Source organism: Anomaloglossus baeobatrachus, chromosome 8 (assembly GCF_048569485.1).
Source record: "Anomaloglossus baeobatrachus isolate aAnoBae1 chromosome 8, aAnoBae1.hap1, whole genome shotgun sequence".
Lineage (NCBI taxonomy): Eukaryota > Metazoa > Chordata > Amphibia > Anura > Aromobatidae > Anomaloglossus > Anomaloglossus baeobatrachus.
This window is the reverse complement of record NC_134360.1, coordinates 54,298,834-54,370,922: the sequence shown is the minus strand read 5'-3', so window position 1 is coordinate 54,370,922 and position 72,089 is coordinate 54,298,834. Positions and strand designations below refer to the sequence as shown.

The following is a 72,089-nucleotide window of genomic DNA, read 5'->3' as shown; positions in this document are numbered from 1 at the left end:
ATTATTGTCTATGGAGGGCTATGTGGGGCCCATTATTCTGTATGGAGGACTATGTGGGGCCCATTATTGTCTATGGAGGGCTATGTGGGGCCCATTATTCTGTATGGAGGACTATGTGGGGCCCATTATTGTGTATGGAGGACTATGTGGGGCCCATTATTGTGTATGGAGAGCTATGTGGGGCCCATTATTGTGTATGGAGGGCTATGTGGGGCCCATTATTGTGTATGGAGGACTATGTGGGGCCCATTATTGTGTATGGAGGGCTATGTGGGGCCCATTGTTGTCTATGGAGGGCTATGTGGGGCTCATTATTGTGTATGGAGGGCTATGAGGGGCCCATTATTCTGTATGGAGGACTATGTGGGGCCCATTATTGTGTATGGAGGGCTATGTGGGGCCTATTATTGTGTATGGAGGGTTATGTGGGCCCATTATTCTGTATGGAGGACTATGTGGGGCCTATTATTGTGTATGGAGGGCTATGTGGGCCCATTATTCTGTATGGAGGGCTATGTGGGGCCCATTATTGTTTATGGAGGGCTATGTGGGGCCCATTATTCTGTATGGAGAACTTTGTGGGGCCCATTATTCTGTATGGAGGGCTATGTGGGGCCCATTATTCTGTATGGAGGACTATGTGGGGCTCATTATTGTCTATGGAGGGCTATGTGGGGCCCATTAATCTGTATGGAGGACTATGTGGGACCCATTATTGTGTATAGAGGGCTATGTGGGGCCCATTATTTTGTACGGAGGACTATGTGGGGCCCATTATTGTCTATGGAGTGCTATGTGGGGCCCATTATTCTGTATGGAGGACTATGTGGGGCCCATTATTGTCTATGGACGGCTATGTGGGGCCCATTATTCTGTATGGAGAACTATGAGGGGCCCATTATTGTGTATGGAGGGCTATATGGGGCCGATTATTGTGTATGGAGGGCTATGTGGGGCCCATTATTGTCTATGGAGGGCTATGTGGGGCTCATTATTGTGTATGGAGGACTATGAGGGGCCCATTATTCTGTATGGAGGACTATGTGGGGCCTATTATTCTGTATGGAGGACTATGTCTGGCCCATTATTTTGTATGGAGAACTATGTGGGGCCCATTATTGTCTATGGAGGACTATGTGGGGCCCATTATTCTGTATGAAGGGCTATGTGGGGCCCATTATTGTCTGTGGAGGACTATGTGGGGCCCATTATTGTCTGTGGAGAACTATGTGTGGCCCATTATTGTCTATGGAGGACTATGTGGGGCCCATTATTCTGTATGGAGGGCTATGTAGGGCCCATTATTCTGTATGGAGGACTATATGGGACCCATTATTGTCTATGGAGGGCTATGTGGGGCTCATTATTGTGTATGGAGGACTATGAGGGGCCCATTATTCTGTATGGAGGACTATGTGGGGCCTATTATTCTGTATGGAGGGCTATGTCTGGCCCATTATTTTGTATGGAGAACTATGTGGGGCCCATTATTGTCTATGGAGGACTATGTGGGGCCCATTATTCTGTATGAAGGGCTATGTGGGGCCCATTATTGTCTGTGGAGGACTATGTGGGGCCCATTATTCTGTATGGAGAACTATGTGTGGCCTATTATTGTCTATGGAGGACTATGTGTGGCCCATAATTCTGTATGGAGTACTATGTGGGGCCCATTATTGTCTATGGAGGACTATGTGGGGCCCATTATTCTGTATGAAGGGCTATGTGGGGCCCATTATTCTGTATGGAGGGCTATGTGGGGCCCATTATTCTGTATGGAGGACTATGTGGGGCCCATTATTGTGTATGGAGGATCATGTGGGGCCCATTATTGTCTATGGAGGACTATGTGGGGTACATTATTCTGTATGGAGGACTATGTGGGGCCCATTATTCTGTATGCAGCGCTATGTCTGGCCCATTATTCTCTATGGAGAACTATGTGGGGCCCATTATTGTCTATGGAGGACTATGTGGGGCCCATTATTGTCTATGAAGGACTATGTGGTGCCCATTATTCTGTATGGAGGGTTATGTGAGGTCCATTATTCTATATGGAGGACTATGTGGGTCCCATTTTTCTGTATTGAGGCATATATGGAGCCCATTATTCTGTATCGAAGTATGCCACCCAGAAAGAGGGAAGTGGAGCCCTTGGATTATAAATTGTGGAGCCTTGCACCATTACTACCTTCTTGGATAGTAACCAGAATAAGAATGCCCCATTGTTACCAGAATGAAAAAAGAAAAACAAAGTGGATCCCTCGGATTATGCCTTATCGCATATTATGCTTAGTCAAAAAGGCCAAGGAATGCACCCCGGCGGCAGGCTAAAAAGCCCAAGGTGCGCCTCGGTGGTTTACAGAAAGGCCAAGGAATGCACCCCGGCGGCAGGCTAAAAAGCCCAAGGTGCGCCTCGGTGGTTTGCAGAAAGGCCAAGGAATGCACCCCGGTGGCAGGCTAAAAAGCCCAAAGTTCGCCTCAGTGGTTTGCAGAAAGGCCAAGGAATGCACCCCGACGGCAGGCTACGAAAGCCGAAGGTGCGCCTCGGTGGTTTGCAAAAAGGCCAAAGAATGCACCCCGATGGCAAGCTAAAAAGCCCAAGGTGCGCCTCGGTGGTTTGCAAAAGGCCAAAGAAAGAACCCTGATGGCAGGCTAAAAAGCCCAAGGTTCACCTCAGTGGTTTGCAGAAAGGCCAAGGAATGCACCCCGGTGGCAGGCTACGAAAGCCCGAGGTGTGCCTCGGTGGTTTGCAAAAAGGCCAAAGAATGCACCCCGGTGGCAGGCTAAAAAGCCCAAGGTGCGCCTCGGTGGTTTGCAAAAGGCCAAAGAATGCACCCTGGTGGCAGGCTTAAAATCCCTACAGGCCTCAGTGGTTTGCAAAAGGCCAAAGAAAGAACCCTGATGGCAGGCTAAACAGCCCAAGGTTCGCCTCAGTGGTTTGCAGAAAGGCCAAGGAATGCACCCCGGCGGCAGGCTACGAAATCCCAAGGTGCGCCTCGGTGGTTTGCAAAAAGGCCAAAGAATGCACCCCGATGGCAGACTAGAAAGCCCAAGGTGCGCCTCGGTGGTTTGCAAAAGGCCAAGGAATGTACCCCGGCGGCAGGCTACGAAAGCCCAAGGTGCGCCTTGGTGGTTTGCAAAAAGGCCAAAAAATGCACCCCGATGGCAGGCTAAAAAGCCCAAAGTGCACCTCGGTGGTTTGCAAAAGGCCAAGGAATGCACCGTGGTGGTAGGCTTAAAATCCCTACAGGCCTCGGTGGTTTGCAAAAGTCCAAAGAAAGCACCCTGTGGCAGGCTATGAAAGCCCAAGGTGCGCCTCGGTAGTTTGCAAAAGGCCAAAGAATGTACCCCGATGGCAGGCTAAAAAGCCCAAGGTGCGCCTCGGTGGTTTGCAAAAGGCCAAAGAAAGAACCCTGATGGCAGGCTAAAAAGCCCAATGTTCGCCTCAGTGGTTTGCAGAAAGGCTAAGGAATGCACCCCGGCTGCAGGATACGAAAGCCCAAGGTGCGCCTCGATGGTTTGCAAAAAGGCCAAAGAATGCACCCCCATGGCAGGCTAAAAAGCCCAAGGTTCGCCTCGGTGGTTTGCAAAAGGCCAAAGAAAGAACCCTGATGGCAGGCTAAAAAGCCCAAGGCTCGCCTCAGTGGTTTGCAGAAAGGCCAAGGAATGCACCCCGGTGGCAGGCTAAAAAGCTCAAGGTGCGCCTCGGTGGTTTGCAAAAGGCCAAAGAAAGAACCCTGATGGCAGTCTAAAAAGCCCAAGGCTCGCCTCAGTGGTTTGCAGAAAGGCCAAGGAATGCACCCCGGTGGCAGGCTAAAAAGCTCAAGGTGCGCCTTGGTGGTTTAGAAAAAGGCCAACGAATGCACCCAGGTGGCAACCAGGAGTAGGAGTGAGGATCATGGACACCAGGGATGGTCAAGAGCTGCAAACAAGATCATGAGCAACAGGAACACGACTAAAGCGGGCTTTACACGCTACGATATTTCTAGCAATTGCTAACGATATCGTACACAAAAGCACCCGCCCCCGTCGTGCATGCGATATCGTGTGATCGCTGCCGCAGCGAACATTATCGCTACGGCAGCGTCACATGCACTTACCTGGTCGTCGTCGTCGCTGTGACTGCCGAACAATCTCTCCCTCAAGGGGGAGGTGCGTTCGGCGTCACCGCCACGTCACTAAGCGGCCAGCCAATCAAAGCGGAGGGGCGGAGATGAGCGGGACGAACATCCCGCCCACCTCCTTCCTTCCGCATAGCCGGTGGACGCAGGTAAGGTGAGGTTCCTCGCTCCTGCGGTGTCACACATAGCGATGTGTGCTGCCACAGAAACGAGGAACAACATCTTTAAACAACCATTAACAATTTTTGGTTTTAGGACGACCTCTCCATGGTGAACGATTTTCACCACTTTGGAGGACGTTTAAGGTCACTGGTAAGTGTTACACGCTGCGATACCGTTAATGACGCCGGATGTGCGTCACTAACGACGTGACCCCGACGATAAAACATTAACGATATCGTAGCGTGTAAAGCCCCTTTAGGAGCTGTATCCAGGATCAGAAGCATCATGGACACGGCTAAAGCTGCAACCAGGATCATCTTCACCAATGACACATACAGGAGCAGGAATTAGGATCACTGACAGCAGCGACAGCCAAGAGATGTATCCAGAATCACAAGCACTATGGACATGTTCATGAGCTGAAATCAAAATTTCAGGCACCAGGGGCATTGCCGAAAACTGCAAACACAATCACGATATCAGGACATGACCAGTAGCTGCAGTCAAGATCACAGTGACCAAAGACATATCGAGAAGCTGCATCAAGGAGGATCAGGGATACGACCACAAGATGCAACTAAAGTAGGCCCTGGGCAAAACCAGTGAACACCTGTAGACGGTCACAGACTGAGAACTTGGAGATGCTAAAAAGCAGTGTCCAGGAACAATCAAAGGTGAAAAAAAGAACACTGTGCAGAATCATACAGGTGTCCCCGCAGGACAGGCAGGTGACCACATCACAGACACAAAACGGCGAAGATCCATGGAACCTTTGATGAAGAGGCCCAAGTGGAAGATAATAGTCCCAAGGAGATTTCAAGAGGTCAGGAAGCCCAGCCAGCCATGGGGAGAGGGGCAGGTGTGTGTGCGTTTCCAGGATTTAGAATTCCATTAGCTGGGATCTAGCAGGGTGGAAGCATGAAGTTGAGCAGTCAGATGCTCCGAAGCAGTGGTGGCACCACGTTTTCATAGGATTCAAGATCAGTCACTTCTGGCATGGCTGGAAATGCGTGTAGCCTTCAGCTTGAATAAGGTCAGGCGCACATTACTGCTGCATTGCCACAGTGGACACCAAGAAGACGTTATGCCGGTGATCACTCTGACATTAATTATATGGCAGACCTTTCTAGGGATAGATTGGCAACCAAACAGTTTTGCAGCTTTCAGGTACAGAGTCTCCAGCTTTGGCCACTAGGTAAGTAGGCTGGTGCATAGCCACCAGGAGTTTTTAGAGGACAACCAGATGGGCCATTCACTAGAAACCTTCATATGGAGGATGGAGACCTGTAGTTAATGTAACTGGCAATGATATGCTGCATTGTCAGTTTAGTTGTTGTATTGTGACAAAATGTTGGAAAAGCCACATTGGAACCCATACTCGCACAGCGCCTCTTGTTACAGGGAGCAAAACAACGATAGAGTGTGACAAGATGTGGACACTGAGCAGCAGGAGGAGGATGAAGAACAGAAGTCAAGCCCTGTAAGCAGCGACACAAGTCCACGTCACAGAGAGAAACAATCCAAGAAGCACCGCAGCAGCCGAGTAAGTCTGATAGTGATTCTTTAGACGGATCAGATAAGGAGGGATGTAATAAGAAAGGAAATATGTTTAACTTGTTAATGCTGTAAAGTGTCTGAAAGCTATGGAGGGGAACCCGAAAAGAAAGGGGGCTTTCTTCAAGGGGAGAGCTCAGAATAGTGAGCTATTAGGAAAAGTTGTGGCGATCAGGGTTTTAAGATATGTTTGTCTGTTCATTGTCACCCCCAGATTTTATGTCAGCAAATGAGGTTATGAAACTTGGAGTTGGCAATAATTGAGGAGGAGAAATTAATGAATCAAGTATAATGGGAAAGAAGAAAAGTGGGTTGGATAGATGTGTAGTCAAAGGGATGTTTTATAAGAATTGTTGTAAAAGAGTTGTGATGGTGACACTTAGAAATATGTTGTTTGGGAGATGGAGTTGGGCCCAAAGATTGAAAGGAAAAAGGAGCAAGAGAAAAAAATTGATGCTCGGTGCTGAGGAGCGGGAACATAATAGCAATATTCTGGAGGAGCAGGAGCCGGGGGCGAACGAGTCAATAGCAGAATATTGTACAGGAGAAAAAGGGAAACTTTCTTTTCATTTGTACCAAATGCTAGAAAAGTTAGAGAAGTCTCCTAACAATGTTTGACAGGTATTGACTTGGTTCTACAACGTCCAGGTGAGAAGTCCTCAGCACTGGACATCTTGAGGAGATACAAGTCAGAATGGAAGAGATGGAGCATCTTCAGGAGACGGCGAGAAAATGTTGGTCCAGAGATGATGCTGCACATGACAAGCATTGAGGTGTTTGTAAGTTTTTTATTTTGTTTTTACGTTTTCCTATTTTCCTTAATAACGATGGTGCAGTAATTTTTCAAGTTTTTGCACAAGTGGCCACTAATATAGTTTATTGAAAAAATATTGTGCTCTGCAGATAGCATTTGTAACAATCCAGAGGGGCTATTTGCTGCATTACTTTCTTCAAATTTCTTTTTAATCTAATTTATAATTTTTTTTATTCTTCTCTTTGTGCAGGATATCAAGAATCAATGGAGGTCTATGAGGGACCAAGATAAGAAGTTCTTGGCTAAGAAGAAGAGAGGTTTCATTCTTCTGAGCTGCGGGTCTTTGTGTCCAGCCGAGAGCCCCATTAGTAACAGATTTATCTGCAAGGCGTTCTGATCTCTCAGCAAATCAAGAGAAGCAGCAGACCGGGAAGACCGACCCTCAGGAGCCTCCTGGACTTCAGAATCCACAAGAACAAGCATGGCCGCCAACAGCGGAGCAACCTGTCCACCAAGAAGCTCAGAAGAAGAGGCGATGGCGCTGCAGCTGATATGTTTTTGTTTTTTAAATGTGATTTATACTTTTGCTTTATTGTAATTTTGTTGGTCAATAACAGCTAAAGTTTTGGATGATAATTGTGTAACGGGGTGCCAGGGGCGCCTCTGGGCTTGTAGTCGTGGCCCCTTCTGTCAGGCTTACCCCTGGCTCCGCCGTCACTATCGGGACGGGAGATGTCTTGGTGGGGCAGAGTGTGGTGGTGCAGATGTCGTCCGACGTATAAACACTCTCCAGGCATGGTTCGATGCAAATAAAAGACATTCTTTATTTCACAACTCTTTCCAAAAACCGGCAGTTACAGATGACTTCACGTTCTTTTCGTAGCTGGGGAAAGCCTGCCCTGACGTCTCCTCCAGTGGGGATGTGCCCGGCTACTCTACTTCACCTGGCTCCCACTTATGGCTACCCACAGCCCGGACCCACACCGGGACTGCTTCACCCTACGAGGTTCCGCCCGCTCCTTTTCTCTCCGGCTTCCCTGTTCTTCCAGCTCCCTTCTTTCTTTCTTTCTTTCTGCCCACTCAGCTCCACACTCTGCCCCTGGCTGTTTCTTCTCTCCCGTCCCGGACACAACTGCCTTCAGCACACACTTCCTTTCTCCCTAAGCTGCCGGCTCCTCCTCCCTCCTGTACAGTTTCTATGGGGACAGCATTAACCACTTCAGAGAAAACCTGTGCTTCCTTGTAAGGGGTCTGCCCACCCCTTACATACCTCCCCTCTTTAAGCCTAAGCCTCCCGGCAAGGCACAAATCTAAAATCACATTTTAAAACTAAACAAAGTCATTTTAATGAAACTGCGAACATGTTCACCTGAGGGCACCCGCAAGGGCACACCAGTCCAGCGCCCGGAGTTCCTCCTGGAAGCTCCCGGTCTTAGTCGTTAGCTGGCAGGAACACAACTCGGCAAAAATCTTCTTAACGACGCGGAGGGAGCCCCTGGCTCAGTCCAGCATCAGGCTCTCTTCCGGGCTCAGCAACTTGAACGGTTACAAACAACACACCTTCTTCCGGCTCAAAACAACGCCGGTGTTGAACAAAAACAGGCCCGCCATCTTCCGGTCTTGAAAAGTCACTCCGGATGATATGCACGTTGCCATTCGGCTCGTTGGGCCTGCACGTACTCCGACAGGGACTGTCCGGGCAACCGGCGCAGCCTCCGGAAGGGCTCGTAGTTGGCGGGTTGCTCCAACGTCTCGGGTGGGAGAGTTCAGCTAGCACCGGTCTTTGCTGCGACCGCTGCCGGTATTGGCATTCCTCCCACTCGATTTCCTGTTGCCACTGTGCGGCCTCTTGTGTAGTGGGCCGCTCCGGTCCTCCTGGCACAGCCGGTAGGTTAAGGGTGGGTCCTTCCGCAGCCGCAGTCTGCTTCGGGCATCCTCTGCCCAGGCTAGTCGCTACTAGTGCGGCTACCGCAGCTTGCTGTCTTCCTGGAGTCTCCATCTTGCTCGGAGTCAGCGTTTCTGGTAATGGCGTCGGGGTCAGTGGAGATGCTGGAGGAAGTGGAGGCGGGCTTACTTTTCCCGCTCTTGGGTATACTCCACCCCCAGTCTCACACATCAGGTCGACCCCTACGCGGCGGTTCTTCTTTTTCTCTGGAACACCGCCCACTTCACATATCTTCCTTCGTGCCCTGGGACTGGCACCTCCCCTCTTTGGGCGGAGTACTCCGAACTTCTTTTTCGGCACTGGCCAGCCCCAGGCTCTTCTTTTGGAGCCAATTCTGCGCGCGCTTTCTGTGTCTTCACAGACAACGGCCATCTTGCCGCCATCTTGTGCCCGGTCCAACGCCTTAGGCACTTCTTCCTTTTCCCACCATGGGATCGGGACTCTTTTCCAATAATCTGGATCCAGTGTCCTCGGCATCACTTGATCTCCTTCTTCTTGGAGCGGGACCCCTTGCATATGATCCGGATCCTGCCGACTACGCCACATGTAACGGGGTGCCAGGGGCGCCTCTGGGCTTGTAGTCGTGGCCCCTTCTGTCAGGCTTACCCCTGGCTCCACCGTCACTATCGGGACGGGAGATGTCTTGGTGGGGCAGAGTGTGGTGGTGCAGATGTCGTCCGACGTATAAACACTCTCCAGGCATGGTTCGATGCAAATAAAAGACATTCTTTATTTCACAACTCTTTCCAAAAACCGGCAGTTACAGATGACTTCACATTCTTTTCGTAGCTGGGGAAAGCCTGCCCTGACGTCTCCTCCAGTGGGGATGTGCCCAGCTACTCTACTTCACCTGGCTCCCACTTATGGCTACCCACAGCCCGGACCCACACCGGGACTGCTTCACCCTACGAGGTTCCGCCCGCTCCTTTTCTCTCCGGCTTCCCTGTTCTTCCAGCTCCCTTCTTTCTTTCTTTCTTTCTGCCCACTCAGCTCCACACTCTGCCCCTGGCTGTTTCTTCTCTCCCGTCCCGGACACAACTGCCTTCAGCACACACTTCCTTTCTCCCTAAGCTGCCGGCTCCTCCTCCCTCCTGTACAGTTTCTATGGGGACAGCATTAACCACTTCAGAGAAAACCTGTGCTTCCTTGTAAGGGGTCTGCCCACCCCTTACAATTGTCTGACTTGTGTCTTGTTTTACTAGCTCTTCTTGCATTGCCTCCAATGAGTTCTGACTTTGGTGATGAATGCCTCTCTCTAGCCTGCATTGTTGTAGCAGGCTGGAGAATGACTTTCTGGATGTTAAATCATCCATAATCTCATAGGTGTCCATACACAATTTGGCTGCAGAGGCAGAGCAATCACGGTTGCAAGTACGACCGGGCTTAGGGGTTTAGGGGACCCAAGGACCTCAGCAATTGCTTCAGCTGGATGTGCGTCCGAGTGCGGACATCCAGCTTAAATATATTGCTTCACTGAGATCCATCTTGTCCCTGTGCTGAAAATTGCGGAGGGGTGGTGTCACCGGAGGCAGCAGCCGGCTCTAGTGCTAACTCATGTACCGGCTACTTAAGGAAATGCCTATTCACTGCTCTCCATGCCCATAATGCCGCCCACCTTTTTCCACTGAAGCCAGTGCTGAGAGGTGGGTGGGCTTATGGACAGGGGGAGCAATGCGTATGCATTCTCTTTAATAGCAGCACAGTGATCACCCGGCCACCGGCTTCCTGCAGCTGCTGGGCGAACATGTCCCGCTATTAACAGAATGATTTCATTGTTCTCCAGCCCACCAGGAAACTGGTGTTTCCCTTGCTGGATCCCTGACTCTGACAGTACCTCCTCCTGCATACAGCACAGACACTGTATTTTCGATTAAAGTTCCACCTTTCCATCAGAAGAGTGGAGAAAAGCTGGTCATTGCCTTCTCTCAGCACAGCAATCCCCTGCACTGCACTCACAGGAGTAAGAGAAGGGAGCCAGCACGATCTGAAAATGGCATGCATCATATAAAAAGTGCAAATTCACAGATTTATTCCAACTGTACTGTAATATAAATGAGATTTTTAGCAAATAATTGATCAATTCTTTGAGCCACCCCTGCCAACATCACGGCAAATCTCAATAGGGGGGTCCTACTCTATATTCTGTATTTCATGTGCCATGCGGCCTCCTAGATAAAGTTAAAAGCAGAACCATAATGGAGCACACATACCTGTAACCTGTATATATAACCGCTTCTATGTTGCAAAAGAGGCAATTGTGGATAGAGGCCAGCCCAGGTCCCAGCATGTGGAGCAAGCTCTACACATACCAGGACTATATCAGAACTGACCCTCCCAGTGCCAGAGAGCAACCATTGATAAAGGCGGACCAGATCCAAGTATGGTGCTTAATTACCAATGCCTGTGGAAAGGGTGAGGCAACTGAATGTGTACAGCTACCAACAGGAGGAATATATTGCAAACCAAGATCAGGCGTGCATAGCATGGTGGTGACCAGCCACCAGACATTTGTAGCATAACTACAACCAAACAGAGAGAGAAGGGAGCCAGCACGATCTGAAAATGGCATGCATCATATAAAAAGTGCAAATTCACAGATTTATTCCAACTGTACTGTAATATAAATGAGATTTTTAGCAAATAATTGATCAATTCTTTGAGCCACCCCTGCCAACGTCACGGCAAATCTCAATAGGGGGGTCCTACTCTATATTCTGTATTTCATGTGCCATGCGGCCTCCTAGATAAAGTTAAAAGCAGAACCATAATGGAGCACACATACCTGTAACCTGTATATATAACCGCTTCTATGTTGCAAAAGAGGCAATTGTGGATAGAGGCCAGCCCAGGTCCCAGCATGTGGAGCAAGCTCTACACATACCAGGACTATATCAGAACTGACCCTCCCAGTGCCAGACAGCAACCATTGATAAAGGCAGACCAGATCCAAGTATGGTGCTTAATTACCAATGCCTGTGGAAAGGGTGAGGCAACTGAATGTGTACAGCTACCAACAGGAGGAATATATTGCAAACCAAGATCAGGCGTGCATAGCATGGTGGTGACCAGCCACCAGACATTTGTAGCATAACTACAACCAAACAGAGAGAGAAGGGAGCCAGCACGATCTGAAAATGGCATGCATCATATAAAAAGTGCAAATTCACAGATTTATTCCACTGTACTGTAATATAAATGAGATTTATATTATCTAGGAGGCCGCATGGCACATGAACTACAGAATGTAGAGTAGGACCCCCCTATTGAGATTTGCCGTGACGTTGGCAGGGGTGGCTCAAAAAATTGGTCAATTATTTGCTAAAAATCTCATTTTTTTATTATAGTACAGTTGGAATAAATCTGTGAATTTTCACTTTTTATATGATGCATGCCAATTTCAGATCGTGCTGGTTCCCTTTTTTTACTCACAGGAGTAAGCCCCGCCCACCCGCAGTAACCCCCGGCCATCAGCACAGACCTGCTGTGGAGACTCAGGCCTGTGCAGTGAGTACTGCAGAACTATAAGAAACTCTAAGGACATGATGTCCCTCTGTCCTGCACCGCCATCGCTCTGTAGCCAGCACTAGCAGGAGAGGAAGGCTCCGGGGGAGCACAATGCGACCTATAGTCAGTACTGGAGCTTACTGAATAATCTCTCTAGCCCCACCACCCTCTCCTATCCTACTTTCCCTCACAGATGCAGGCTATTTCCCTCAGCACCCAGCTTTCTCCTGCTCTGCTATATATCTTTCCCTCAGCACCCAGCTTTCCCATGCTCTGATATTCCTCAGTACCTCAGTACAGTATATCATATAATCTGATATCAATCTTGTCCTCAGCACCCAGCTTTTCTATGCCCTTCTATACATCTTTCCCTCAGCAGCCAGCTTTCCCATACTCTGATATTAAGGACAAGCTGGGTGCTGAGAGAAGATGTATAGCGGAGCATGGAAAGCTGGGTGCTGAGGGAAAGATGTATAGCAGAGCATGAGAAAGCTGGGTGCTGAGGACGAGTTGAATATCAGAATATAGGAAAGCTGGGTGCTGAGGGAAAGAGGGATATCAGAGCATGAGAAAGATGGGTGCTGAGGGAAAGAGCCAAGTGTCAGCATAATTATCCTGTACCCCGAGATGGAGGGGAGGTGGATGGAGGGCCCAGGTCTACATTTTGCCGTGGGGCACATCGAATTCTAGTTATGCCACTGGTTGGCTATATACCGGACACTCCTGTGTTTCCTATATTTTTCTAACTAAAATACGTACATTTTAGTAAGATAATGTCTTGCTAATATTTCTGTGCGTCTTATAGTAGGCAGTTAGTAGGGTCAGCAGTGCGAACACCCCCCCCCCCCCCCCCCCGGCTGCTCCTTATATCATAGGGTAGAACATATTCATAAGCGCTGAACAAACTCTCATGGTTCTGCCCAAACAAAACATATCTAGGAAGGATAATGGAGACCGCCGAAATACAAGTTCCCAAACAGTGGTCTTTACAATATGTACTCCATTTCATTATCTCCTAAGTTTGCCAATCCACAGTGGGGTTATGTAAGGCAAATCAGGGAATCCCCGATACCATTTTGCAGGAAGACCCTTGAGCATATAACATGAACATAGAAATGCTATGATTAGAACGTGTAAAACTCACAAGGCTGCGGACGTGAAGCGATACCTCATGGAGACCTTCCTACAAGTCATTGGGTATGGTGGCTGTGTGGAGTGGCCTCCACGCTCACCTGACCTGACCCCATTGGACTTCTTTCTGTGAGGTCACATCAAACAGCAGGTGTATGCGACCCCTCCACCAACATTGAAGGACCTACGATGACGTGTCACCTACCATATTGCACAACGTGCAGCAAGATACAGTATGCTGTGCAGAGTCCACATGTGCATTGCAGCTGATGGTGGCGACTTTGAGCATCAAAGTTAAATGAGCACCATACGCGTGACCAGCATTCAATGTTTATGGGGGGATCATGGATTTCATATCATAGCATTTCTGTATGCAAGGTGAGGATTTGTATTGAATTGATGATGCCCTACAACTTTGTAATTCACTTTTTTTCTCTATCTCGTTCCGTTTGTAAGATAAAAATGCTAACTCCGTTGTCTTCCACCAGGTGGCGCTATAGGTGGTTTCATTGTGCAGCGCATGGATACTTTACTATATCTAGACACCACTTCTATGCCTATAGAATCTCAAATTAATGGCGGTGGCTAGGATATGGGTGGACACTGTATGTATGTATATTTTTATATATATATATATATATATATATATATATATATATATATATATATATATATATATATATATATATGTATATATATATATATATATATATAAAATCATCAAAAAGCATTACTTTTTTTTACCATCAAACAGGTTTTATTTCTCTGTCTCTTTATATATTTATTTAAACAAAAAAGTGCACTTTTGTTATAATAAATAAACGAAAAATGTTCAAAAAACAGTGATCCAAAGGTGTATAGAAAAAAAAATATGGTACCAATAAAAATGTCACTTTGTTGTGAAAAGAATGCGGCCCCCAAAATTATTTTTTTTCTATGTGCGGCCTATATACGCAGTTAAGTTTGAGACCCCTGGTCTGGAAAAACAGTAATAGGACCTTCTAGGCCCCCAACCTTAACCCTGGCAGGTATTAAACATTGAGGCACCATTGTGGAGGATGTACGTAGACCTAGGTTGGATACCCCAAACTACCTGGGTGTAGGAGTTTTCTTTCCCTGGGCACCAAAGGACAGGCAGTGATAAAGTGTCCCTTTTTGCCACAGAAAAACAGACTCTGGCCCTTTTAATGGAGTGGGGGTTCTTCCTCTCAGGACGTCTCTCCGATCTGCATGGGCTCGGGTGAGACCCCTGAAGATAATACAGGTACAGAAACCCCCTCCCCAGATGATTTATATTTATGGGTCCTCTGCTGAAATCGGCAATCAATACATATTACCAAGGACATAGCACACTAAAGAAAGAGGGAATATGAGAATATGAACAAATACAACATATTACAAGAAACAAAGAATATATATATATACTCTTTATATTCCGTAATAAGTTCTATTTGTAAATCCTGTTCTTCAGCTGTAGTAGATAATTTTCTGGTTTCGTATAATTTTCGTATTAATCTCACTCGGTAACTGAGTTGTTTATTTGGATTTTGATTGTACATTTTCATTATTTCTCACCTTTTTCAGTGACTTGATGATTAAGACCTGGGCTACGTCGAAACGTTCTTTTATTATATGTGGCCTCTATCAGCCAAAAAATCAAATATTCAAGATTACTACTAAAAGTGAGGTGGATTTTTTAATTTAGACATTTACTCCCACTCCTCCTGCACCTCCCCTGTATCTCATATGCAGACCAATATCTTAAACGACTGCTCCTGATAAAACACTGATTGTATTTAAAGTACAACACACAGGCTTGTAAGTGACACTTCCCTGCAATCGGGTTCTCTGCCCCTTCATCTTTGTGCATCAGGATTACATAACAAAAACCTAATGACAGATTCCCTTTAACGCTGTTTCCTGCTTCCTATGACCGGGGCCGTATTTACCATTCGGCGGGTCGCCCTCCCCTCCTCAGACTCATTACTAAAAGTGAAGTCTTTGCGGGGGGATGGGGGTGTTAGTTGATGGTCCCGGAATTAATTTGTATTAGCAGCTTTAAGACGCTAATACAAATGTGACGCCCCTGGACTAGTCAGGTCATCACAGGATACTGCATGCTCTTTACTCTTAGTGCAGGACTCAACCCCCCATGGTTCTGGGTTCCCATCTGCAGTACTGCCTCCACCAGCATCTACAAATCCTAGTGACACCTCGCACCACACCTGTCAGGCACACCATTGGGCTGCTAAGCTGGAATAAGGCCGCCCACCTAGAGGTCAGGCAGGGGGGTGGGAGGTGACAAGTCAGTTGAGTGGTAGCCCTTGAGCCATGAGGATCTCGAGGAAGCTGGGAATTGGAGCTCCCAGGGGAAAAGCAGACTAGGTCGCAGACGGTGGTCTGGACCCGGAGGAGTCGGAGACCCGGTTGCGGGAGATGGGACTGGGTGCTTGGCTAGTCTTGGAGGATAGCTAGCAGCCGCAGTTTAATAACTGGGCTGGGACCGAAGGCACGTCGGGGTACATGGACCCTAGGTCAGGGAGAGGCTTCAAGCAACCCGGCAATTAACCTGCGGAGTACAGGTCCTATATGGACTGTTCCCATGAAACTCAGAGATCGGGGGCACTAGCACAACGAGGGGGATAGGTCTTTCCAAGCAAAGCAGCTCACTGAAATCCCAAGTGTGAGCTCCTGAGAGCAAGCTCCTCTGCTACCCCTAGCAGGGAGCGGGGCCCAGAAAGCTCCAAGCTGACGGGCCATCTGAACCCTCTACAATTTTGTGCCAGGAGGCAGTCCACAGACCATCAGGCACTGCTGCAGGGGACGGGACCCGGACGAGCTTCCCCCAAGAGGGCAGCGGCATCCAGAGACTTGGTTTACCATGTTGTCAGCGTCTGTTTCTGTGCTGAGTGAGTACCTGATTAACCTCTGCAACCAGCGAGCCTGCGCTCCCCCTGCACCCTCCATCCCACCGTCCAGAGTCCCGGGGTCTTCCACTACCCGTGGAGGGTAATGTCATCTGGCTGCCCCACTCCATCATCCCGGGTACTCCCAACGGCAGTGGCGGTACTCCCTATTACCGCACACCACGGGTGGCGTCACGAACTATCTAACTCCCCCTGTAAATAACCCCTTTTTTACATTTAAGAGTGGCCCCAAGCCCCCGGGTCCGGAGACCCTCGAGCCACGAGTAATCACCCCTGGATTCGAGCGGTTCAACCGCTGCAGGGGCGGCACACATTTCAACCTCCATACCTGCTCCTTGCGGCACTGTCAGGGTCAGGAGCTCCAATCAGCTCCCTGACCCGGCGCGCCCACTGATGACATCACAGCGCGATGCCTGAGTATGATGAGAGTATGGGGCCATATCTCGGGAACATAGGGAAAGCAACACTCCATTTAGGAGAATAGCGGCATTTACACCAGGGATAATGATGGTATATTGATGGTAAGTGGTAGCTCTCCTTTAAAATATGTTGGAAAAGAATGAAGCATCAACATCTGTGCCGGAAAGATAGAATAATCGCTTCTGAGCTGTTTTGTAAATTACGATTTGTCAGGACACAATGGAGTTTCTATACATATTGCAGTGAGTTGAAGAATCACGGGGCATATGGCGCCAACCACACGGACTGCTGATCATTTTTACCTTTTGATCAGTGATCATAGATCGGGAATACAGGTACCTGAACAATTCTTTTTGCCATCGGTCAATCAGATAAAGGGACGTCCATCTAAATGAGCGTAATACCTTATAAGCATTGTTTTATATAGACCTGGAGAAGTCAGCCGAGATTGTGTCTCTGAGGAATTCTACTAATGAACCAAAGTTAATAATAAAAGCGGAGTAAACAACAATTAATCACGCAGGTGACAACATCATTTTATGACCCAGGTGACAAATGCCAATTAGTTATTATTGTTCCAGAATGACAATCAGACCTCATCCTGAGTATACATTGTATCATATTCGCCCCACCAGCCAATCACAGCCCAGAGAAAGTGAGAAATTCTTTAATTTACTAATAAGGGACATTTACTAAAGTTTCTAAAATCCATTGACTACATTTTGAATTATAAGCTTAGTCCTAAACAGAATATTGGAAACAGCGGATCTCTGTCCTCACCTAGGATTTCACTGTGTTGAGCGCCCTCGCTGGCTGCCGGCAGTGTTTTCTCTGGCTGGTCTCCCCGAGATCAGTGTATGTTTTGTCTTGTTGGTCTACTACGCATTGCTCCAAACTGGCCAGAATCCTACTTCACACTGATGAGGGGCAATACCCCGACACAGCTGTCTGTGGATGGATACCTGACCTTGGTATTTCCCTTGTCATATCTTTAAACTTGTCAAAGAGTTGGATATTGACTAAAAGGGCTACTTAATATGGTGCTTATGGTGGTGTCCTAAAAAGAGCCACCCCTTGGCTGGGTCCTTCCCGGAGGGATATCTGACTAGTTTCTGTGTTGAGACTCCTAACAGAGGCTCCATGGACTTTTTTGATTCTCACTCAGAATTTGGGATAACCTCATCGTCTTGATATTTATCCCTGGTAGTCTAGTGTATCTTCTACAGCTCTCTGATACTTTCATGTTCTACAGATTCACGTTCTTGTTTTTCCAATTCATTGTCTCATCCTTGGTTATATAGATGGTTAGTAGATTACGTGCTTCCTTTATAATCATGTTTTATCCCTGGTGGTCTAGAGGTGTATGTATAGGAATGTCTTAATATACCTTCTTCTTCTTGGTGTCCCTAGTAAACCAGAGGCTTCATCTCAAGTTTTCCCTTTGAGTAACTTGTAAAAGATACCGGAGTTTACTATTTTTTTCTGTGGTGTTATAATGAATAGAGCATAAGCCCTGGAGAGAACATTTGGCATAATTTTTTCACCTTGGTATGTTGTCCCTGTTAGCCCAGTAGTTTTTTCATCAGTGACTTGACGTTCTGGTTCAATGTCACATCTTTGCTTGATTATTGATGATACACCTCCTTAATAATTCACAGTCATTCAGAGTCTTTCCTTGAGTTGTCTACATCATGGTTTATGATTAGGAATGTCTTGGGATAGCTTCTTTCTATTAGTAAATTATAGGTGTTGAGTATTGTCTCGGTGCCCCAAAGGTTTTATCCACAGTCTCCTTGAAACATTTGTACCTTTCTGCACTGGCCGATCTCCTCTCCTCGGCAGGGGCGCCAATGTCCTCACCACCATGGCCAGCCTGCTTACTCTCCTCCTTCTTCTGCGGTCCCAACGCTACAGGGCCTGCGCACATATTGCAGGTCTCCTGACAACGTCCTTAGGGCGTGAACGTGCGCACTTTCCACCTCTTAAAAGTGCTGTATGTGCACTCAGAAAATATTCCCCAGCCTATCGCTGGAAGGCACTGGGTATTTAAGGCTCCTTCCTCTATAGGGAGGTGCCTGAGCAATTAGGTTTCTGGTAAGCTTGATCTCATCAGTTCTTTTGTCTGTTGTCTGACTGATTCTGTCTTCCCTGTCCAAGTACCCGAACTAAGGGGTACTTTGCACGCTGTGACATCGCTAGCCGATGATAGCAATGCCGAGCGCGATAGTACCCGCCCCGTCGCACATGCGATATCTTGTGATAGCTGCCGTAGCGCACATTATCGCTATGGCAGCTTCACATGCACTTACCTGCACTGCGACGTCGCTCTGGCCGGCGACCCGCCTCCTTCCTAAGGGGGCGGGTCGTGCGGCGTCACAGCAACGTCACACAGCAGCCGTCCAATAGAAGTGGAGGGGTGGAGATGAGCGGGACGTAAACATCCCGCCCACCTCCTTCCTTCCGCATTGGCGGTGGAGGCAGGTAAGGAGAAGTTCCTCGCTCCTGCAGCTTCACACACAGCGATGTGTGCTACCGCAGGTACGAGGAACAACATCGTATCTCCTATTGGTGCGACATTATGAAAATGTCCGACACTACACAGATCACCAATTTACGATGCTTTTGCAATCGTTTATCAGCGCATCTAGGCTTTACACGTTGTGACGTCGTTACCGACGCCGGATGTGCGTCACTTTCGTTTTGACCCCGACGATATCGCAGTAGCAATGTCGCAACGTGCAAAGTACCCCTTAGTGTAAGTGAAACAAACCAGTGATTAACCTCTTCCCACCCTGGAGAGAATTACAATCTTAAAACAGATGCAATACAGATGCAATACTCTGTGGCGACTGAAGCCTCAGGGGCGCCACACTACCACTTGCCATTCCTTCAGCTCTCTGGCTCATCTTCTTTCTGAATGGTTGCCCTCTTCACACCATGTCTGCCATTCAGTTCATGTCCAGATTCTGGAGAGCTACGTGATTTTGGATGTGTCATTGGATTTTCTCATCTGCATACCATCCTCAGTCCAACGGCGAGGTAGAGCAAGTCCACCAGAGTCTTTTCATGAATGCACATCACAGAGACTGGGCTAAGCTCTAAGCTGTTGCCTTGGGCAGAATTTACATATAATAATCATGTGAATTAGGTTCCGCCGAAGTCACCTTTCTTCATCGTCTATAGTCGACAGCTTAACTTTCTGTGAAGACCACCTCTGCTATCCCTGCAGCCGATACTCTCATTAGGGATTTCTTCAAAATCTGCGAACACACCAAAACCTCTTTTATGAAATCATCGTAGCATATGAAGTAAAATGCTAACAAGAGGGGCAGATATTCATTGCATTTCCATCCTGGGGATAAGGTATGGCTCTCCTCTAACTATACTCGTCTCAAGGTGCCGTCTTACAAGATAAGTCCATGCTTCATTATTCCCTTTTGAAGTCATCTGGCGGATCAACGCTGTGTCCTACAAACTGAAACTCCCTGCCTCGCTACACTTGCCCAACTCCTTACATGTATCCCTTCTCAAGGTTTCCTTGCTCCACTCCTACGCCTATCTGCTCAGAAGACGTCTTTGAAGTGAAGAACATCTTTGCTTTGAAGAAGCGCAAAGGAAAGACCCTTTTCCTAGTTGACTGGAAGGGATTTGGTCCTGAACAGAGGTTGTGGCAAACCAGGGAGGATATCACACTCCTGTTTTCCTGAATGTGCAATACAGGGTAATATTGTGGTACCGTGTTAGCCAGAAAAATCAATTGAAATACTATGTCCCAAGAATGACAAAAGTATTTTAGGAGTGATACCTTTACAGGCTAACCAGAAAAATGATATTAGCAAGCTTTCAGAGCACAGAGGCTCCTTCTTCAGGCAATTACAAATGAATTACTGAGAATAAACACTAAATTTAAATTAATGTTACAACAGGACATGGGAAAGATGATGCCTCCTAAAAGATAAGCCAAGGAAATCAAATTAAGTTTTTTCTTAGAAATGCAGATGAGTTGTAAGTGGTCTGTTCAGATCACTTCTGAGGTTCTTCTGTTGGAGGTGTGAAGTGTGTCCATGTAGTGAGTCATAAAACCAGGTGTTAAATTGAGTCCTTTTGTTAAGGATCCAAACATCCTTATCAGTTTGCATTCCCAAATCTTTCTGTCTCTGTCATCTTTAAAATGACCTTTCAGTATTAGTACTTTTAAATCTAAACAAAAACTACAAACAAGGATGAATCTACACAGGCACACAATAAAAAATGAACTGGACACGCCTATGGGAAAACATTTCTCCAGACCGGGACACAGTATGACAGATTTAAAAGTACTAATACTGAAAGGTCATTTTAAAGATGACAGAGACAGAAACATTTGGGAATTCAAACTGATAAAGATGTTTGGATCCTTAACAAAAGGACTCAATTTAACACCTGGTTTTATGACTCACTACATGGACACACTTCACACCTCCAACAGAAGAACCTCAGAAGTGATCTGAACAGACCACTTACAACTCATCTGCATTTCTAAGAAAAAACTTAATTTGATTTCCTTGGCTTATCTTTTAGGAGGCATCATCTTTCCCATGTCCTGTTGTAACATTCATTTAAATGTTGTGTTTAGTGTCAGTAATTCATTTGTAATTTGCCTGAAGAAGGAGCCTGTGTGCTCTGAAAGCTTGGTAATATAATTTTTCTGGTTAGCCTGTAAAGGTATCACTCCTAAAATACTTTTGTCATTCTTGGGACATAGTATTTCAACTGTTCTCCTGAAGAAATTCCTTTCTGGACTAGTGAGGAGGAACCATAAAGAGGGGGGTACTGCAAAGCTAGCGTCCCTGCACTGTCTTGCCTCCTCTCCCCAGCAGGGATGTTGACATACTAACCACCGTGGTGCTCTACTACTCATTCTGCTGTCCCCACGCTCCAGGTACTGCGCATGTCACGCTGGTCTCCTGGCAACGCCCTTAGGGCGCAAGCGTGCACAATCTCTGCCTCATGAAGGGTCAGTGTGTACACTCAATAAGTGGGGACAATGCCTTAAGTGCCTATGGCTGGAAGGCACTGGGTATTTAAGGCACCTTCTCTGTAGGTAGGTGACTGAGTACTTATATTCCTGATGAGTTTGATCTCATCAGTACACCAGTCTGCTGTCCGCCCGATTCTGTCCTGCCTGTCTTCAGTCCCAAAATTCGTTCTGCCTATCCAAGTATCCGAACCAAACTAGTCTGTCTCCATTAATAGTTCCTGTCCTGTCTGTCACCAGTGCCTGTCTGTTCCTATACCTGTACCCGTCCAGCCTGTTTCCAGCACCTACCTACCCAACCTGTCTTCTTAACGTACTCCATCCAGTCAACCTCCACTGTGTGCTCTGTCCTACATGCTCTCCACACCTGTGTCCCAGATCCTTGGGTCAGCTGCTGCAGTGCTAGTAACTGCCCTGGAGTGGTACCTTGTGTCGATCAGCAGCCCAGCCCATCCTCACCATCAGAGGCTCTGATGAAACCTCATAGGCACTTAGTCATGCCCTTCGATGGTAAGCCCAGACTGTGGCGCAGTAGGTCCACACCCGCCAGTGTAAGACTTTCCTAGTAGATTAGTATTTTGCCCTTGCTTATGGTCAATAATTTCACACCTGATGAAGTTTAAGGTGCTCTAATAGTTCTTCTGATGGAGTCACTTCCTGGTCATCTAGTGGATAAAGTCTACATTCTAGAGATCTCTTGGGAAAGCTTCTTCTCTTCTTGATAAATTATTGGCTCAGAGTCTTGTCTTTCATCATCAGTCCCTTCTTTGATCTTCTTGTACTAGAGATGCTAGTCATTGATGGCTTTCTGGTCCTTTCTTAGTGGTCTTGAAATTAATGTATTGTGTTTAGAAATTTCTTCAAATATTTTTTTTCTTATCAGTGGTCCCATGTCTTGTCTTTGGTAACTCAGTTGAACTTTATTCCCATGCCAAATGTTCTGATATCGCAGACTCCTGTCTTTGAAACCCACTAATTAGTACCTTTCCATGGGATACAATCTCCTCGATGAGAGTGCAATGGATGAACCCTGTATAACGCTGGTGGGTGTAGACCCACTAGAACCTGTGATGGTGAGAATACGTGTGGCGGCCCTGTGGCTTCAGGCACCACAGGGTACTGCACCTCACCTGAGGTGCAGTATTCATCTCGGATACGGAGGAGGTCATCACCGAAAACCACCACCAAACACACTCATCCAACACATAACACAGGGGGAGCTTCCACTGGGACTGGGCTAGGGTAGGTGCCAGGGGTGGCCATCACAAGCTATGAGACCTTTTGCCCACTAGTTCAGGAACCCGTGAGGCGGGGCACCAACAGGGGAAGTTAGGAGCCATCTCACACAGTAGTCAGTCACGTCCGGGCGCAGCAAGCGCCAGGTCGTACTCAGGAGGAGATAAGCAAAGACACGGACAGTTCGGGGCCTGTTGTCTGGAGTTGGAAGCTTGACCCGGGTTCTTAGGAAAGAAGGGGAATCCCAGGGTTCGCAGGGAGTGCAGGAAGCACCCGTGACCCATTCCATGGCCCAGGAGCTGTGGTGTAGGGAACCTGTTGAAAGGTGATGCACAAAAGGAAACACCGGCCTTATCCGGGATCGGCTGAGGCCCATCACAGGTAAGCTCGGTGCTCCAACGGCGATGTGCTTCCAGTGAGTAAAAGAACTTGAACTGAACCCTCTGTTTCATCCCGATACTGCCGGTGCTCTCAACATTGCGCCCCTGCGCCATAGGCAACTACCACCTATATCATCCTCCTTGGGGCCTAGCTCTACCTGTGGAGAGCTGCAGCACCAGAGCTTCGTCACCATCTGCCCCAGCAGAGAGAGAGAGAGAGAGAAGTTCCGCAGCGGTGGCTAATAATTGGCCGCACACCACAGATGGCGTCACAAACAACTACCGCCAACATCCCCATCTTTATTGACACCGACGGGGTCACGGAACCGGGCAAGGACACCGCGGCGACCCAGGAGAAGAACCGCGGCCCGGTGACGGGTAACCTCAGACCCCATGGGCACGTCATACGCTTGTCCACTGGTAGTCTCCAGGTACCACTTCAGGACAGTCACCGGGATTGCAGCAGCTAACCATAGGGTTAGAGACATGGGTGTGAGGTACAGGCAGACAAATGCAAAAGATGTAGTCAGACTATCTGAGGTCAGGGCAGGTAGTGCAGGATCAATATAAATACATCTGAGATCTGGAGCAAAGAGGTCGGGATAAAGGAGTAGGCAAACAAGGTCAGAAAACAGGATAGACAATAACAGAAAGAACTTTACAGGAATCTAGACAGGAACCGAACTAGAACCTTGGATCAGGTGAGGAATGCTCTAAGGAGTTGCCTAATAAACCCCCTGCTGCTTTGGGATAGGCCACAGAACCTAAATCCTGCCTCTTCTTAGGATTCAATCTTCATTTCATGCTGATCTAGAGGATAAAGATCTACCCTAGAAGTTCAGGAATATGGTGGAGATGGATATCATATATATTACTTAGAGAATCCCAAAGACTGTGTGGCGCCCCTGAGGCTTCATTCGCCACAGGGTACTGCACCTCACTTAAGGTGCGGTACTTATCCCGGGTAAGGAAGAGTTTAATTGCTCGTATTTCTGTGAGTAAAGAAAACCTTGAAACCGCAGAGACTGTGTCCGCCTGTCCTTGCTGGCACCACACACTTTGGTGCCAACGGCCACTACTCCCCTAATCATCCTCCCTGGGCCCGCTCCACCTATGGGGAGCAGAACCATCTTTGCTGCTACAACCATCCTCCCTGGAGGACAGCGACAGCAGCGGCGGCTAATCCCTGGCCGCGTACCACAGGTGGCATCACGAGACAAACAATCCCCATCATCCTCCCCTTTTATTGTCCGCCACAGGGTCACAAAGCTGGGCAGGGTCACCCGTGGCATCGCCAGACCCGACATCACTGGACTGGCGACGAGTAACCAGCTAACCCCTTGCCTCATGGGTGCTACAACTGCACCTGATAGGGGACTTTAGCTTCCATAACTGTAATTCGAATATTGGAAAATCTAAAAAGAATTGTTGTAAATGTCTGAATGTATTTACTTTTACCAAAGTTTACTATTACATTTTTCTCTTTTTCTTTGACTATTTGTCCAAAAATATGTTCAGGTCTAAAAATGTTAAAGGGACTGTGCACTACTTTGACATTGATGGCATATCCTTAGGATAGGTCATTATAGTCTGAGCGACCGGGTTCTGACACGTTGCACCCCCGCTGATCAGCTGGTCCTGGTCCCGCTGGTGGCAGCAGGAATTGCTCAGTTCCGAAGCTGCACCGTCTTCTGATAGCAACCGCTGCCAAGTAGTGCACATCCGCCTCCCATTCTAATCAATAGGATGCAGATGTGCAGTACCTGGCCACGGCCGCTATCAGAAGACGGAGCAGCACTGGAACAAGGCATTTCCGGCTGCATGCTACCGCTGCCGGGACCGAGATCAGCTGATCGGCGGGGGTGCTGGATATCGGACCCCAGCCAATGAGAGATTGATGGCCTATCCTAAGGTTAGGCCATCAATGTCAAAGTAATGGACAACCCCTTTAACTGTTAATTGATACAAGATAGAACTTCACAGTAGTCTCCCGTCATCAGGGACTGTGAGACCAAAACCTTTTATATTTTTGGAAAAAATTAAATCATTATTGGAATTTATTCTTATTTCCTTGATGTATTTGAACCTGTCCCTTATAATGATATAACTTGTCATTCATTTTCAGGACTTTCTAAGTCATTTCTATTGGGGATTAGGAGTAGATCTAGGTATAATTACCTCCTATATAATCATCATCTTCATCATCTTCACCTTTGCACCTTGTTATTAGCGAAGCCTAGCATTATATTGATTGCTGTGATTTTAAAAGCTCAGATGGACAAAAAAATTAAATTGCTGAAATTATACGGTCAACTTATTTCCTGGAGGAAAATCAAAACCTATAAAAGGTGGCAAAACGTCTGATGTTCTGCAGTAGATGGAGCGATGCCCGCACGAAAACGCTGCCCGCCGTGTCACATGGTAAGCCTGACCTTGCAGGAAGAATTAGATTATACATTTCATAAAATATAAATTTACTTTTATTTTTTTCAGTATATATTTTGGATTATTATATACTGTATAATTTTAAAAAATCCAAATATTCCATTTTCTTGCAAATCTATTTAATTACAAATAGTAAAGATCATTTTCCCCTACTTAATATTTACCAATTAATCATATTTTTAAATTATGATTTACTTCTCAAAATTCAATTCTAAAATATTTTCCCAATATAGATGGCTATACAAGTATTAATTATATAAAAATAAACTAAAAAGAAAAGATATATAATATTCAAACGAGGAGGTAAAAGACTTGAAATAATACGGAAGTTTCTCTGTTATTTTGACATACATTAAAATAAAAAGTAAAAGTCAAGAGACTTTAATATAGAAAATTAAGAAATGAAAATAACTTGGAAGAAAAAGTTGCTGAATTATTTAGTATTTTATTTTTTAATTTATTTAACGCATAATATGAGCCTTAGAAAATATCCAATTATTATGTTTGAACTTGAAATTACTCCTCTTCTATCTCTCTTTATATCTACACTGAACAAGAATAGAAATGCGACACTTTTCTTTTTCCTCCCATTTTTCATGAGCTGAACTCAAAGATCTGAGACTTTTTCTATGTACAAAAGGCCTTATTCTCTTAGATATTGTTCACATATTTGTCTAAATCTGTGTTAGGCTGGAATCACACTTGCGAGTGTAAAATGGGTCCGATTCTCATGCTGGAAAGTCGGACGATTTCTGTTCACTTTTCATCAGTGTGCTGTCAGTGTGCTATCAGTTTTTACCCTCAGCAGCTGCTATTCATGTACTGTTATGTACAGGAGCATTTACATTGTTCTCTGCTATATGCGTGAAATGTATTGAGAAAAACGGATGTCACTAGGATGGTGTCCGTGTGACATCCTTTTTTTTTCACGCACCCATAGACATGCATTGAAGAGACTTGTGCGAGAAACTCAGCAAAACGCAACATGCTGCGATTTTTTTCTCAGTCCGATTTGGACTGAGAAAAAAATACCAGATCGGAGCTGCCTCATTGATTAACATTGGTCCGAGTGCAATGTGAAATTTTCTCGCATTGCACTCGTGCAAGGTAATCGCAAGTGTGAAGTCGGCCTTAGGCCGGTTTCACACATCCGGCTTTTTGCCGGTTTGCCGGATCCGGCACTCTCCCATACAGTGACTACAGTACAGTGACAGCGCAACAAGCGCCGGTCACGTGCTGTCATGTGACCGGCGCATGTGACCCGGAAGTTACAGCGCTGTCACTGTACTGTATTGTCTGTACGGGAGAGCGCCGGATCCGGCAAACCGGCGAAAAGCCGGATGTGTGAAACCGGCCTTAGTGAGTACTTCTCTTCTCCTTTGTGGAGATCATCCATCCACCTCACAGGTGTGACATATCCAGATGCTGATTAGACAGCATGATAATTGCACAGGTGTGCCTTAGGCTGGCCACAATAAAAGGCCACTCTAAAATGGGCATCAATGTTACCGTTTTGATGGGGTGTGAAAACCAGTTGATCAGGTTGGTGATTGTGGTCTGTGGATTGTTGGTCCTCTCCTCTTCAGTGACTGCGAAGATGCTGGATATTGGCAGGAACAAGAACACACATATTCGCCGATCCAGAGCATCCCAAACCTGGTCAATGTGTGACTTGTCCGGTGACTATGCTACCATACAAGAATTGGGGTGTTTTCAGCTTCCAGGAATTGTACAGATCCTTGCACCATGGGGCCGTGCGTTATCAGCTGTAACATGGGGTGATGGTGGTGGATGAGGCACAACAATGGCCTATCTATCTATCCATCTATCTATCCATCCATCCATCCATCTATCACCTTACTGTTTTCTCCTCAGATGATGCTTCTCTTTGTCTGGATCACTAAGTTCCTCCTCGTACCAGTGAGTGAAGCTTGGCCGTCCTGCCGATTCTCAGAGACGCCATTAGCGACTTATAAACATGGCGGACAGATCATCATCGGAGGCCTGATACCTGTGCACGAAAAAACAGTCAAACAGACATACAAATTTACAGAGAAGCCGCCATCCCGCATGTGCGAAAAGTAAGTGAACCCTGTATTTTATTTATCTTTACATTATGGACGCGGCCGTGATGTGTCATGTAGTACTGACGATCTGTCCCTGCAATCTACGGGGTCTCATAGTTACCGCCCTCAAACATTCTTTTACAGCCATTTTTTAGTTTTTGGGCTCTTCATTATCAGAATATAGAAACCCTGAGATTTATCTTTGCTTTTTCACCTCTTCTTTAGGTTTTACATGGAGAAATACCAGTACGTCCTCGCAATGCTATTTGCCGTTAAGGAAATCAATGCCAACCCGCTGCTGATACCGAACGTCACGCTGGGCTACGAGGTTTACGACACTTGTTATTCGGACTTGGCTGCTATAGACAGTGTTATGTATTATCTCTCAGGGAATCAATCCAAGGTGCCAAATTACAGCTGCCGCACAACACCACCAAAACTATCCGCAGTGGTGGGAGATTCGCCATCTTCTGGGTCGGTTGCAATCGCTCGAATATTGGGGCTCACATATTTTCCACAGGTAAAAAGGGGAAGGACAAAGCTTTGAGGTCTGCGCAGGGCAATGTACTGTGTGCACCAGAGAGGGGTCTGGGGGTCTGTGAAGAGCAATGTACTGTATGCACGTTAGAGAAGTCTGGGGTCTGCACAGGGTAATGTACAGTGTGCACCAGAGAGAGGTTTGGGGCCTGCACAGGGTAATGTACTGAGTGCACTAGAGAGGAGTCTGGGGTCTGTACAGGGTAATGTACTGTGTGTACTAGAGAGGAGTCTGGGGTCTGTACAGGGTAATGTACTGTGTGTACTAGAGAGGAGTCTGGGGTCTGCACAGGGCAATGTACTGAGTGCACTAGAGAGGAGTCTGGGGTCTGTACAGGGTAATGTACTGTGTGTACTAGAGAGGAGTCTGGGGTCTGCACAGGGCAATGTACTGAGTGCACTAGAGAGGAGTCTGGGGTCTGTACAGGGTAATGTACTGTGTGTACTAGAGAGGAGTCTGGGGTCTGCACAGGGCAATGTACTGTGTGTACTAGAGAGGAGTCTGGGGTCTGCACAGGGTAATGTACAGTGTGCACCAGAAAGAGGTCTGGGGCCTGCACAGGGCAATGTACTGAGTGCACTAGAGAGGAGTCTGGGGTCTGTACAGGGTAATGTACTGTGTGTACTAGAGAGGAGTCTGGGGTCTGCACAGGGCAATGTACTGTGTGTACTAGAGAGGAGTCTGGGGTCTGCACAGGGCAATGTACTGAGTGCACTAGAGAGGAGTCTGGGGTCCGCACAGGGTAATGTACTGAGTGCACTAGAGAGGAGTCTGGGGTCTGTACAGGGTAATGTACTGAGTGCACTAGAGAGGAGTCTGGGGTCTGCACAGGGCAATGTACTGAGTGCACTAGAGAGGAGTCTGGGGTCTGTACAGGGTAATGTACTGAGTGCACTAGAGAGGAGTCTGGGGTCTGCACAGGGCAATGTACTGAGTGCACTAGAGAGGAGTCTGGGGTCTGCACAGGGTAATGTACTGGGTGTACTGCATTTGTATTCACTTCCTGTAGTCTGATACCTCTAAATAAAATCCTGAGGTACTAATTGTCTTCAAAAGTCATCTAATTAGTAAATTGAGTCCACCTATGTGTAATGTATTCTCAGTAAAACTACAGCTGTTTTGTGAGGTTTGTATGATAACATTGGAGATCAATCAGCATCATGAAAACCAATGAACACACCAACAGGTCAGGGATAAAGTTGTGGAGAAGAGTAAAGTAGTGTTAGGTTATAAAAAAATATCCCAAGCTCTGAACATCTCATGGAGCACTGGTCAATCCATCATCCAAAAATGGAAGGAGTACCGCTCAACTGCAAACCTACCCAGACATGGCCGGCCACCTACACTGACATCTTATTATGGTCACTCTGGAGGAGCTGCAGAGATCACGGCTCAGGTGGGAGACTCTCTCTACAAAACACCTATTTGTCATATACACCACATATCTGGCATTTATAGAAGAGTGGCAAGAAGAAAGACATTTTAGAAAGCAAGCCATAAGAAGTCCCTTTTGCAGTCTGCAAAAAGCCATGTAGGGGACACAGCTAGAATGTGGAAGAAGATGCTTTGGTCAGCTGAGGCCAAAGTAGAACTTTTAAGGCAAAACACTGTGTTTGCCAAAAAACTAGTACTGCACATCACCCTGAAAACACCATGCTGACCAACACAACTGGTGGCAGGATCCTGCTGTGGGGAGGCTTTTCTTCAGCAGAGGCAGGGAAGCTGGTTAGAGCTGATGGGAAGATGGATGGAGCTAAATACAGGGCAATCCTGGAGAAAAACTTGTTAGAGGCTGCAAAAGACTTGAAACTGGAGCGTAGGTTCACCTTCCAGCAGGACAACGACCAGAGCTACAATGGATGGTTTAGATCAAAGCATATTCATGCAGGTGAACGGCCCAGTCACAGTCCAGACCAAAATCCCATTGAGAATATGAGACAAGACTTGAAAGTTGCTAATCACAGACGTCTCCATTGAACCTCACTGAAAGCTTGTGGGCAAAGAAGAAGTAGCAAAAATGTCACCTCTAGATGTACAAAGCTGGTAGCGACTTACACCAAAAGATCTGCAGCAGTAATTACAGTGGAAGGTGGTCTTACAAAGTATTGACTCAGGGGGGCTGAACACAAATGCACGTCACAATTTTTAAGTTTATATTTTTAAAATCTTTAGAAAACCATGTATCAATTCCTTTACACTTCACACATACTTGTACTTTGTGTTGGGATGTTGGTATATCACATAAAATACATTTAAGTTTGTGGGTATAACGTTAAAAACTTGGAAAAGTTCACAGGGTATGAATACTTTTGCAAGGCACTGTATATGTGAACAGAAGTCATGGTTGGCCACGTCTATAGCTTAGTGACATATGCACACACTGGGTGTCAGCACACTACCATTAATGAATACATGAACTCCACTATTGCTATATATGTAAAAAAGTGAGATGGTTATCATTTTTTGAACAAGAGACTCAATAAACAAAATGGCCTCCAACCACGATGAGGTACAACATATTGTGCATCTGTACAATAATTTTAGTTTTTTGGTAGCATACTTTAATGACATTCACTGTTGGCCACATCTGTACCTCTACAAAATTCACTGTTGGTCTATGCTGATGTGGTTGATGTATTCTTGGTACCTCTTATTGGGGTCTTTTGAATGGCTATCTCCATGGTTTTCTTTTCAGATCAGCTACGCCTCTGCTCTTCCCTCCTTGGCCGATAAGACCCAGTTTCCTTCTTTTGTCCGCACAGTTGAAACCGTGGACTCTCAGCCGGTCGCTGTGGTCCAGATGATCAAGCACTTTAACTGGTCCTGGGTTGGCATCTTGTCTTCCAATAATGACTATGGAGACCAAGGAAGCCTGAAGCTGAAGGTGGAGATGGCAAAGAACGGAATCTGTGTGGCTTTTGCCAAAACCCTCTCCACCCCTCCGAGCAAAGAAAGTCTTGATATCATCATCACTTCCATCCAAAAAACAAAGACTAACGTCATTGTTCTGTACGCATATGCCACCGAGCTGATCGCTTTTTTCCAGGCCATCAATGCAGCCAAGATCTCTGGGAAAATCTGGATTGCGGTGGGAAGTTGGTTGCCCTCCGCTGTCTTTACACAGAAAGATCTATGGGCCGTTCTTAATGGGACCCTTGGTTTGGCCAAATATAGCTCCAACATCCCAGGGTTTAAGGACTTTCTCTATAGTATAGATCCAGCAAAGTATCCCAATGATATCTTCATAAAGGAGTTTTGGGAACAAGTGTTTCCTTGTAAGTGGAAGGAGAATTATGTGGGCAACATAACTAATGCCACCAATGTCTCGTGGTGCACCGGCAAAGAAAACCTGACTGAAGTGGACAATTCAGTATACGACACCACAAACTTCAGATTATCTGTGTCTGTGTACAATGCTGTGTATGCCGTGGCACAGGCTTTACATAACATGCTGGCCTGTCAGGGCGGGAGCGGGCCCTTCAGCAATGGCACGTGTGCTAACGTCAAGAGTTTCCAACCATGGCAGGTATGGAAGGGCTGAGAAAGTGTACAATTACGAGCCATAGTATATACGGGACTTACTATAGATACAATGTAATATTCTCTGATAATTTGTATCTCCTGCACTGGACTCACTGTAGATACAAAGTATCAGAGAATATTACATTTATCTACAGTGAGTCTAGGACAGGAGATACAAAGAGTCAGAGAATATCACATTGTATCTCCTGCACTGGACTCACTATAGACAGAATGTAATATTCTCTGATACCCTGTATCTCCTGCACTGGACTCACTATAGACACAATGTAATATTCTCTGATAATTTGTATCTCCTGCACTGGACTCACTATAGACAGAATGTAATATTCTCTGATACCTTGTATCTCCTGCACTGGACTCACTATAGACAGAATGTAATATTCTCTGATACCCTGTATCTCCTGCACTATAGACACAATGTAATATTCTCTGATACCCTGTATCTCCTGCACTGGACTCACTATAGACACAATGTAATATTCTCTGATACCCTGTATCTCCTGCACTGGACTCACTATAGACACAATGTAATATTCTCTGATACCCTGTATCTCCTGCACTGGATTCACCATAGATACCATGTAATATTCTCTGATACCCTGTATCTCCTGCACTGGACTCACTATAGACAGAATGTAATATTCTCTGATACCTTGTATCTCCTGCACTGGACTCACTATAGACAGAATGTAATATTCTCTGATACCCTGTATCTCCTGCACTGGACTCACTATAGACAGAATGTAATATTCTCTGATACCCTGTATCTCCTGCACTGGACTCACTATAGACAGAATGTAATATTCTCTGATACCCTGTATCTCCTGCACTGGACTCGCTATAGACACAATGTAATATTCTCTGATACCTTGTATCTCCTGCACTGGACTCACTATAGACAGAATGTAATATTCTCTGATACCCTGTATCTCCTGCACTGGACTCACTATAGACAGAATGTAATATTCTCTGATACCTTGTATCTCCTGCACTGGACTCACTATAGACAGAATATAATATTCTCTGATACCCTGTATCTCCTGCACTGGACTCACTATAGACAGAATGTAATATTCTCTGATACCTTGTATCTCCTGCACTGGACTCACTATAGACAGAATATAATATTCTCTGATACCCTGTATCTCCTGCACTGGACTCACTATAGACAGAATGTAATATTCTCTGATACCCTGTATCTCCTGCACTGGACTCACTATAGACAGAATGTAATATTCTCTGATACCTTGTATCTCCTGCACTGGACTCACTATAGGCAGAATATAATATTCTCTGATACCCTGTATCTCCTGCACTGGACTCACTATAGACAGAATGTAATATTCTCTGATACCCTGTATCTCCTGCACTGGACTCACTATAGACACAATGTAATATTCTCTGATACCCTGTATCTCCTGCACTGGACTCACTATAGACACAATGTAATATTCTCTGATACCTTGTATCTCCTGCACTGGACTCACTATAGACAGAATGTAATATTCTCTGATACCCTGTATATCCTTCACTGGACTCACTATAGACACAATGTAATATTCTCTGATACCCTGTATCTCCTGCACTGGACTCACTATAGACAGAATGTAATATTCTCTAATACTTTGTGTCCCCTGTACTGGACTCACTATAGATACAAAGTATCAGAGAATATTACATTGTATCTCCTGCAATGCATTCCCAATAGATACAATGTAATATTCTCTGATACTTTGCATCCCGTTCACTGGACTCACCATAAATACAATGTAATATTCTCTGATAATTTGTATCTCCTGCACTAAACTCACTACACATACAATGTAATATTCTCTGATACCCTGTATCTCCTGCCATGCACTCACTATAGATACAATGTAATATTCTCTGATACTTTATCTCCTGCACTGGACTCACTATAGATACAAAGTATCAGAGAATATTAAATTGTATCTATAGTGAGTCCAAGGCAGGAGGTACAAAGTATCAGAGAATATTACATTGTATCTCCTGCACTACACTCACCATAGACACAATGTAATATTCTCTGATACTTTGTATAGCCTGCCTTTCTATCGCCTCACCATAAATATAATGTTATATCCTCTGATACCTTGTATCTCCTGCACTGCACTCACTACAGATACAATATAACCCTTTTCTGCCTCTTCTTTGCCTTTAAGCTTTTCCATTACATTAAAATTGTGCATTTTCTGAACTCTGCTGGGGAGAGAGTCGCCTTTGATGAAAAGGGAGAACTGAAAGGACTTTATGATGTTCTGAATTGGCAAATGACTCAGGATCTGAAGGGAGGACTCGTCAATGTCGGAATCTTTGATGACTGGGGCCCCAATGGTGAAAAGCTCATCCTGAATGAAAAAGAGATCATATGGGGAGAGAATTACAAGAAGGTGAATGGATCCAGATTATTCACTCTTATTACACTGCCTGATGTTCTGCAGCAGCTGTGTCTGACCTGGGATTCTCCAGCTTAGACTACAACTCCCAGCATTCATATTTGGATTTCACATTACCAAATGCTGTTTTCCACTATCCCTACAATCTGCATTAGTATAATATTTTCAGGTCACTCGTCTCCTGTTTTGTTTTCAGGTCCCCCCATCTGTGTGTTGTGACAGTTGTCGCCCAGGATTCTGGAAGGCTCCCAGAGAGGGGCAACCCTTTTGCTGCTATGATTGCCATCCCTGTTCAGATGGAGAAATTTCCAACCAGACCGGTGCGTTCTTAGTTTATAAAAATGACTTCATTTTCTTGATTTACTGCAAAGTCCAAAGTTTGGTAGTTCAGTTATTACATGATAGCGAAGGCGTCTCCAGATTGCTGCACGTTATCAAGAAGTTACTGTAATGCTCACGGCCGGTGTAGTGTCAGCGAGCGGGATTAGTGGACCTACTGGGCCACAGGGGGGACCCACGCTTACCCTTTAATGGGAGGGGCTTAACTAAGTGCTCACCACGAAACGAACACCAGGTACCACTCTCAGGGCAGTGACCGGGACTGTGGGAGCTGATCCCAGGACAGGTGACGGACACAGGGATAACAGGACAGGAGCACAGGACCTGACAACTAGCTAGGTAGCAGACTGGAACACTGACCGATTAACTAGAGGCGTTGCACAGGCACCTTCGCTAATGAGAGGATGCCTTAAATACATAGTGCCATAGGCTGAGAGGCATTTTCTGGAAATAGCGTGCCAGCCCCTTAAGAGGATGGCCGGTGTGCACGCACGCGTCTTAGGTGCCATACCGGGTACCCTGTGCAGCATCTACAGGGCCCGGGAGGTCAAGGAGGCAGCAGCACACATGGATGACTGGGAGAGTACAGGGGAGGACGCAAACTGGCCGGGGAGGTGAGTAAGTTGGCGTCTCTGCAGAGATGCCGGCTCTATAGTTGCCTATTACAACCATGACTTTTACTAGCACTGTATTACTACCGCTGCTGCTTCTTTTACTATACTTTTAGCCTTAATAGGATGTTTCTATGGCAGACAAATACTATAAATGTTACATTATAGAGCTAGAATGGACTTGATACATTGTATTTACGTATTATGCACTGTTTAATCAGATACCACTGACTGCATGAGGTGCCCAGAAGATCAGTGGTCCAACGAGGATCGAATCAAATGTATCCCGAAGGTGGTCGAATTTCTTTCCTATGGAGAACCCTTGGGCATAGCGTTGTCCACCATCACCAGCGCCTGCTCGCTCCTCACCATCTCAGTTCTCTGTATCTTCATACGGTTCCGGGATACTCCACTGGTGAAGGCCAACAACAGGAGCCTAAGCTATCTCCTGCTGGTGGCCCTGCTCTTCTGCTTCCTCTGCTCCTTCTTGTTCATCGGTCGCCCTTCCATCATTACCTGCCTCATCCGACAGGCCGTATTTGGGACTATATTTTCTCTTTGCGTCTCTTGTATCTTTGCCAAAACTATTACTGTTGTCATTGCCTTTAGTGCCACCAAACCAAACAGCTCCCTCAGAAAATGGGTGGGATCCTCAATTCCCAACTCCATGATCTTCACTGGCTCAAGCATCCAAAGTGTAATCTGCATATCATGGGTCCTTATGTATCCATCATCTCCAGATCTCAACATGAAGGCAACAAAAGGTGTCATCACCGTAGAGTGCAAGGACGGCTCCATCACCTTCTTCTACATCATGTTAGGATTCCTGGGATGTTTGGCTCTTTTGACCCTGGTCATTGCCTTTCTGGCTCGGAACCTTCCTGATGGATTTAATGAGACCAAGTTCATTACATTCAGCATGTTGGTCTTCACCAGTGTTTGGATCTCCTTCATCCCTGCCTATGTCAGCACCAAGGGCAAATATATGGTGGCCGTTGAGATTTTTGCCATTCTCTCATCCACCCTTGGTCTAATTTGCTGTATTTTTGCCCCCAAATGTCACATTATCATCCTGAAACCTCATATGAACACTAAAGAGTATTTAATATCAAAAAGTCAGGTTGGGAAGAAAACATAGAAACCATCTGATTGGCTTCAGAAAGGTGACTAAACAATCTTTAGCATTTTCACCCTCAAGATTTGGCTTTTCTCCACTTATCAGAACATGAAATTGTATGTGGTCATCAATGTAAAAAAAATGTGCAGCTCTCATTTGAACTTCTAGTGCAAAATCAATAGGCTGACATTTCTTAATTTCCTTGTTCCACTGGTTAACTTTGCTGTCTAGACTTGGACACAGTCAACAGTCATCTCGTTATCACTGGAGGGCAAGCATCTATTGGACTGCATTGGGCCTTGATAATACAAGATGGTATTGCCATACTTTGACCTTCTATTGTCATTCTGGGATATGCTGTATTCAATCTGGATATTGTATTGGTCTGTGGATGCTTTTCTGTCTCTCATTCATTGCAGCTGCCATAAAGTGCACCCACCTGTCACAGTCGTTTCCCTGTAGGAGAGAATCTTTGCTTTGAGACTCTGCACATAAAAGGTATTCTTTTTCTTTTAGCTAGGAGAGGGTTAATGTCTGTATTCCTTTTCAGCAAGCATGTATTCACCTCTTCAGGTGTTTCCAGTTTGGGACCTCTCCCAGTCCCTATATATACCCTCTGCTTCCAGTAGAGGGCGCCGGTTATTCTCATTCAGATGGAAGCTTGGCCTGGAGGTGAAAAGAGCTGGAGAAGCCCTCTATGCTACTTGCTGTGTTGGCTGCAGCATTGGTGCTGACTGCAGTAGTCTGTGGTGCACTGATTGTATGGTTTGGAAGCTTCCCAGTTTTTTTTCCCTGTGCACATTTAGTGGTTTCTTTGTGTGTGATTGCTGTGTGTACGAGTTGTTTTCCCCTGTCCATGTGTAGCTGTGGGGTTTGTGTTTAGTGTCCTGGCTCATCCCTCGGGTGGAGGTGAGGGAGGGAAGTTACATCAGGGTTTGGACAGGAGTTAGGGTCACGCTGGCGACTCAAACCTAGCTACCATCTAGCGTACCTCTGAGCTGAGGGACAGCGCAAGGTTCCCCAGTCAGAGGGTCAGCTTAGGTGTCCCGGTCCTGTCATCTGGACCCCGTGACACCGCTATACTTCACCATTTATACAGAAAGTACAGGGAGGGATTATCTCTTACATGGTCAGGTATGAGCAAATATATAAAAGTGAGAAATAAACAACCACAATAAAAATAACATAGATGACTCTATCACTGTAATTTCTTAGGTCTTTACACCTTTGTTTGAAGCTGGTTAATAAATTTACAATTTTCACAATGTTCTCGTTGTTTCTATTTCTTTTAACATCACATGAATACTTGGCACGTTATTCGCATATTTACATTTCTAATCACCTCCAGGGGTCGTGGTTGTCAACAGATGCCAGTATGAATGACCATGACCATGAAGGAGGTCGACAAGGTCCTCAGGGGCGGACGTCATTCTGCCTCTTTCATCATTTCGCACGTCTGTGTCCTTGAAAATCTCACCAAAAACAAATCTGATGCTTTACAACAAATCCCCCAGATATATGGATATAATGAGTCTCCCGAGCAGTTGCTAATGTGACTTCTTACAAAATGACGGCCCAAAATTGTCCTGGAAGACGAGAGAATTGGACGTTTCACAGGAGGTTTCGCCTGATCCACCAGGAATATGAGTTGATTGGAAACAGACGCAGAATAATTTAATCAATTTTCCACAATTATCCCATTAGAACACTTCAATTATCCTGTCACACGGCAAGTACTCAGACAACCATGGAGGAGGAGATATAAGTGAGGCGCCGCTGCTCACTGTGGATGGAGGTGCCGCTCCTCCCGGTGGTCACACACATGAGTCTAATCATTCACTGTCACGTCTCTGACCTTCCAATGAGGTTATCGAAGATCCTGGTTTTTCTAGCACTTATCGTAGTTGTCCAAGAATCTGCACAAAACCGATGTCACCTGGAAAAGGAAAGCATTAAATCCTTCTCCTCCCGGGGAGACATCATCCTCGGAGTCATCACTCTCATCCATTCCACTATCAACCAACAGTACGAGACGTACAACGAGAAACCAGAGGCTGCAACGTGCGAAGAGTAAGAGATCGCAAAGATAAATGATGGAGAAATCATAGGAATAGAGCAATAATGTATTTATCACCTATCTATCTATCTATCTATCTATTATCTTTTTTCTGTTAGGTTGAGTAGTTGGGGTTGATCCTCAAAACCCAAGGTCCAGGTGGGCAGCAGATGGGTGGGGCACACAGGACACAGATAGCTGAGGGACTGGAGACTGCAGGCATACAGGTAGCAGAAGTACTGGAAGAGGCAGGCAGACAGGAGACAGGTAGCAGAAGTACTAGAAGAGGCAGGCAGACAGGAGATAGGTAGCAAAAGTACTGGAAGCTGTAGGCAGACAGGAGACAGATTGAAGAAGTACTGGAAGCTATAGGCAGACAGGAGACAGAAGAAGTACTGGAAGCTGCAGGCAGACAGGTAGCAGACATACTGGAAGCTGCAGGCAGACAGTTAGCAGAAGTACTGGAAGCTGCAGGCAGACAGGTAGCAGAAGCACTGGAGGGGGCGGCAGACAGATAGCAGAAGTACTGGAGGCTGCAGGCAGACAGGTAGCAGAAGTACTGGAAGCTGCAGGCAGACAGGTAGCAGAAGTACTGGAGGCTGCAGGCAGACAGGTAGCAGAAGTACTGGAGGCTGCAGGCAGACAGGTAGCAGAAGTACTGGAAGCTGCAGGCAGACAGGTACCAGAAGTACTGGAGGTTGCAGGCAGACAGGTAGCAAAAGTACTGGAGGCTGGAGGCAGACATGTAGCAAAAGTACTGTAAGCTGCAGGCAGACAGGTAGTAGAAGTACTGGAGGCTGGAGGCAGACAGGTAGCAGAAGAACTGGAAGCAGCAAGCAGACGTCCTGAAGACTGGAGACAGACAGCTGTGCACAGACAAACTCAAAGTCTTAATACCAAAACACAGTAACTATCTACAGTATTGCTTGAATCCATATTTTTGTGCATACATTTTGACTTAAAACTACATAAGATTTCCACACAAGTCCTAAAACTAGATAAAGATCCCAATCCAACAAATGAGTCAAAATTATTAGATTTAGTATTTTTTTTAATGTGGAAAATGATCCAATATCACATGTCTATGAGTGGTAAAGTATGTCAACCCTTCACTCTTAGTATCTGGTGCAACAATTTATATGTTCCCGCTAATTTATGATTATTCCTGCACATCAGATGGAGGAGTTTGAGCCCGCTCCTCTATATAAATCAGCTCCCCCCCACTATGTTAGTGGGTGGATTCCCACCCTGAGCTGCTTGTTTCAGGTCCTTACACAACATTTCTATAGGGTTAAGGTCAGGACTGTGACTCGGCTGTTCCATAACTCTACCTTTCTTCTTCTTTGACCATTCTTTTGTAGAATGACTTGTGACTTTGGGTCTTTTTCTTGCTGTATTACCCATGTCTTCCTCAGATTCAGCTCATGGACAGACGTCCTGGTATTTGCCTTTAGAATTTGCTGATATAACTTAGAATTCATTGTTCCATCAATGATGGCAGCTGTCCTGGCTCAGCGGCAGCAATACTGGCCCAACCCTGATACCACCACCAACATAAGTCAGAAGTTTGGAGGTTTATGCTGAAGTGCAGATGTTTTTCTTTCTTTGTCTACAAATCATTGTTCCAATAGCTTCTGACTTGTCCACATGATTGTCAGCAAACTGCAGAGGGCAACAATGTTCTTTTGGAAGGACTTTCTCATTGCAGACCTAGATGTTCAGTGTCCTCCTGTTGGTAGATTCATGAACAGTAACATTAGCTAATGAAATTGAGGCCTTTTGTATCTTAGAACATATCTTGGGTTCCTTTGTGACCCTGAGGACTATGTTATCTTTTTTTATACTCTTCAAGGGACTTTTGTTGGTTGACTGTTCCTGAGGAAATTCCTCCATTCGAACACAATCTGTGGATTGGTGGAGTCCAAACTCTTTAGGGGTGCTTCACACACAGCGAGATCGCTGCCGAGATCGCTGCTGAGTCACGCTTTTTGTGACGCAGCAGTGACCTCATTAGCGATCTCGCTGTGTGTGACAATGAGCAGCGATCTGGCCCCTACTGCGAGATCGCTGCTCGTTACACACAGCCCTGGTTCGTTTTCTTCAAAGGCGCTCTCCCGCTGTGACACACAGATCGCTGTGTGTGACAGCGAGAGAGCGACAAATGAAGCGAGCAGGGAGCAGGAGCCGGCGTCTGACAGCTGCGGAGGCTGGTAACTAAGATAAACATCGGGTAACCAAGGTGGTTACCCGATATTTACCTTAGTTACCAGCCTCCGCAGCTCTCACGCTGCCTGTGCTGCCGGCTCCGGCTCTCTGCACATGTAGCTGCTGTACACATCGGGTTAATTAACCCGATGTGTTCTGTAGCTAGGAGAGCAAGGAGCCAGCGCTCAGTGTGCGCGGCTCCCTGCTCCCTGCACACACAGCTAAGCGGTGTGCGCTGGTAACTAATGTAAACATCGGGTAACCATACCCGATGTTTACCTTAGTTACCAGTGTCCGCAGCTTCCAGACGCCGGCTCCGTGCAAGCGCAGCGTCGCTTGCACGTCGCTGCTGGCTGGGGGCTGTTCACTGGTCGCTGGTGAGATCTGCCTGTTTGACAGCTCACCAGCGACCATGTAGCGATGCAGCAGCGATCCTGACCAGGTCAGATCGCTGGTCGGATCGCTGCTGCATCGCTAAAGTGTGAAGGTACCCTTAGTGATGGTCTTGTAACCTCTTTGCAGTCTTATGAGCATCCACAGCTTTTCTTCCAAGGTCCTTAGAAATATCCTTTGTTCATGTCATTGACTTCCACAAACGTGTGTTGTGAAGATCAGGATTTGCTAGATCCCTGTCCTTTAGAGAAAAAAGGTCACCCACTCCCAGCTGATAAGGCATCCCATTGATTGAAAACACAAGACTCTAAAGTCAACTTCATATTATCTGCTGATTCTTAAGGTTCACATACTTTTACGCCTCACAGACATATGAGAAAAAGACTTGGGTGTATGATTGGACGGCAAATTCAACTTTAGTGACCAGAGCCAGGCAGCTGCTGCTAAAGGTAATAAAATAATGGGATGAATTAAAAGAGACAGAGATGCCGATGACAAGAACATAGTTAGGGCTCCGTCACTAGTGCGGTTACACTTAGAACATTGTGTACTGTACTGAGTCCCTGTGTATAAGGACAGATCTGAAAAAGAGCGGGTGCAAAGAAGGGCGACCAAGGTTATTAAGGGAAAGGGGGATCTACGGGTTATCAAACTTTCTGTTGGGAAACATGAAGTCTTAGAGGAGATCTTATTGCAATGTACAAATATAAGAAGGGACAGTGCAGAGATCTGTATAGTGATCATTACACCTAGGCCTGCGATGAGTATTAGGTGCATCCTCTAAAAGGTTTAATCATAATCACAGATAGTGATTTGTTTCTATAAAAGCAGTCAGACTATGAATTCTTTAATGTAAGAGTTGTAAAAATATTGATTTTTTACTGTACAAGCAGTGATAATATGAATTATTTACTGTATGAGCTGTGGGAATATGGATTCTTTACTGTAAGAGCAATGAGACTGTGTATTCTTTACTGTAAAAGCAGCAAGATTATGGATTTTATTACTGTACAAGCAGTGAGACTATGTATTCTTTACTGTAAGAGCAGTAATACTATTGATTCTTTACTGTATGAGCAGTGAAACTATGGATTCTTTACTGTATGAGCAATGAGACTATAGAATCTTTACTGTGAGAGCTGTGAGTCTATAAATTCTATACTGTGAGAGCAGTGAGATTATAGATTCTTTACCAGCAGAGAGTCTATGTATTCTTTACTAGGACAGCAGTAAGACTATTGATTTGTTAATATGACATCAGCAAGATTATGTACTCTTTACTGTAAGAGCAATGAGACTCTGGATTATTTACTGTGAGAGCAGTGAGTTTATGGATTATTTACTGTATGAGTAGTGAGACAATGGATTCTTTACTGTTCAACCAGTGAGACTATGGATTATTTACTGTAAGCGCAATGAGACTATGGATTTTTACTACAGGAGCAATTATATTAACTTAGTACGGTATATCGAATAATTTTCCTCAATTAAAAACAAAAAAATGCAATATTTTGTTTGATTTAGTTCACTTTATCTACTTTTGTTAAAATCTGACATAGATTTACATAAAATTTATACAGAAACATGGAATATTTGGATCCCAAACTTTAAAGCTCGCCCCAATTGCAACACTTAAATTAGAGAGGAGAAAAAGGAAAGTAAAAAGATTTAATGAAATGATCATTTTTATTATTGTATGATAGAAAGCTCTTCCTTATTTTGTATAAAGTGATATTCGCTGAGCAGTAATGATCTCAGCTGACCTTGTAATGTTACCTGGCCATATCCCGTATGTGGCTGCCCCTTTAAGAAAAGGTAACTCACATATTCCAGCTTTTAGTGCAGGCGGAGTTTGCTAATGTTCTAAGACTCAATGTATCCACTATGGATGTATACCTAGTATGTATGATGTGTGTTTATTAAAGTCACGTTGTCTTCTCCAGTTTTCTTATCAGATATTACAGAGACGTTCTTGCCATCGTGTTCGCCATAGAAGAGATTAATGAGAATATTCATCTCCTGCCGAACCTCACCCTGGGGTTTAATATCTTTGACTCTTGTGTATCCGAGGCCAGAGCCCTCCAGGCCACCTTGATGCTTCTCTGGGAGGAGATGAGTTCTGATTATGAGTCCAGTCCTAGCTGGAAGGATCCATTCCTGGCCGGGATTGTAGGAGATTCCATGTCTACCTTGTCCATCCCCATCGCCAGGATCCTAGGTCCGTGCCATTACCCTCAGGTAAAGCTCTGTGGGTCTATAGGATGGTAGGAAAGGCTGGGGTGGATGCGTTGTATCGACACCTCCATAGTCTGGCAACACAAACACCAGGTCCTGGTTGGGAGGACTCAGGTCACTCCTGGAGGTCTTCTTCCGCAATATCTCCAACATGGAATGCTCTTGAAGCCTTAAAACCTTAAAGCGAATATGTTGTTAAAAAAAAATACCTATTAGTTATATTAGATTTGTTTGTTACATTTTTTTTTTATTGGCAGTGTTTTTTTTATATTTTCATATCACAATCTTTATTAAAGGGAATCTGTCAGTAGGTTTTTGCTACCTCATCTGAGAGCCGCATAATATAGACAAAGAGATTCTGAATCCAATGATGTATCACTTATATTACTGGCTGCAGCAGTTCTGACACAATCAGAGATTTTAGATTTAGCCATGTAGCGGAGCTGAGAGAGCTGTCCCTGCCCACATTAGCCTCTCTATAGACATTGTACATTGACAGTGAGGTGCCGATCAGAGGAGGTGGCGTGTCAGACAACATGGCATGAGCCAGCTAGTCATAGCAATGATAAGGTCCTGCTACTAAAACAAGCATCGCACATAAACGACATCACAGATTTTGACAATAGAGGTAGCCCTGAATTCTACATTTTAACCCTTACAGCATGCTGTCCTCGGATTGCATAGCAAAAACCTTCAGACAGATTCCCTTTAAAAACACACACACTTTTTTGCAATTTTCACAGTGGCCACTGGGGCTTTTTTAAACTCACACATCCTAAATTTCAAGAAGAGTTTACAGCAGTTTCCTTATTACACCTGGAAGTATTACAATAAAAGGTAACACATCTATACACATACGTGATGTCACAGCTCACCTCCTCCTGTACAATGACTGATAACACTTGTATATACAGTAGATAATACAGGATCCACCATTCACAATAGGTTATGTCAGAGACAGTGGCGTATCGCCAATGGCGGCAGATCAGAATGCCATTTTAGGGCCAGTTAGTCAGGGGTCCTGGTGCCGCCCCAACACCAGTTCCTCCTTGCCTGGCATCACACTCTAAACTGTATTGGGATTCTAGATACTGATACAGTTGAAACCAATGATAATAGAGGGAGCGCTCAGTTCCCTCCTCAATAATTTTCCTGCTGTGTCTGTCCTCTTATGATAATGTCACTACTGCGCACCCGCTGTGCTGAGATGTGTGCAGCTGCAGACCTCTCAATAAGCAGCAGTGAGTACACAGTACAATGGCCATAATACTATATGGATGACTATGGGGTGCATTCTAGTGTATGAAGGACTGTGGGGTATGCATTATACTATTTGGAGTACTTTTGGGGGGAATTATAATATATGGAGGACTATGTGTCCCATTGTACGATATGGAGGACTATGGGGTGCATTTTAGTATATGAACGACTATGAGGTGTGCATTATACTATCTGAAGTACTTTTGGGGTGAATTATAATACAGTCATATGAAAAAGTTTGGGCACCCCTATTAATGTTAACCTTTTTTCTTTATAACAATCTGGGTTTTTGCTATTTCAGTTTCATATATCTAATAACTGATGGACTGAGTAATATTTCTGGATTGAAATGAGGTTTATTGTACTAACAGAAAATGTGCAATCCGCATTTAAACAAAATTTGACCGTTGCAAAAGTATGGGCACCTCAACATAAAAGTGACATTAATATTTTGTAGATCCTCCTTTTGCAAAAATAACAGCCTCTAGTCACTTCCTGTAGCTTTTAATGAGTTCCTGGATCCTGGATGAAGGTATATTTGACCATTCCTGTTTACAAAACAATTCCAGTTCAGTTAAGTTTGATGGTCGCCGAGCATGGACCGCCGCTTCAAATCATCCCACAGATTTTCAATGATATTCAGGTCTGGGGACTGGGATGGCCATTCCAGAATATTGTAATTGTTCCTCTGCATGAATGCCTGAGTAGATTTGGAGCGGTGTTTTGGATCATTGTCTTGCTGAAATATCCATCCCCTGCGTAACTTCAACTTCGTCACTGATTCTTGCACATTATTGTCAAGAATCTGCTGATACTGAGTTGAATCCATGCGACCCTCAACTTTAACAAGATTCCCGGTGCCGGCATTGGCCACACAGCCCCAAAGCATGATGGAACCTCCACCAAATTTTACTGTGGGTAGCAAGTGCTTTTCTTGGAATGCCGTGTTTTTTGCCTCCATGCATAACGCCTTTTTGTATGACCAAACAACTCAATCTTTGATTCATTAGTCCACAGGACCTTCGTCCAAAATGTAACTGGCTTGTCCAAATGTGCTTTTGCATACCTCAGGCGACTCTGTTTGTGGCGTGCTTGCAGAAACGGCTTCTTTCGCATCACTCTCCCATACAGCTTCTCCTTGTGCAACGTGCGCTGTATTGTTGACCGATGCACATTGACACCATCTGCAGCAAGATGATGCTGCAGGTCTTTGGAGGTGGTCTGTGGATTGTCCTTGACTGTTCTCACCATTCTTCTTCTCTGCCTTTCTGATATTTTTCTTGGCCTGCCACTTCTGGGCTTAACAAGAACTGTACCTGTGTTCTTACATTTCCTTACTATGTTCCTCACAGTGGAAACTGACAGTTTAAATCTCTGAGACAACTTTTTGTACCTTCCTCTGAACAACTATGTTGAATAATCTTTGTTTTCAGATCATTTGAGAGTTGTTTTGAGGAGCCCATGATGCCACTCTTCATAGGAGCTTCAAATAGGAGAACAACTTGCAAGTGGCCACCTTAAATACCTTTTCTCATGATTGGATACACCTGCCTATGAAGTTCAAGGCTCAATGAGGTTACAAAACCAATTTAGTGCTTTAGTAAGTCAGTAAAAAGTAGTTAGGAGTGTTCAAATCAAGAAATTGATAAGGGTGCCCATACTTTTGCACCAGTCAAATTTTGTTTAAATGCAGTTTGCACATTTTCTGTTAGTACAATAAACCTCATTTCAATCCAGAAATATTACTCAGTCCATCATTTATTAGATATATGAAACTGAAATAGCTGTTGCAAAAACCCAAATTGTTATAAAGAAAAAAGGTTAACATTAATAGGGGTGCACAAACTTTTTCATATGACTATAACACAAGATCCACCATTCATATAAGAAGATGTTACAGCTCACCTTCTCCTCCTGTACAATGATTGATAATGCCTCTATATACAGTGGATAATACAAGATCCACCATTTACAAAAGGTCACAGTTCACCTCCTCCCCCTACTGTTCAATGACTGATAACACTTTTATATACAGTGAATAACACAAGATTCACCATTCACAATAGGTGATATCACAGCTCACCTTTTTGTATAATAGGCTCTAATATAATGAACGTCAGGCGGCAATGGTGGGGGGGACATAGTGGGAGGCACTAGTGTATTTGGGGCGCAGGGGCGTAACATCATCTCTGCATTCACTCATTTGGACGTTTTCTCTTTTCTAAATTTTCAGATCAGTTTTGGAGCTTTTGATCCGGACTTAGGTGACAGACACCAGTTCCCCACGTTTCTGCGCACAGTACCCAATGAGAACATCCAGAATAAAGCCATCTCTCAGCTTCTGAAGCATCTTGGATGGACATGGGTAGGCATCTTGACCAGAGATGATGACCTGGGGGCAATAGAAGGGCAAAACTTGAAAGAAGAGATAAGTCGTAACCAGGGCTGCGTGGCTTTCCTGGAGAAGATCCATTACCGATACTCCATGGAGAGGATCAGGAAGATATATGACATCGTCATGAACTCTACCACAATGGCGGTTGTTGTGTATAGTGAGGAAATGCACGTGAAGCCTCTTCTGGACATGATAGCAGAGGACGGGGCAAAGGGCAAGATCTGGATCTACACCCTGAGCTTCACCTTCATCCCAGGCATGTTCTCAGAAGGAACTTCAAAACTACTGAATGGCTCCATTGGTCTTGTCCTTCATAGCGAGCCTCTGCCCCAGTTTGACAGTTATCTCCAAAAAATCCATCCAAATAAATACCTCAATGACATCTACATAAAGCAGTTTTGGGAGGTGGCATTCAATTGTAGCTGGTCCTCCAATGCTCCTCCTGGCACAGGAGATGTAGCGATTTGCAGTGGGCATGAAGATTTGGAGGATAAGGTGGAGTCGCTGTTTGAGCTGGGGGATTTGAGTTACACCTTCCAGGCTTACATTGCAGTTTATGCCTTTGCTTATGCTCTTCACAACCTCCTGCACTGTCTGAGCCCTGCAGAGAGGTCCACCGCCTGTGGAGAAGGAGATCTACTGCCCTGGCAGGTATCCAGTTCACGACAAGAGCATTATATACAGTGCCTACAAGTAGTATTCAACCCCCTGCAGATTTAGCAGGTTTGATAAGATGCAAATAAGTTAGAGCCTGCAAACTTCAAACAAGAGCAGGATTTATTAACAGATGCATAAATCTTACAAACCAACAAGTTATGTTGCTCAGTTAAATTTTAATAAATTTTCAACATAAAAGTGTGGGTCAATTGTTATTCAACCCCTAGGTTTAATATTTTGTGGAATAACCCTTGTTTGCAATTACAGCTAATAATCGTCTTTTATAAGACCTGATCAGGCCGGCACAGGTCTCTGGAGTTATCTTGGCCCACTCCTCCATGCAGATCTTCTCCAAGTTATCTAGGTTCTTTGGGTGTCTCATATGGACTTTAATCTTGAGCTCCTTCCACAAGTTTTCAATTGGGTTAAGGTCAGGAGACTGACTAGGCCACTGCAACACCTTGATTTTTTCCCTCTTGAACCAAGCCTTGGTTTTCTTGGCTGTGTGCTTTGGGTCGTTGTCTTGTTGGAAGATGAAATGACGACCCATCTTAAGATCCTTGATGGAGGAGAGGAGGTTTTTGGCCAAAATCTCCAGGTAGGCCGTGCTATCCATATTCCCAGGGATGCGGACCACATGGCCAGGCCCCTTGGCTGAGAAACAGCCCCACAGCATGATGCTGCCACCACCATGCTTGACTGTAGGGATGGTATTCTTGGGGTCGTATGCAGTGCCATCCAGTCTCCAAACGTCACGTGTGTGGTTGGCACCAAAGATCTCGATCTTGGTCTCATCAGAACAGAGAACCTCGAACCAGTCTGTCTCAGAGTCCTCCAAGTGATCATGAGCAAACTGTAGACGAGCCTTGACATGACGCTTTGAAAGTAAAGGTACCTTATGGGCTCGTCTGGAACGGAGACCATTGCGGTGGAGCACGTTACTTATGGTATTGACTGAAACCAATGTCCCCACTGCCATGAGATCTTCCCGGAGCTCCTTCCTTGTTGTCCTTGGGTTAGCCTTGACTCTTCAGACAAGCCTGGCCTCGGCACGGGTGGAAACTTTCAAAGGCTGTCCAGGCCATGTGAAGCTCATTGTTCTTTGTGCCTGAAATACTTCTTAATACTTTAGGGGAACCAAACAGAATTCTTGTGGTTTGAGGGGTTGAATAATAAATGACCCTCTGAATAAACTTTTCACAATTTAAAAAAAAAAAATAAAAAAAGAAATAACATTCTTTTTTGCTGCAGTGCATTTCACACTTCCAGGCTGCTCTACAGTCCAAATGTCACAATGCCAAGTTAATTCCGAATGTGTAAACTTGCTAAATCTGCAGGGGGTTGAATACTACTTGTAGGCACTGTATAACAGGGGTCCTTAACCTGTGGCTAGAGGGCCACATGTGGCTTGCGGGCCTGTGATGTGTGTGCGGCTCCTGGCTGTCTTCCAGTTTGGTGCATTAGCACCTGGTCTAGCAAACGGCTATGAAGAGCAGGTCTCCAGATGGCAACTTTTGTGTTTAGCCCCACATAGAAGAGCAGATCTGAATGGAGGTATTGTTGGTGTGATTTCTGTGGAAAAGCTTTGGCTGTCATGATACCGGTAATGGGGATCTGGGTGGCACTACTGTATGTGGCTTGCAACCCACTCTCAGAGCTGAATGTGGCTTCCAACCCGCTCTCAGAGCTGAATGTTGCTCGCAAGCCGCTCTCAGAGTCAAATGTGGCTTGCGACCCTGCCTCAGAGCTGGATGTGGCTCGCAACCCTCTCTCAGAGCTGAATGTGACTCATGACCCTCTCTCAGAGATGGATGTGGCTTGCGACCTTCTCTCAGAGTTGGATGTGGCTTGTGACCTTCTCTCAGAGTTGGATGTGGCTCGTGACCCTCTCTCAGAGCTGGATGTGGCTTGTAATTCTCTCTTAGAGCTGAATGTGGCTTGCAAACCTCTCTCAGAGCTGAATGTGGCTTGTAACCCTTTATGAGAGCTGGATGTGGCTTGCGATCGTCTCTCAGAGCTGGATGTGGCTTGCAACCCTCTCTCAGAGCTGGATGTGGCTCAAAACCCTCTGACAGAACTGAATGTGGCTCGCAACATTCTCTCAGATCTGGATGTGGCTCATGACTCTCTATCAGAGTTGGATGTGTCTAGCAACCCTCTCTCAGAGCTGACTATTGCTCATTACCCTCTTTCAGAGGTGGATGTGGCTTGCGATCCTCTCTGAGCTGGATAGGGCTCGCGATCCTCTCTCTGAGCTAGGTGGGGCTCGTGACAGTCTCTCACAGCTGGATGTGGCTCGCAGGCCTTTCTTAGAGCTGGATGTGACTCGCAACCCTCTCTCAGAGCTGCATGTGGCTTGCGATCCTTTCTCAGAGTTGGATGTGGTTCATGACCCTCTCTCAGAGCTAGATGTGGCTTGCAGCCCTCTCTCAGAGCTGAATGAGGCTTGCAGCCCTCACTCAGATCTGGATGTGACTCGCGACTATCTCTCAGAGCTGGATGTAGCTTGCGACCCTCTCTCAGAGCTGGATGTGGCTCGCGACCCTCTCTCAGAGCTGGATGTGGCTTACAGCCCTCTTCCAGAGCTGGATGTGGCTTGCAACCCTCTCTCAGAGCTGGATGTGGCTTATGTCGCGGGTGGGGAGGAGGGTGTCAGCACTGCGCTCACCCCTCTGCTCGGGTCCGGCTGCTGCTGCTCAGTGGTGGCTCGAGCGGTGGGCCGGATCCCGGGGGTCTCGAGCGGCGCTCCTCGCCCGTGAGTGAAAGGGGATTGGGTTTTGGGATATAGTTTATTGTCCGTGACGCCACCCACGGTTGTGGTGATTTGTTGACACCACCGCTGCTCTGTATGGGGATCCCGGGAATGATGGTATGGAGCAGCAAGTTGTTGTGTTGCCCCTCCGTGGGTAGGGGTTGATGATCCCGGGGCCCAGTGATGAGGTGGGAGATGCAGGGCTTGGTGGGAGCAGGGACGCGGGGGCAGCTCTGTGCCTTGCGGCACTGTGGTACTCACTCAGCCTGAGACGATGACACAGTTCTCGGTAAAACACACGGCTGGAAAGACGGTTCCCATGGACGGCTGCACTTGCTTTTCCCCAGTCGTTGACGGTGACGGTCCCTTTTCCTTGCACCTATGTAAGTCCTTTTTGGTAGCGATGGATTCCCACCGGTTACCCACTCCTCGGCTTCAATCTGGGCCGAAGGAGCCCCTCTCTTTGCCCGCAGGCGCTGGCCCTGAGAAACTGGTGCCCTGGCGGTGGCGGTGTCTCTCTGTAACGGTTGGACTGTTGCCTTCAATCGGGACTTGGTTGTTGGGAGACAGTCGTCCCCTTCACTGACGGATTTGGCAAATTATGGCGACTCCTAGCCTTGCCGGGATCCGAAAGGCCCCTGCCCTGGTGCTGATGTCGCGGGCGGGGAGGAGGGTGTCAGCACACCGCGCTCACCCCTTCTGCTCGGGTCCGGCAGTTGCTCCTGGTGGCTCGAGCTGCGGGCCAGATCCCGGGGTGTCTCGAGCGACACTCCTCGCCCGTGAGTGAAAAGGGGGGTGTTTGTTGGGATTATAGTTCGTGACGCCACCCACGGTTGTGGTGATGGCACCACCGCTGCTCAGTGTGGGGGTCCCGGGGATGGTGATAGGAGCAGCCAGGTGTTGTGTCGCCCCTCCGTGGGTAGGGGTTGGTGATCCCGGGGCCCGGTGAAGAGATGTGAAGTGTAGGGCCTGGAGGGCGCAGGGACGCGGGGGCAGCGCTATGCCTTGCGGCACTGTGGTACTCACTCAGCCTGAGACACGGACACAGTTTGTACGGTAAACCAACGGCTGGTAGGACGGTCCCACAGACGGCTGCACCTGCACTCCCGGTAGGTGACGGTGACGTCTCTCTTCCTTGCACCTGTTTGACTGATGGTAGCGGTGGATTCCCTCCGGTTACCCGCTCCCCGACTGCAATCTGGGCCGGAGGAGCTCTACACTTTGCCCGCAGGCGCTGGCCCTGGGGAAACTGGTGCCTTGGCGGTGGCGGTGTCTCCCCGGTAATGGCCGGGCTGTTGCCGTCAATCGGGACTTTGTTGCTGGGGGATCTGCGTCCCCTTCACTGACGGATTCGGCAAATTGGGCGACTCCTAGCCTTGCCGGGGTCCGAGAGGCCCCTGCCCTGGTGCTGACTGTCCTTCGGAACACTGCTCCAGACCACCGGGCACACAGCCAACGGGGTCCTTCCAGGAACTTCCAAACGGTCCCCCTCCGGACAGTCACCGCCGTCGCTGACCTTGCTGTTCTAGCCCTACACACAGCTGGGCTCTCAGGCTTCTCCTTTTCTCTGCTCTGTCACCACTTCTTGCTTTCCTCCTTTTCCACTTTCCTTTCCTTCACTTTCACTTCTGGTTGTTTCCTCTAGCCCCTGCCTGGGCTACTCTGCTGTTCACTCAAGCTCCTCCTGAGCTAAACTGCTTCTTTACTCAAGCCCTGCCTGGGCTAATCTGCCTGGTAACTTCCTGCCTCCAGAGTTGTGAGCTCCTTGGTGGGCGGAGCCAACCGCCTGGCCCACCCCCTGGTGTGCATCACAGACTCCTGGAGGGAGGCAACAAGGATTTCTGGTTAGCAGGTGTGCCTACCTGGAGTGTGGGGTGTAGTGGTGTTGTTATCTGTGTCCCCTGGCTTGCCCAGGGCGACACATTCGCCCTTAGCAAAATGCAGACCGTCCGCGGGCTGCCGTCCTACACCGGTTTTATTTTTCTGTAAAAAGGGGATAACAGGGTTAAACAAAACATAAGCATTTTCAATCAACTCTTCCCAAGACGGGAGGTACATTTTACTTTTAACGTTTCAACGGTGTACGGTCACGGTTTCCGCTCTCTCCCACCCAAGCAACCTGGCCCTGATGCTGCCCCTAAAACCCAGGCAGCACCCCTTGACCCACAGTCCAGCACAAGTCACCCGAGCGGGATCTGTCCTTGCCCTCCAGAGTGTAGCCACCGGTCCCTTTGGTGGCTGGGCCCTGGCCTGCTCTGCTCAGGGCCCTCCCTCCAACCTGCCTCTCCGGAGGCGGCATTGCGGAAACGGTAACGGTACCCAACATATTTACAAGCCACTAACGTTTGTGGTTGCCCTGCAGAGTTCACGGGCTTGTCCATGGCTAGTTCCCATGCATTTTTAAACGGTCCCCACGGGGACAACGGTGCCGGCTCCAGCCGGTTGCAAATCAACAACAAATCAGGTGAAAACTCGGTTCAATCAGTGTTTTTCATTTTTCAAAACTTTCAACAAACTTTCAAACAAACAAAGTGCTGGTCCCTACGGGGACGGTGCTGCGGGCCTCCATTGCCCTACTCCGGTCCTGCTGCTGCTTCATCCGAGGGAGGGGGTGCAGAGCTCATCTTGCCCTCCGGGCTGCCCCTCAGCTTTACATCCAGGGCAAACCACCCCCTCTCTCCGCAGTGCCGAGTGTACCGCACCATGTCTCCCGGGATAAGATTGCGGCCAGGATGCTCTTCGGGCAGGTGAGCATGCACATCCCGCCGGGCTACAAATACCTCGGCCTCCAGGCCCGGTTCGTATATGAACCCGTAGCCCCGGCGGATATCGAATCGCCTCACCTGCCCCTCGTAGAACGGGCCCCGGACACGGAAGGTCGCTTGCCGCAGGTTCTCCTTTTCCCGTATGACTCGGGCCACCAGCTCGGCTTTCCTACGCTCCCTCTCCGCGATCTCCAGGCCCAGCTTGGTCGGCTCCCTGTCCCAGTATGGCTCCGGCGCACGGGTTGAGCCCCGCGGGACATTCAGCACGTTACCCACTGTCAGGAAGGTGGGTGGCGTATCCCGCGGTGTCATGGCCTTGGGCGCTGCCTTGCAGCAACAACCCGGCGCCACCTCAGCCGAGGTGTGGGGGATGGGCACAGGGGCTTTCCGCAGTTGGGCCTTCGGCTCGGAGCGGGTCATCGGCTCCGGCTCGGGGAACTGCTCGGGGACTGTCTCTGGCGCAATCTTCGGGGCCTTCCATGGCAATGCCTCCGGTTTGCTTCGGGCTCCGGCTACAGGTCGGTCCGCTGGGGCGGACGGGCTGGGTATCGCTACCGGTTGCGGTGGCAGCGGGCCTAGTGGCGGGGTCACGGCCTCCGAGACGGGTGGCGAAGGAGGCAACGGGGGGAGAGGGCTTGGACCGGGTCCCTCAGCCGCAGCGACCGGTCCCTCCGGGACATAGGGGCGTGGGTCACTCACCCTCCCTTCCTCCGCTTCCTCCTCGCGTCTCCGCACGGCTGCCAAAACGTCCGCCATGTCGGTCTCCCACTCCTCCAGGAGGAGCTGCATTTTGACCTGCAGCCTTAGATGGAGCTGCGCGGTCCGGATCTCCACCCACGCTGCGGTTCCCGGTGCGGGGGCCACGGTGTTTCGGGACGGCATCCACATGGTGTCTTTGCTGTTTGCTTCCAGGAACGGGATGTTTGCAGAGTCCTGGCGTCCCTGCTTTTATAGCAGCGACTACATGCCGCCAGCCGCCATCGCGTCCCCCTTAGCTCTTTTCGGCCCCTCCTCTCTCGGGGCGGAGTTTTGGCCTTCGCGCCTCTACTGCTCGAGAAGACGCTCGAGCGGGAACTTTTCGCGCCAAAGATGGCGGCTTCTGAAATTTTTCTGCCGGATACCTCCGGCGGTAACAAGGCGCACCTCTACCAGACGGCAGAGCGGTAAGATCCTGTTCGTGACGCCAAGTTGTCGCGGGCGGGGAGGAGAGTGTCAGCACACCGCGCTCACCCCTTCTGCTCGGGTCCGGCAGTTGCTCCTGGTGGCTCGAGCTGCGGGCCAGATCCCGGGGTGTCTCGAGCGACACTCCTCGCCCGTGAGTGAAAAGGGGGGTGTTTGTTGGGATTATAGTTCGTGACGCCACCCACGGTTGTGGTGATGGCACCACCGCTGCTCAGTGTGGGGGTCCCGGGGATGGTGATAGGAGCAGCCAGGTGTTGTGTCGCCCCTCCGTGGGTAGGGGTTGGTGATCCCGGGGCCCGGTGAAGAGATGTGAAGTGTAGGGCCTGGAGGGCGCAGGGACGCGGGGGCAGCGCTATGCCTTGCGGCACTGTGGTACTCACTCAGCCTGAGACACGGACACAGTTTGTACGGTAAACCAACGGCTGGTAGGACGGTCCCACAGACGGCTGCACCTGCACTCCCGGTAGGTGACGGTGACGTCTCTCTTCCTTGCACCTGTTTGACTGATGGTAGCGGTGGATTCCCTCCGGTTACCCGCTCCCCGACTGCAATCTGGGCCGGAGGAGCTCTACACTTTGCCCGCAGGCGCTGGCCCTGGGGAAACTGGTGCCTTGGCGGTGGCGGTGTCTCCCCGGTAATGGTCGGGCTGTTGCCGTCAATCGGGACTTTGTTGCTGGGGGATCTGCGTCCCCTTCACTGACGGATTCGGCAAATTGGGCGACTCCTAGCCTTGCCGGGGTCCGAGAGGCCCCTGCCCTGGTGCTGACTGTCCTTCGGAACACTGCTCCAGACCACCGGGCACACAGCCAACGGGGTCCTTCCAGGAACTTCCAAACGGTCCCCCTCCGGACAGTCACCGCCGTCGCTGACCTTGCTGTTCTAGCCCTACACACAGCTGGGCTCTCAGGCTTCTCCTTCTCTCTGCTCTGTCACCACTTCTTGCTTTCCTCCTTTTCCACTTTCCTTTCCTTCACTTTCACTTCTGGTTGTTTCCTCTAGCCCCTGCCTGGGCTACTCTGCTGTTCACTCAAGCTCCTCCTGAGCTAAACTGCTTCTTTACTCAAGCCCTGCCTGGGCTAATCTGCCTGGTAACTTCCTGCCTCCAGAGTTGTGAGCTCCTTGGTGGGCGGAGCCAACCGCCTGGCCCACCCCCTGGTGTGCATCACAGACTCCTGGAGGGAGGCAACAAGGATTTCTGGTTAGCAGGTGTGCCTACCTGGAGTGTGGGGTGTAGTGGTGTTGTTATCTGTGTGCCCTGGCTTGCCCAGGGCGACACACTGACTGTTCCTTGTACACTGCTCTAGACCGCTGGGTCACCACCCGTCCGCGGTCCTTCCAGTGACTTCCGAGCAGACAATCACCGCCGTCTGCTGACCTTGCTGTCTCTCAGCCCGGGGTACACACCCGGACCAATTTCAGGCTTTACAAACTGTCACTTTTTACTTTACTTCAGCTTTTCTCTTAAGCTCCACTATCACTTCACTTCCTTCACTGTTCTACTTGTTTACTCCTTTCCGTCCCTAGCTGGACTGCCTGGTTCTTCCCGCCTCCAGAGCTGTGAACTCCTCGGTGGGCGGAGCCAACCGCCTGGCCCACCCCCTGGTGTGGACACCAGCTCCTGGAGGAAGGCAACAAGGACTCCCGGGTTAGCTTTGGTGTTCCTAACTGGGGTGTAGGGTGTGGTGGTGTAATGACCTGTGACCCCTGGCTTGCCCAGGGCGTCACACTTACAGCCCTCTTTCAGAGCTGAATGTGGCTTGCAACCCTCTCTCAGAGCTGAATGTGGCTTGCAACCCTCTCTCAGAACTGAATGTGGCTTACAGCCCTCTATCAGAGCTGAATGTGGCTCGCAACACTCTCTCAGAGCTGAATGTAGTTTGCCATCCATTCTCAGAAGTGCATGTGGCTCTCAAGGTCAGAGAGGTTGGAACCTCTGATCTATAATGTCCCCGGGATGAAGATTCTAGATCTCACAATAAGGGATGTGTAACTTTACTATTCTTGGGTCATGATTTAATTCCATCTGTTACTTCTGCATTGTGCATTTGTAGCTCTACAGGACTGGAAGTGTTGTAGGAAATATAGGCAATTACAATTTTTTAGAAAGTAATAAAATAGGAAATAGTTTTGATTTCATTTTTTGTGCCATTTTGTGTATTCATCTCTGCAGATCCGTGCTTCTTAATACTTGCAGGTTACACCATACCTGGTATACACAGATCGTTGCAGTCTCACATTCTTCCATCTGTTCCCTATTTCTTGGTTACATACATTTAGTTAATAAAATGTTAATTTGAGGTTTAGGTTGTTTTATTTTGCCTTTTAAATTCATTAACTCAATTAGAAATTAAATAAAATGTGGCAAAATCCTGTAAATGTAACTATGACAATATGATTACATCGGACTTGTTAATATAAGGTGACCTTTCAGAATTAACTGTTCTGTGTGTTTATAAGGAAAAACACTGTTTCTTGTTAGCAGCATGGAGCACATTATAGAGCAGTTCTAAGCCGTGAGGCTGTGAATCCAGCACTGGGGTGAGATAAAATAATAGAAAGCAGCAGCATGGAGGACATTATACAGTAGTACTGAACCGTGTGGCTGTGAATCCAGCACTGGGGTGAGATAAAATAATAGAAAGCAGCAGCATGGAGGACATTACACAGTAGTACTGAGCAGTGTGGATGGGAATCCAGCCCTGGGGTGAGATAAAATAATAGAAAGCAGCAGCATGGAGGACATTATACAGTAGTACTGAGCCGTGTGGCTGTGAATCCAGCCCTGGGGTGAGATAAAATAATAGAAAGCAGCAGCATGGAGGACATTATACAGTAGTACTGAGCCGTGTGGCTGTGAATCCAGCCCTGGGGTGAGATAAAATAATAGAAAGCTGCAGCATGGAGGACATTATACAGTAGTACTGAGCAGTGTAGATGGGAATCCAGCAGTGGGGTGAGATAAAATAATAGAAAGCAGCAGCATGGAGGACATTATACAGTAGTACTGAGTAGTGTAGATGGGAATCCAGCACTGGGGTAGATAAAATAATAGAAAGCAGCAACAGCATGGAGGACATTATACAGTAGTACTGAGCAGTGTAGATGGGAATCCAGCAGTGGGGTGAGATAAAATAATAGAAAGCAGCAGCATGGAGGACATTATACAGTAGTACTGAGTAGTGTAGATGGGAATCCAGCCCTGGGGTGAGATAAAATAATAGAAAGCAGCATGGAGGACATTAGACAGTAGTACTGAGCAGTGTAGATGGGAATCCAGCACTGGGGTGAGATAAAATAATAGAAAGCAGCAACAGCATGGAGAACATTTTAGAGCAGTACTATGCAGTGTGGCTGTGAATCAAGCACTGATCTGAGATAAAATACCCAACAGAAATACGCAGCAGTATGGAGGACATTATACATCAGCACTAAGCAGCGCATTTAGATTTATAAGCGCTGTTTTTATATATATTTCACTTGTTTATTAACATTAGCTGTTTGGATATTGTTTTTAGTGTTTCTACCTTGCTTAAGATTCTACATGATGCTTTGTGGAAAATTGAGGGTGATCACTAACTTCATGGTTGATGGATTTTTTTTTTTTCATCTCTTTAGCCTGACCCTTGAGAAATCTGTGACGCAGCGCAACATTCTGTGAAGATCTAAATACTCGGATTTCTTCACAGACTCCTGGAAATATGGAGGCCGCGCTGTGACCACAGGCTATTATTTCTTTCAGGTCTACCGTTATCTGATGAGGGTTTCCTTCACCACCCGCTCAGGAGATGAAATATACTTTAATGATATCGGTGAAGTTCCGGCCACATTCGATATAATGAACCTTCAGATATTTACTAATAATGAGTACAGATTGGTGAAGGTGGGGAAATACGATTCCCGGGCCGCGAAGAGTGAGCAGATCTCTCTAGATATCAGGACGGTCAAATGGAACCAGGAATATAAAGAGGTGATTGTCTATTATTACATTATGACCTGATTTTATGAGGCTCCTAATCTATGCAGAACATGTCCCCTTCTATTAATTACAGTGGGTACAGAAAGTATTCAGACCCCTTTAAATTTTTGACTCTTTGTTGCATTGCAGCCATTTGGTAAATTCAAAAATTCATTTTTTTTCCCATTAATGTACACTCTGCACCCCATCCCCATCTTGACAGAAAAAAAACAGAAATGTAAAAATTTTTGCAAATTTAGTAAACAAGAAAAACTGAAATATCACATGGTCATAAGTATTCAGCCCCTTTGCTCAGTATTGAGTAGAAGCACCATTTTGAGCTAGTACAGCCATGAGTCTTCTTGGGAATGTTGCAACAAGTTTTTCTCCCCTTGATTTGGGGATCCTCTGCCATTCTTCCTTGCAGATCCTCTCCAGTTTGGTCAGGTTGATTGGTGGTCAGCCATTTTCAGGTCTCTCCAGAGATGTTCAATTGGGTTTAGGTCAGGGCTCTGGCTGGGACAGTCAAGAATGGTCACAGAGTTGTTCTGAAGCCACTCCTTTGTTATTTTAGCTGTGTGCTTAGGGTCATTGTCAGATTGGAAGGTGAACCTTCGGCCAAGTCTGAGGTCCAAAGCATTTGTGTCGCCCTGGGCAAGCCAGGGGACACAGGTCACACACCACCACACCCTACATCCCAGTTAGGAACATCAAAGCTAAACAAAATCCTTGTTGCCTTCCTCCAGAGGCTGATGATTCACACCAGGGGGTGGGCCAGGCGGTTGGCTCCGCCCACCGAGGAGATCACAGCTCTGGAGGCGGGAAAAACCAGGAGTGGGAGAAGAGAGTTGAGCCCAGGCAGGGCAAGAGTGAAGTCTAGCTGAGGGCTAGGAAGGAGTAAACAACTAAGTGAAAGAGAAGGAAGAAAAGTAGTAAAGGAGTGTGCAAAGCCTGAAGTAGTCCAGCTGTGTGCAGGACAGATCAGCAAGGTCAGCAACGGCGGTGACTGTCTGGAGGGGGACCGTTTGGAAGTTCCTGGAAGGACCCCGTAGGCTGTGTGCCCGGTGGTCTGGAGCAGTGTTCCGAAGGACAGTCAGCACCAGGGCAGGGGCCTCTCGGACCCCGGCAAGGCTAGGAGTCGCCAGAATTTGCCGAATCCGTCAGTGAAGGGGACGTAGATCCCCCAACAACCAAGTCCCGATTGAAGGCAACAGCCCAGCCAGCGTAAGAGAGACGCCGCCACCGCCAGGGCACCAGTCTCTCAGGGCCAGCGCCTGCGGGCAAAGAGTAGAGCTCCTCCGGTCCAGCTTGAAGCCGGGGAGCGGGTTACCGGTGGGGACCCATCGCAACCAACAAGTACACAAAGGTGCTAGGAAGAGGGACATCACCGTCACCTACTGGGAGAGCAAGTGCAGCCGTCCGTGGGACCGTCTTACCAGCCGTTTGGTTTACCGTAAAACTGTGTCAACGTCTCAGGCTGAGTGAGTACCACAGTGCCGCAAGGCACAGCGCTGCCCCCGCGTCCCTGCGCCCACCAGGCCCTGCACCTCCCCAGCCATCACCGGGCCCCGGGATCACCAACCCCTACCCACGGAGGGGCAACCCAACACCTGGCTGCTCCGCCTCACCATCCCCGGGATCCCCGTATTGAGCAGCGGTGGTGAAATCACCACAACCGTGGGTGGCGTCACGGACAATAAACAATCCCCACACCCAACAACCCCCTTTCACTCACGGGCGAGGAGCGCCGCTCGAGAAACCCCCGGGATCCGGCCCACAGCTCGAGCCACCACTGAGCAGCGGCAGCCGCCGGACCCGAGCAGAAGGGGTGAGCGTGGTGTGCTGACACCCTCCTCCCCGCCCGCGACAACTTGGCGTCACGAACAGGATCCTACTGCTCTGCCGTTTGGTAGAAGTGCGCCTTGTTACCGCCGGAGGTATCCGGCAAGAAAATTTCAGAAGCCGCCATCTTTGGCGCGAAAAGTTCCCGCTCGAGCGTCTTCTCGAGTAGCAGAGGCGCGAAGGCCAAAACCCCGCCCCGAGAGAGGAGGGGCCGGAAAGAGCTAAGGGGGACGCGATGGCGGCTGGACGCATGTAGCTGCAGCTATAAAAGCAGGGACGCCAGGACTCTGCAAACATCCCGTTCCTGGAAGAAGAAGCCATCATGTGGATGCCGTCCCGCGACACCGTAGCCCCCGCGCCTGGAACCGCGGCGTGGGTGGAAATCCGAACTGCGCAGCTCTACCAAAGGCTGCAGGTCAGGATGCAGCTCCTCATGGAGGAGTGGGAGGCCGTCATGGCGGACGTTGTAGCCACCGTGCGGAGACGCGAGGAGGAGGCGGAGAAAGGGAGGGTGAGTGACCCACGTCCCGATGCCCTTGAAGGGCCGGTCATCGCGGCTGTGGGGCCCGGTCCAAGCCCTCTCCCCCCGTCGCCTCCCTCGCCACCCGTACCGGAGGCCGTGACTCCGCCACTAGGCCTGCTACCACTGCAACCGGTAGCAGTACCCAGCGTCCCCGCCCCGGCGGGCCGACCTGTAGCCGGAGCCCGCAGTACACCGGAGGTGTTACCGTGGAAGATCCCGAAAGCTGAACTGGAGGCATCCCCTGAAAAATCCCCCGAGCCGGAGCCGATAATCCGCTCCGAGCCGAAGGCCCAGCAGCGGAAAGCCCCTATGCCCATCCCCCACACCTCGGCTGAGGTAGCGCCGGGTTGTTGTTGCAAAGCAGCGCCCAAGGCCAAGACACCGCGGGACATGCCGCCCAGATTCCTGACAGTGGGCAATGTCCAGGATGTCCCGCGGGGCCCGACCCGTGCGCCGGCGCTGGCCGCAGCGCCGTATTGGGATAGGGAGCCGGTACCGCTGGGCCTGGAGATCGCCGAGAGGGAGCGGAAGAAGGCCGAGCTGGTGGCCCGAACTATCCGAGAAAAAGAAAATCTCCGCCAGGCCACGTTCCCTGTCCGGGGACCGCTGTACGAGGGACAGGTGAGGCGGTTTGATGTCCGCCGGGGCTACGGGTTCATCTACGAGCCGGGCCTGGAGGCCGAAGTGTTTGTAGCCCGGCGGGATGTAAATGCCCACCTGCCCGAGGAGCATCCTGCCGCAACCTAATGCCGGGGGACCTTGTGCGGTACACCCGACACTGCGGAGAGAGGGGGTGGTTTGCCCTGGATGTGAAACTACGGGGCAGCCAGGAGAGCAGAGTGAGCTCGGCACCCCCTCCCTCGGATGAAGCTGAAGGCCTGGAGTAGGGCAGCGGAGCACCGTTGTCCAGTCCCCGTTGGGACCACCACTTTGTTTGTTTAAAAGTTCGGAAAGTTTGAAAGAATGATGAAGATGATTACCGAGTACCTTACCTGATTTGCCTTTGTGATTGAACCGGCTGGAGCCGGCACCGTTGTCCCCGTGGGGACCGTTTAAAAAGTTTTGCATGGGAACTATCCATGGACAAGCCCGTGAACTTGCAGGGCACCCACAAACGTTAAGTGGCTTGTAAATATGTTGTTTACCGTTACCGTTTTCCACCATGCCGCCTCCGGAGAGGCAGGTTGGAGGGAGGGCCCGCAGCAGAGCCGGCTGGGGCCCAGCCACCAAATGGACCGGTGGCTATCCTCTGGAGGGGAAGGACAGATCCCGCTCGGGTACCGTGTGCTGGACTGTGGGTCAAGGGGTGCTGCCTGGGTTTTAGGGGCAGCATCAGGGCCAGGTTACTTGGGTGGGAGAGAGCGGAAACCGTAACCGTAAACCGTTATGCAACGTTAAGTAAATGTGCCTCCCGTAAGGGAAGAGTTATTAAGAATGTATTTTTGTTTGATTTACTATGTTATCTTTTCAGAAAAATAAAACCGGTGTTGGACGGCAGCCCGCGGACGGTCTGCATTTTGCTAAGGGGGAATGTGTCGCCCTGGGCAAGCCAGGGGACACAGGTCACACACCACCACACCCTACATCCCAGTTAGGAACATCAAAGCTAAACAAAATCCTTGTTGCTTTCCTCCAGAGGCTGATGATTCACACCAGGGGGTGGGCCAGGTGGTTGGCTCCGCCCACCGAGGAGATCACAGCTCTGGAGGCGGGAAAAACCAGGAGTGGGAGAAGAGAGTTGAGCCCAGGCAGGGCAAGAGTGAAGTCTAGCTGAGGGCTAGGAAGGAGTAAACAACTAAGTGAAAGAGAAGGAAGAAAAGTAGTAAAGGAGTGTGCAAAGCCTGAAGTAGTCCAGCTGTGTGCAGGACAGATCAGCAAGGTCAGCAACGGCGGTGACTGTCTGGAGGGGGACCGTTTGGAAGTTCCTGGAAGGACCCCGTAGGCTGTGTGCCCGGTGGTCTGGAGCAGTGTTCCGAAGGACAGTCAGCACCAGGGCAGGGGCCTCTCGGACCCCGGCAAGGCTAGGAGTCGCCAGAATTTGCCGAATCCGTCAGTGAAGGGGACGTAGATCCCCTAACAACCAAGTCCCGATTGAAGGCAACAGCCCAGCCAGCGTAAGAGAGACGCCGCCACCGCCAGGGCACCAGTCTCTCAGGGCCAGCGCCTGCGGGCAAAGAGTAGAGCTCCTCCGGTCCAGCTTGAAGCCGGGGAGCGGGTTACCAGTGGGGACCCATCGCAACCAACAAGTACACAAAGGTGCTAGGAAGAGGGACATCACCGTCACCTACTGGGAGAGCAAGTGCAGCCGTCCGTGGGACCGTCTTACCAGCCGTTTGGTTTACCGTAAAACTGTGTCAACGTCTCAGGCTGAGTGAGTACCACAGTGCCGCAAGGCACAGCGCTGCCCCCGCGTCCCTGCGCCCACCAGGCCCTGCACCTCCCCAGCCATCACCGGGCCCCGGGATCACCAACCCCTACCCACGGAGGGGCAACCCAACACCTGGCTGCTCCGCATCACCATCCCCGGGATCCCCGTATTGAGCAGCGGTGGTGAAATCACCACAACCGTGGGTGGCGTCACGGACAATAAACAATCTCCACACCCAACAACCCCCTTTCACTCACGGGCGAGGAGCGCCGCTCGAGAAACCCCCGGGATCCGGCCCACAGCTCGAGCCACCACTGAGCAGTGGCAGTTGCCGGACCCGAGCAGAAGGGGTGAGCGTGGTGTGCTGACACCCTCCTCCCCGCCCGCGACACATTCTTGAAGAGGTTTTCTTTTAGGATATCTCTGTACTTGGCCGCATTCTTCTTTCCTTCAATTGCAACCAGTCGTCCTGTCCCTGCAGCTGAAAAACACCCCCATAGCATGATGCTGCCAGCACCATGTTTCACTGTGGGGATTGTATTGGGCAGGAAATGAGCAATGCCTAGTTTTCCCCACACATACTGCTTAGAATTATCACCAAAAAGTTTTATCTTCGTCTCATCAGACCAAAGAATCTTATTTCTCATAGTCTGGGAGTCCTTCAGGTGTTTTTTGCAAACTCTATCCGCGCTTTCATGTGTCCTGCACTGAGGAGAGGCTTTTGTCTGGCCACTCTGCCATAAAGGCCCGATTGGTGGAGGCTGCACTGATAGTTGACTTTGTGCAACTTTCTCCCATCTCCCTACTGCATCTCTGGAGCTCAGCCACAGTGATCTTGGGGTTCTTCTTTACATCTCTCACCAAGGCTCTTGTCCCATGATTGCTCAGTTTAGCTGGATGGCCAGGTCTAGGAAGAGTTCTGGTGGTCCCAAATGTCTTACATTTAAGGATTATTGAGGCCAATGTGCTCTTAGGAACCTTGAGTACTGCAGAAATTCTTTTGTAACCTTGGCGAGATCTCTGCCTTGCCACAACTCTGTCTCTGAGCTCCTTGGGCAATTCCTTTGACCTCATGATTCTCATTTGGTGTGACATGCACTGTGAGCTGTGAGGTCTTATATAGACAGGTGTGCGCCTTTCCAAATCAAGTCCTATCAGTTTAATTAAACACAACTGGACTCCAATGAAGGAGTAGAACCATCTCAAGGAGGATCACAAGGAAATGGACAGCATGTGACTTAAATAAGAGAATCTGATCAAAGGGTCTGAATACTTATGACCATGTGATATATCAGTTTTTCTTGTTTATTAAAGTGCAAAAATTTCAACTTTTTTTTCTGTCAAGATGGGGGATGGGGAGCAGAGTGCACATTAATGATAAAAAATGAATTTTTTTGAATTTACAAAATGGCTGCAATGAAACAAAGAGTGAAAAATTTAAAGGGGTCTGAATACTTTCCATACCCACTGTATATTGTAATCATTGTTTTAATAATTCTATACACAGAAAAGATCAATAATAAGAGCTAATAATACTGAATTATAGGAACTGGACCCTAAAGGAAAGTGACTGCTTGAGTTGGGATTTCTCCTGCTGAACCTCTGGGCCACCTGTTGTATTAAAAGTCAATTATATTGCACAGCTAGCTCCCTCTAGTGGTGACTGCAGACAAAATCTTATGTATCGCTGTATACAGGGAGCTCCCCCTAGTGTTGGCTGCAGACAGAATCTTATCATGCATCTCTGTATACAGGGAGCTCCCCCTAGTGGTGACTGCAGACAGGATCTTATCATGTATCTCTGTATACAGGGAGCTCCCCCTATTGGTGGCTGCAGATAGAATCTTACCATGTATCCCTGTATACAGGGTGCTCCCCCTAGTGGTGGCTGCAGACAGAATCTTACCATGTATCTTTCTATACAGGGATCTCTCCCTAGTGGTGGCTGTAGGCAGAATTTTACCATTTGGTAAAGGTGCATTAAGAAACTAATCTGTACAGAATATTTGAACTTACAGGATGATTAAAGGTGGGGATTCATTCCAAATATAGTTTAAACTTTCCTCCACACTTAGGTTCCACATTCAGTTTGCAGTGAAAGTTGTCAACCTGGAAACCGAAAAGTCTCCATACAGGGTCTCCCCATATGCTGCTTCCAGTGTGTTCCATGCTCTCTTGGGGAAATTACGAATGAAACAGGTAATGGAGATTATTATTCTTCATTTGACTGTGTTTACTTTGTGCATTGTAAGTTGGTTACAATATTGTATAGACAATTTATATTTCCTGCTCCCAACATCACCAGGGGTCTATGGGGTAAAATGCTAAGAACCACGTATAATTTTTCAGGTAAATTTGCTCAAAAGTGCAGCAGGCTAAGAAAATAAAAAATCATCAAATACATCAATGCTTAATGCTGGGTCCTCGGGGGCAGAGAATAGAGTACCTCAAATCTTCATGTTCCGCCCAGTCTAGTTGAACACTGCAACGTTCCTCTCAGCATTTATGTAACATCTTGTCCTGTTGATATGAGGTCATTAAGGAATCTTTTCTGACTCCAGATGCAGCTATTTGTACAAAATGCCCAGAAGACATGTGGCCCAATGTGAAGCAGGATGGCTGCCTCATGAAGGAAGTTCAGTTCCTGTCTTACGAAGAGATGATGGGGGTCTCCTTGGCAGCTGCTTCCATCACCTTCTCCATTAAAACCCTCACAATTTTATGCATCTTCAGAAAATTCTCAGACACACCGGTGGTGAAGGCCAATAACAGGAGCCTCAGCTACGTCATCCTTGTAGGACTCATCGTGTGTTTCCTCTCCTCACTCATTTTCATTGGATATCCTTTCGGGGTCATTTGCCTCCTCAGCCAAGTTGTGTTTGGTGTCTCTTTTTCAATTGTTGTCTCGGGGATGTTGGCCAAGACAATTACGGTCATCCTCATCTTCCAGTCCACCAAACCCAACTCAATCGGTAAACGCTTTGACTCCAGGATCTCGCATGTGGTCATGTTTATCTGTCCTCTGTTCCAGGTTGGGATCTGCATCGTTTGGCTCGGGACAGTTCCCCCTTATGCAGAATTGAACATGACATCTAAACCTGATATAATCATTGCACAATGTAATGAGGGGTCCAACTTGTTCTTTTACTGCATGTTGGGGTACATGGGACTATTAGCCACTGTAAGCTTCATTGTGGCATTTTTATCCAGGAAGCTCCCGGACAGCTTCAGTGAGGGCCAGTACATCACCTTCAGTATGTTTGTGTTTCTCAGTGTCTGGATATGTTTTATTCCAACTTATCTGAGCGCAGAAGGGAAGAACCTGGTCACAGTTGAAGTGCTTGCAATCATAGCTTCCAGTTCTGGTCTGTTGGGTTGCTTGTTCTTTCCTAAATGTTATATCGTTCTGTTCAGGCCTGAAATGAACACAAAACAGTATGTTCGAGGAAAGTAATGAACTTGATCCACCTAAAGTTTTTGTGTCCAGCAAAACTTCATATGTTTTCACCTAAGTTCATGCATCCACCTAATATTTATGCATCAACCTAAAGTTCATGTATCCACCTGAAGTTCATGTGTGTCCTCCAAAAATATATTTGTCTATCTAAAGTTCACGTGTCCTCCTACAGTTCACGTGTGTCCACCTAAAGTTCACGTGTGTCCTCATAAAATACATGTTTCCAGGTAAAGTTCATGTATCTAAAGTTCATGTGTCCCACCAAACTTCACGTGTCTTCCTGGAGTTCTGGTGTACACCAAAAGTTCATGTTGGTCCATCTAGGTTTGATGTGCCCCTTAAAGTTTGTGTGTCCACCTAAAGTTCAAATGTCCTCCTAAAGTTCAAGTATGTCCACCTAAAGTTAATTTGTGTCCACCTAAAGTGCACATGTGCTCTCCTAATGTTCATGTGTCCTCCTAAAGTTTATGTGTGCCCACCTAAAGTTCATATGTGTCCTTCAAACGTTCACATCTATCCCCCTAAAGTTCATATGTGTCCTCCTAAAGTTCACGTGTGTCATCCTAAAGTTCATGTATCCAACTAAAGCTCATGTGTCCACCCAAAGTTCATAGTCGGACCTCTCCTCTGGACTGGAGGACATAGAAAATCGCAACAGGCAAAATAATATAAAAGTGAGAGGTCTCCCAGAGTCTGTGGCCCCTGCTGACTTGGACTCCACATTGCAGCATTTATGTCTCCACATCCTGGGTGACGAAGAGTTAAAATACATTAAGCTGGACCGTGTACACAGGGCTCTGAGCCCAAAGCTCCTAGCAGATGCACATCCTAGGGATGTGCCATATTTTTCATTTTATAAGACGCACTGGATTATAAGACGCACCCCGAATTTAGAGATAATAAAAGGTAAAAAAAAAAAGGTGTCCGGTGATGTCTTCCCAGGGGGGGGGGGGGGGGCTGCAGGGGTGGTGGAGTGGAGTCACAGGGGCAAGGGCGGTGGGAGTGGTGTCTCTGCTGATAGTGGTAGGGTCTATGCTGGCAGCAGTGGGTCTGGGCTGGTAGCGTAAGCTGTGGTGGCAGCAGAAGCTGCGGTGGCTGTGTAGAGCAGGCTGGTGCGGCGGGTGTCCCAGATGCTCTGTCAGCGGTCCGGGGTTCAAAGAGGTGGCACATTCTAAGCCGAGAGCTCCATCTGCGCACGTGCTGACTCCGGGCACCATCATTTGAAGCCAGTGCATCTGAGACACCCGCCCCAGCTTCCACTGCCAGCACAGCCACTGCAGCCGCAAAGCGAGGCAGACAGCTGGCACCCTACACAGAGAGGCAGCCAGCTGGCTACCTGCATGCACAGAGAGGCAGCCGGCCGCTCACACAGAGAGGCACTAGCCGCATGCACAGACAGCTGGCTGCACAGAGAGGCAGCTGGCCGCCCGCACAGATAGCACCCCGCGCCAATTCTCCACCTACTGGTAATTTATATTCGGATTTTAAGATGCACCCCTCATTTTCCTCCCAAATTTTTGGGAGGAAAACTGCGTCTTATAATCTGAAAATTGTTTTTAAAATTAAGAACGCAATTATGGCTGCTGCACGCCAGAAAGGCAAAACTGAATATATGGACTCACACATATTACTACAGCCAGACTTGGCCAGACGTATGCTACAATTAAGAATAGCCTTAAAGGGAACCTATCACCAGATTTGGCGAATATAAGCTGCGGCCACCTCCACTGAACTCTTATATACAGCATTCTAGAATACTGTATATACGAGCCCAGGCTGCTGTGTAGAAAGTAAAAATCATTTTATAATACTCACCTAAGGGGCGGTGCGGTACAGACTGGTCGGATGGGTGTTTCTGTTCTACGGTACCGGCGCCTCCTCTTTCAGCCATCTTTGTGCTCCTTCTTCTGAAGCCTGGGTGCATGACGCGTCCTACATCATCCAGCACTAGCCGGCATTGAGGTCCCGCGCAGGTGCACTTTGATCTGCCCTGAGCAGGACAGATGAAAGTATTGTAATGCGCATGCGCTACTGCTTTTAAGAGTAGGTTAATTTTAAGTGAGAGATAGAATATCAAAAATAAAATCCAGAAATTCACATTGTATAAATCATATAAATTTATTTGCATTTTGTAGAGAGAAATAAGTATTTGATCCCTCTGGCAAACGAGGCTTATTACTTGGTGGCAAAACCCTTCTTGGCAAGAACCGCAGTCAGACATTGTTTGTAGTTGATGATGAGGTTTGCGCACGTCAGGAGAAATTTTACTCCACTCCTCTTTGCAAATCATCACTAAATCATTAAGATTTTGCGGCTGATTCTTGGCAACTCAGAGCTTCAGTTCCTCCATACATTTTCTATCGGATTAAGGTCTGGAGACTGGTAGGGGATCAAATACTTATTTCTCTCCACAAAATGCAAATAGAGTTATAAAATGTGATTTTCTGGATTTTATTTTGGATATTCCATCTCTCACTGTTAAAATTAACTTACCCTTAAAAATTATAGACTGTTCATGTCTGTGTCAGTGGACAAACTTACAGAATCAGCAAGGGATCAAATAATTATTTCCCTCACTGTATATATATATATATATATATATATATATATATATATATATATATATATATATATATATCTTGAATAGGATTTTTATATGTTGATATTTTAATTTTATATATACTCATTAAATGTATGTGATTTAAATATGTGAATATGCTAATGATTATGTCATTTCTGCTGCTTCCATTTCCTGGTAGTCATTTTTTAAATTGTTTTGGAGTCATTTGGTTATACATGCTATGAGTAAGAACAAGTAGACCGAAACGCGTAAGCAGAACAGCCCCCTGGGGTATTGGGGACAACCCCCCCTTTCTTCTTTTTTCTCCAATTACTCATGTTTTAAATTTATGGAACAAACGTTTTTATATACCGGAAGTGATGCTGGATTATCTTTCCCTCTGCATCAGGAAGCTCCCCCTAGTGGTGGCTTCAGACAGAATCTTATCATGTATCTCTGTATACAGAGAGCTCCCCATAGTGGTGGCTGCAGACAGAATCTTATCATGTATCTCTGTATACAGAGAGCTCCCCATAGTGGTGGCTGCAGACAGAATCTTATCATATATCTCTGTATACAGGGACCTCCTCTAGTGGTGGCTGCAGACAGAATCTTATCATGTATCTCTGTATACAGGGAGCTCCCCCTAGTGGTGGCTGCAGACAGAATCTTATCATGTATCTCTGTATACAGGGAGCTCCCCCTAGTGGTGACTGCAGACAGAATCATATGCATCTCTATACAAGGAGCGCCCCCTTGTGGTGGCTGCAGACAGAATTTCATCATGTATCTCTGTATACAGGGAGCTCCCCCTAGTGGTGGCTGCAGACTAAATCTCATCATGTATCTCTGTATACAGGGAGCTCCCCATAGTGGTGGCTGCAGACAGAATCATATGCATCTCTGTATACAAGGAGCGCCCCCTTGTGGTGGCTGCAGACAGAATCTCATCATGTATCTCTGTATACAGGGAGCTCCCCCTAGTGGTGGCTGCAGACAGAATCTTATCATGCATCTCTGTATACAGGGAACTCCCCCTAGAGGTGGCTGCAGACAGAATCATATGTATCTCTGTATAAGGGAGCTCCCCCTAGAGGTGGCTGCAGACAGAATCTCATCATGTATCTCTGTATACAGAGAGCTCCCCATAGTGGTGGCTGCAGACAGAATCTTATGTATCTCTGTATACAGGGAGCTCCCTCTAGTGGTGGCTGCAGACAGAATCTCATCATGTATCTCTGTATACAGGGAGCTCCCCCTAGTGGTGGCTGCAGACAGAATCTTATCATGTATCTCTGTATACAGGGAGCTCCCCCTAGTGGTGGCTGCAGACAGAATCTGATCATGAATCTCTGTATACAGGGAGCTCCCCCTAGTGGTGACTGCAGACAGAATCTTATCATGTATCTCTGTATACAGAGAGCTCCCTCTAGTGGTGGCTGCAGACAGAATCTCATCATGTATCTCTGTATACAGGGAGCTCCCCCTAGTGCTGGCTGCAGACAGAATCTTATCATGTATCTCTTTATACAGGGAGCTCCCCCTAGTGGTGGCTGCAGACAGAATCTTATCATGAATCTCTGTATACAGGGAGCTCCCCCTAGTGGTGACTGCAGACAGAATCATATGCATCTCTGTATACAAGGAGCGCCCCCTTGTGGTGGCTGCAGACAGAATCTCATCATGTATCTCTGTATACAGGGAGCTCCCCCTAGTGATGGCTGCAGACAGAATCTTATCATGTATCTCTGTATACAGAGAGCTTCCCCTAGTGGTGGCTGCAGACAGAATCTCATCATGTATCTCTGTATACAGGGAGCTCCCCCTAGTGGTGGCTGCAGACAGAATCTTATCATGAATCTCTGTATACAGGGAGATACCCCTAGTGGTGACTGCAGACAGAATCTTATCATGTATCTCTCTATGCAAGAAGCTCCCCCTAGTGGTGGCTGCAGACAGAATCTCATCATGTATCTCTGTATACAGGGAGCTCCCCCTAGTGGTGGCTGCAGACAGAATCTTATCATGAATCTCTATATACAGGGAGCTCCCCCTAGTGGTGACTGCAGACAGAATCTTACCATGTATATCTGTATACAGGGAGCTCCCCTTAGTGATGGCTGCAGACAGAATCTTATCATGTATCTCTGTATACAGGGAGCTCCCCTTAGTGATGGCTGCAGACAGAATCTTATCATGTATCTCTGTATACAGGGAGCATCCCCTAGTGGTGGCTGCAGACAGAATCTCATCATGTATCTCTGTATACAGGGAGCTCCCCCTAGTGGTGGCTGCACACAGAATCTTATCATATATCTGAATGTTTATCGAGAGAGTTTGAAGCTTTGTGACAATAATGGGTCTTAAACTGATGTGTAATAAATCATGTATTTATTATATTACAAGGTAGAATGTTATATCACAGCATATAGAAGAGAATTCTCAGAATATGTGGAATGTTTGAACCTCATCCAGATCTGATGAATGATTATACATAACAAATTCTAATAGAATTGTAAGATATGAAGGTCAGGGTCACATTGTCTCTGAACGCCATGTTGCATGTCTCCAGCGTCTAATCCTCAGTTACACAGACTTGTTGTACAGCAGTGGGTGGATGGGTTAAGGGCCTTCAGTGTCAGACATGTTGCCTCCTTGATACATCCTCGGGTCAGTACAACTGGAAGAGAGGAAGAAATGAAAATCAAGATAAATATAGGAAATACTGAAGATCTGGATAGATACATTGTAACACAAGAGAATGCAGTGGATATAGGGACCTTGTGCTAGTGGGAGAGGTCATATATACCGTGTGTTTCCACCAAAATTAGACAAGGTCTTACATTATTTTTTTGCTAAGAAAGATGTCTTATTTTTTTTCCATGAACAATCCACATTTATTCTTGAACCCCCCCCCCAAAAAATCATCATTTATTCAAATATAGTCATATTGCATTCTGGAGCATCAAAATAACTCTCCTGTGACGCTGTACTCTAAGATGTACAATAGCAGTACAGCGCAGTAATGTGGGACTGAGAGGATTCCTGAAACTATCTGGGAAGGTAGTTAGCTGGTAAACCACTAGGGGGCGTAAAAGTGGAGGAAACGTATGAGCAGGGAATTCCCTAGCAGAGGTAATACTAGTCAAGCCCACCAGATGGCAGTAGAATCGTCAGAAAGCCGTGTCACAACATGAGGTCTTGTAAGTACACAAGCGCAAAGTCTAAACGTAGTCAGAGGGAAGCAAATAGTC

The 72,089-nt window shown here is 47.4% G+C and overlaps 2 protein-coding genes across 2 annotated transcripts; both read left to right on the top strand.

The window, feature by feature from the left end:
• The first annotated feature begins 27,897 nt into the window (after window positions 1–27,897).
• LOC142250011 (extracellular calcium-sensing receptor-like) lies at window positions 27,898–36,251 on the top strand. Its single transcript, XM_075322076.1, has 5 exons — window positions 27,898–28,185; window positions 30,899–31,729; window positions 33,930–34,157; window positions 34,360–34,483; window positions 35,335–36,251. The coding sequence occupies exons 1-5, from the start codon at window positions 27,898–27,900 to the stop codon at window positions 36,249–36,251; spliced, it is 2,388 nt and encodes a 795-aa protein (XP_075178191.1).
• Window positions 36,252–38,091: 1,840 nt separating this feature from the next.
• On the top strand, window positions 38,092–66,272 carry LOC142250010 (extracellular calcium-sensing receptor-like). Its single transcript, XM_075322075.1, has 6 exons — window positions 38,092–38,300; window positions 42,840–43,122; window positions 46,613–47,425; window positions 57,870–58,097; window positions 64,894–65,017; window positions 65,380–66,272. Exons 1-6 carry the CDS (start codon window positions 38,092–38,094, stop codon window positions 66,270–66,272), a joined length of 2,550 nt encoding a protein of 849 aa, XP_075178190.1.
• Window positions 66,273–72,089: the final 5,817 nt, after the last annotated feature.

Coding starts and splice junctions, on each gene's coding strand:
- LOC142250011 (XM_075322076.1), top strand. CDS start 27,898: ATGGAGAAATACCAGTACGTCCTCGCAATGCTATTTGCCGTTAAGGAA. Junction 34,158..34,359: donor GGGGAGAGAATTACAAGAAG/GTGAATGGATCC, acceptor TTTTGTTTTCAG/GTCCCCCCATCTGTGTGTTG. Junction 34,484..35,334: donor AGAAATTTCCAACCAGACCG/GTGCGTTCTTAG, acceptor CTGTTTAATCAG/ATACCACTGACTGCATGAGG.
- LOC142250010 (XM_075322075.1), top strand. CDS start 38,092: ATGAGGTTATCGAAGATCCTGGTTTTTCTAGCACTTATCGTAGTTGTC. Junction 47,426..57,869: donor GAGATCTACTGCCCTGGCAG/GTATCCAGTTCA, acceptor TATTTCTTTCAG/GTCTACCGTTATCTGATGAG. Junction 58,098..64,893: donor GGAACCAGGAATATAAAGAG/GTGATTGTCTAT, acceptor CTCCACACTTAG/GTTCCACATTCAGTTTGCAG.